Consider the following 72,089-nt stretch of genomic DNA (forward strand, 5'->3'; position numbering starts at 1 on the left):
CTTGAGCGCTTTCCGCTTGGGAGTACCGTGGTTTTACTCCTGAGCACTTTTGCCTGGGGACTTGCAGAGGCAGTCCTTGAGCGCATTTAGTCTTTTGGTCTGGGCTTGGAGACAGTTTAACCGTTTGTCTCTGAGCGTGAGGCCTGGGGACACTTTGAATTTAGTTCTTGGGCAGAGAGCTTGAGAGCATTTTGGCTTCTAAGCAGAGGCTTGGGAGCACTTCAGTTTCCGAGCAGAGGCTTGGGAGCATTTCTGGTTGCCTGAGCAGAGGCTTAGGAGACCCCTTAGTTGCAGTTTCTGAGCAGAGGCTTGGGAACACTTTCTGGTTTTCTGAGCAATAGGCTTGGGAGACCCCTGAGCTTTGGCTTCTGAGCAGAGGCTTGGGAGCACTGAGAGTTTTTGTTCTTGGGCTTAGAGAGCTTGGGAGCACCTTCTGAGCCAGTAAGCTTTCCTGGTCCCGTGGCTTGTAGGCAAGCTTGAAACGGGAATAGGACTTTTCCTTCTCCCCCGGTGGAGAAGAACCGAGTATAGGACCCTAAAATACCCTTGTGAACCCAAAAGTAGGACCATTAAAACCACCCCTGATAAAAGCCTGTGTAGTACCCAGTTTAAAAATCCTTGAGGACCGAAGGGAAGGATAAACCTCCCAAAGGAACATGGAGAGGAAAAAGTTGTTAAACCCCCTGAGTAGCTTTAACCGCCCCACCCCTGGTGTCGCTGATCCACTCTTTAACCTCCCCCGAGATCAGCCTTAAACAGAAGGAAAGATGTACCGGGCAGCCCCCACCGTGCCCCGCCTGGAGAAGTGGCAAGTGAAGAAGGGAGATTGCCCTTGGGAAGCCGGTTCCTTCAAGGGACCCGACCCGCTCCAGATAGTCAGAAGCGCCTTCCAAGATTTTTGTGAAAAGGAGAAACCTAGGTCAAGTAAGAAGGACAGATACGGAGCCTGGGCACTTTTCACCGCCCTACAGGACAGCGTGTCCCTAATTAATAAGCTACAGGCAGCCCAAGAAGAACAGGAACAGGAGATAGAACAGTTAAGGAAGGAGAAGAAAGAGTATGAGGAAAAGGCAGCCGAGTGGCGTTCAGAGAGAGTTAACTTCATGCTGGAGAAGCAGGGACTAACCACTGCCCTCCAAGACGCCCAGCACAAGGCTGAAGTAGCCACCGCTCGTGCCGATATGGCTGAGCACGCAGTAATTGAAGGTCAGGAGAAAATTGCAAAATTAACCCACGCTGCCCAGTTCATGGCAGAGCAGAAAGTCGCAAGGATAGCCGCAGCAGACCACTCCGCTTGTAAGAGGGAGCTAGAGGCCCTAAAACAGCACCTGGGAATGCAACAGGCCGTAATCTCCACCATGCATCCCGCAGCCCTCTTGGCCCTCCCCGAAGGTAGTACCGACAGCTGGTCATCCCCCTCGTCCCAGCCCGAGGAAGCCCCACAGCCCCTCCATCCGATAGCTACTAAAGAGATTGTATCCATGGACGAGGACGGCAAAAAGACAGACCGGGTCGTTAAGGAGACCCGCAATTGGAGGCCCGACGAGCTCCAAGCCATAGCAGATCGCATGGGACCCCTAAACCGAGACACGGCCATCCAATGGTTCACCCACGTAACCACCTCCCAGCCCTCCGCTAGTGGTTCCGATGTGGCCCAACTGGCCCGCCAATGCGCCGCCCCTGAGAGAGTCTCGGCCCTCAAAGCCTATATCTCTAACCGAAGGCTAGCCACTCGAAGCCAGTACGGAGCAATTAAAGAACTGTGCGCATTCCTATGGCCCACCAAGAGTTTAAAAGCCCTGTACATTGCAGAGTCCCAGAAACCCGGAGAGGACCCAGAGGCATATTTAGCCAGAAAGCAGCTCCTCGCTGAGCTAGCCGATGAAGTAGATTTAGACGCGAGCGATGTACCTGACTTCGATGAGCTAGAGTTCAGAAGAGCTGTTATAGATGGTCACCCGCCTAGCACTGGCAGGAGTGGAGCCCGGGAACATCTCATGGGGAGACCTGGAAGCCCGCATCAGGAGCATTGCTGGCCTGTTGCGAGAAACCGGCGCCATCCGCCATGTGAAGTCCCCGGCCTCCCGTAGGAAGGAGAGCGAGCCGATTAGTGCAGTCACTTATGCCAACCATGGCCCCCACTCCCAGTACCGACCGCAGGGACGCAACTCGTACTCGGAGGCAAGGGGAGGAATCCTGCGGGGAAGGAGTAGCAGTTTCAACCGGGGAAGAGGGCCAAGGGACTACCGCCCGGGAGTCTCCTTTGCACCCACCCCGAGTTACGGCTCCTACGCCCAGCAGGGGCCCCATGAGCCCCGGTCACAGGATGCGCCCCTAGCCCCTTCTCACTCTCGAGCATCGCACCCGTACAACCACCAGATCTACCCACCCCCAGATCAGTCTAACGCTTGGGGAGCACCACAGGGCGACCACGAGGGCTACCGGGACCGCGGCAGCACGCCCCAGTCCAGGGACCCCCTCCGTTGGGAACTGTGAATGCGCCTCAAAAACATTGGAGTGAACATGGAGCTATTTGATGGAAAGCCCACGTCCGTTCTAATGAAGGCGATCATGGAGTGGGAAGACCAGCAGCAGCCCCCAGTACCCCCGTCAACCTTTACCACCGGACCCCTCCTTCTCGAGTCCCCCGATAGCTGCGGTCCGAGAACGCCCGAGCCCCAATAACCCCTTCAGAGGAAGTGCCACGTCCGCCGACCAGGGCACAGGATCAGAATAGGGCCGCCCCGAGTCCCAGTCTCCCTCCGTGGGCATAGTTGCCAAACTAAAGCCGGACACATGGGGGAGACTGACAGTAAAGGCAGGGATCGGGACTCCCGGGGAAAAGAAAAAGCCTGCCACTCTCCTCATAGATACCGGAGCTTCACTTAACATACTCCGGCCCACCCTAGTCACAAAGGGAACCCAGACCCCTACTACCATGCAACTCGCCGGTTTTGGAGGCGGCGTGCAGGAATCCCCGGTCTGGCAGGACATCCCCCTCACCGTTGGGAGCCTGGCCACCCGGATTTCAGCATGCGCAAACCGGGGAGAAGACGATGGTCTCTTGGGCATGCCGTTTTTCCAAGCCGAGGGACTGACCATTGACTTGGCGAACGGGCTCGGTTGTGTCCCACAACGGCAAGGAGATTTTGGATCTTGCCCAACAGATCAAGACCACCGGTGAGCACTCGTGGTGGGAAACCCTCTTTGGCTGGAGCCCCACTGCCACTGGAATTTACAATTTGGCTTTGCACCCGATCATCGTTATTTTGGCTTTCCAAGTTTTGTTATGTGCCTCACTACTTTACTTGGGCTGTTGGAGCCGCCGACAGCTCCAGCAACTCCAGCTGTCTTACCGTTTGGATCAGTACAATCCTGACCTCCTTCTGCCCTAATGGTCATTCTTGGCGCCCCATTTCTATTCCTTGCTATTTTGTTGTTTATGGTGTTATGAACTATGCTTGTATTTTATTATGTGTACGGATCCTGAACCAGCCCCATGGACGCTCTGCTGCCGGACACCGCTCCGAGGCCCTCTTGTGGACTAGGGGGGGACGTATTTCTCTGCCTCCCTGCCCACGGCCCGTCTCCAAACGACTGCCAGCAGCGCCACCTCCATGAGGACTAGAACCGTGTGCCAGAAGCCCTTCTTGCCGCCAGCCGACCCTGCTCTGCGGATTGACGCAGACAGCAAGGGGGGGTGGAAGTGTGCGTTGGAACACATGGACTAAGTTTGCTTGTTTCTGTAGATATGCAACCCAGTCTAGCAGCTGTACTGCAGACTGAGCCGTCTGTGATCTTTGTTGCCCTGTTGGTCTTATGAATTTCTTGCCATTGCTTTTTATGAATTTTACTCCCATGAATTTAGCCCCGAACTAGTCCCGCCCTCTATTTACTGCAAGTGCGCCCATGATCCTCCCATGAACTGGGACCCTTTTGTCACCCCCTATTAACTTTATCCCTATGAATTTGATTTTAACCTTATGAATTGCCTTTTTAACCTGACTCCCTCCGCCGAGGTAATTCTAGCCTATTTATCATTTTATGAATTTGGTTTTAACCGGGACCACTCCTGAACGGTCTCTTTTAAAGGTTATTTTATTCCTGATTTTAGACTCTATGAATTTGATTTTAATCTGGCTGCATGAGTTAGCCTTTTAATTGCGAAGTTTATTTTTCTGCCCCCATGAGCCCTTCCGCCGCTTACCCTCATGAATTATTTCCTCGCACTTGCTTTTATCATTGCTGCTTTTATCTATGAGTTGGTTTCTTGTATGCTTGTGCAAGTTCAGGCTTACGCCACATTATTTGTAGTCTGCCTCTTATTCATTAGAGTGTCTGGAATCGGGACCTCCGTAGACATAGGTTAAGATCCACGCTAATTTTAAGTTACAGACTGCTAAAGCTAATTTCCCCCTTATAATAAAGAGCAGTTCTGGTAACATGTCTTTCTACAAACATCTTACTGTATACATCTTTTTATACACACATCTTCTCTTTCTATCAATATCTTTCGTTTTGTCTCTTTCTGTATCTATCCATATTGTTTTCTACATACGTTTATCTATGTGTATCTATCATTTTCTGTTTTTTCTTTTCTTCCTTCCTTCCTTCCTTCCTTCCTTTCTTTGATCTATCTCCTTTTCTTATCTCTAGATATGATTTTCTCTTTATATATACCAACCTCTATCACATTCTATTCATCTTTCTATAACTATCTTCATCTAAGTGTATCTATGTATTTATATCATTTTCTAATGTTTTTGTTATTCTCCTTCCTTCCTCATTTTCTTTCTTGCCTTCTTTCTTTCTTTTTCTTTTTCTATATTTTGCTATCATTGTCTCTCTTTCTATATCTATCTGTTTCTATATATATTTCACTATATTCATCCACCTGTTTGTATGTGTATCCATAGTTTTCTAGTTTTTGTTTTTCCCCCTTCCTTCCTTCCTTCCTTCCTTCCTTCCTTCCTTCCTTCCTTCCTTCCTTCCTTCCTTCCTTCCTTCCTTCCTTCCTTCCTTCCTTCCTTCCTTCCTTCCTTCCTTCCTTCCTTCCTTCCATCTTTATATCTCTAGATATGATTTTCTCTATACATATACCAACCTCTACAACTTCTCTAACTACCCTCATCTAAGTGTTTCTATATATGTATATCATTGTCTAATGTTTTTTGGGGGTTGGTTCTCTCTATCGCTCTCTCTAGCTCACTATCTCTCTATTTCTTTATCTCTCTACCTACCTACCTATCTATCTATCATACTTGTTCTGTACACCTTGTTATTTTCTATTTCTATCTATTTCTTTCTATGTATTTCTACCAATATCTTTCTGTATATATCTTTTTATACGCATATCTTCCCTTCCTCTCACTAGCTTTCATTTTCTCTATATATCTGTCTCTACTGATTTTTACATACCTTTATCTTCACCAATGTCTATGTATGTGTAGCTATCACTTTCTGTTTTTTTCTTTTCTTCCTTCGATCCTAACATCCTTCCTTCCTTCCTTCCCTCCTTCCTTCCCTTCTTTCTTTTTCTATTTCTATTTCTTTTTCTATATCTTGCTATCATTTTCTCGCTATATCTATCTGTATCTATAAAACTTTCTCTATATTCATCTATCCGTTTGTATGTTTATCCCTTTTTTCTAATGTAATTGTTTTTCTCCTTCCTTTTTCCCTTTTTTCTTCCTTTTTCCCTCCCTCCCTCCCTCCCTCCCTCCCTCCCAATCTTTCGTCCTTCCTTTCTTCTTTTCTTCCTTCCTTCCTTCCAATCTTTCTTCCTTCCTTTCATCTATCTCCAATCTTTTTATTTCTGGATATGATTTTCTCTATACATATGCCAACCTCTATCACTTGCTATTCATCTTTATCTATCTTCATCTAAGTGTATGTATATCATTTTCTAATGTTTTTGTTTTTCTCCTTCCTTCCTTCCTTCCTTCCTTCCTTCCTTCCTTCCTTTCATCTATCTCCTATCTTTTTATCCCTACATATTATTTTCTCTGTATATATACCAACCTCTGTCATTTTGTATTCATCTTTCTCTAACTATCTTCATCTAAGTGAATCTATGTATGTATATCATTTTCTAATGTTTTTTTCTGTCTACCACTCTCTCTCTCTCTCTAACTATCTGTCTATTTCTCTATCTCTCTACCTACCTATCTATCATATTTGTTCTGTACACCTTGTTACTTTCTATTTCTATCTGTTTCTTTCTATGTCTTTCTACAAATATCTTACTGTATATATCTTTTTATACACACATCTTCTCTTTCTATCACTAGCTTTCATTTTGTCTCTTTCTATGTGTATCTATCATTTTCTGTTTTTTCTTTCCTTCCTTCCTTCCTTCCTTCCTTCCTTCCTTCCTTCCTTCCTTTCTTTGATCTATCTCCTTTTCTTATCTCTAGATATGATTTTCTCTATATATATATACCAACCTCTATCACATTCTATTCATCTTTCTATAACTATCTTCATCTAAGTGTATCTATGTATTTATATCATTTTCTAATGTTTTTGTTATTCTCCTTCCTTCCTCATTTTCTTTCTTGCCTTCTTTCTTTCTTTTTCTTTTTCTATATCTTGCTATCATTGTCTCTCTTTCTATATCTATCTGTTTCTATATATATTTCACTATATTCATCCACCTGTTTGTATGTGTATCCATAGTTTTCTAGTTTTTGTTTTTCCCCCTTCCTTCCTTCCTTCCTTCCTTCCTTCCTTCCTTCCTTCCTTCCTTCCTTCCTTCCTTCCTTCCTTCCTTCCTTCCTTCCATCTTTATATCTCTAGATATGATTTTCTCTATACATATACCAGCCTCTACAACTTTCTATTTATCTTTCTCTAACTATCTGGATCGAAGTGTTTCTATGTATTTATATCGTTTTCTAATGTTTATGTTTCGCTCTCTCACTATCTTTCTATTTATCTCTCTACCTACCTATCTATCGATCATACTTGTTCTGTACACCTTGTTACTTTCTATTTTTATCTGTCTCTTTCTAGGTTTTTCTACCAATATCTTTTTGTATCTTTTTATACGCATATCTTCTCTTTCTATCACTAGCTTTTGTTTTCTCTTTCTATATCTATCACTTTTCTTTTCTGCATACCTTTATCTTCACCAATGTGTATGTATGTGTATCTCTCATTTTCTAATGTTTTCTCTCTGTCTCTCTCTCTCTATCTCTCTCTCTATCTCTCTATCTATCATCTATCTATCATCTATCTATCATCTATCATCTATCATCTGTCATCTATCTAGCATACTTGTTCTGGCCAACTTTTTTTCTATTTGAAGCATTTGTGTTCTGTTTCTAGCTCTAGCACACTTGATCTCTATGTAGCCTCTTCTATCTGTTTCTCTGTTTCTTTGTCTGTTACTGCCTATTTGTTACTTTCTGTCTGTCTGTATTGTTCTGTCTTTCCACAACCATTAATCTGAATCTCTCTCTTTATATGAATATCTGCCCTTTACTATCTCTTTCTACCTCGAGCTATCATTTTCGCTCTTTCCCTCTATCATTTTCTACTTACTTTTCTCAATTTTCTTCTATGTGCATGTATGAGTACAAGGTCTTCCCTAACGTTCTTGTTTTTTTCTCCTTTCTATCAGTATCTATCCATCTTGTTCTGTCCAACTCTATATCTATTTGAAGCATTTGCATTCTCTTTCAGTGTCTAGCACAGTCTTCTCTTTCTATTTCTCTCTATCTCTTACTATTTCTTACTTGCTGTCTGTATCGTTCTATGTCTTTCCACCACTATCTATCTGAGTCTATCTCTTTCTCTGCCCTTTCCTATCTCTTTCTATCTCTAGCTATCATTTTCTATCTATATCAATCTCTATTGTTTTTAAACAGATTTCTATATCTTCATCTATATGTATCTGTAGAAAAGGCTACACAGAGAAACTGTGTATAACTATCTTCTTCTATATGTATCTGTAGAAAAGGCTGCACAGTGAAGAAAGAGAACGCAAATGATACAAAAAGATATCAGTTAGACAGAGATGATAGATAGATAGATAGATAGATAGATAGATAGATAGATAGATAGATAGATAGATAGATGATAGATAGATAGATAGATAGATAGATAGATAGATAGATAGATAGATAGATAGATAGATAGATAGATAGATAGATAGATAGATAGATAGATAGATAGATAGATAGATAGATAGATAGATAGATAGATAGATAGATAGATAGATAGATAGATAGATAGATAGATAGATAGATAGATAGATAGATAGATGATAGATAGATAGATAGAATGACAGAAACTCATAGATGAAAAAAGAGAAGTATACAGAAAACAGTGGTGATAAGCATAGAAAGAGAGAAAATGATAGGTGGAGATCGAAAGAGATAGCAAAGCAGATAGAAAGAGAGAGATTCAGATAGGTAATTGTAGAAAGACTCAGAAAGAAACAGAGATAGAAAGTAACAAATAAAGAGACAGAGAGACAAACAGAAAGAAAAGGCTGAGCTAGGTCTAGAAACATATAGAATGCAAACGCTGCATAGGTTCAGACAGAACAAGATTGAAATAACTAAATAAACAGCTTAGAAAAACCTAATCAAATAGAAAAAGATAGATGAAGATAGACACAGAAAGTGATAGAAATATATAAAGAGAAAATGAAAGCTAGTGATAGAAAGAGACAGAAATAGAGATAGAAAGAGGAAAGTGCATGTATACATAGAAAGAGATAGATTCAGAGAGTTAGTGGTAGAAAGAAAGAAATTGATATAGAATGTAACAAATAGCAAGAGACAGAGAGAGAAACAGAAAACGCTACATAGAGATAAACTGAGCTAGAGCTAGAAACAGATAGAATGCAAACAGTACAAATAGTCTAATAGACAAACAGAACGCTAACAGTATCTATCGTGCTCTGTCCAACTCTTTGAGTTCGCATTTTGTTTCTAGCGCTAGTTTAGTGGATCTCTACCTTGCCTTACTGTATATTTGTTATTCTATCTCTGTTTCTTTCTCTTTCCTCCACTGTCTATCTGAATCAATTGCTTTCCATGTATATCTGCCCAACTATCACCACCTTTCATTTTCTCTCCTATATCTGTATCGTTTTCGATATACCTTTATCTCTTTTCATCTATGTGTATGTATATATATCTTTTCCTAATGTTTTTTTCCTCTCCTTTCTATCAGTCTATCCATCTATCTATCTTGTTCTGTCCAACTCTATATCTATTTGAAGCATTGGCATTTCTAGCTCTAGCTCAGTGGATCTCTATGTAGCCTGTAGCGTTTCTCTGTATCTGTCTCTTACAATCTGTCAATTTGTTACTTTCTATCTCTATCTGTTCCTTTCTACAACAAGATAGAAATAACTAAATAAACAGATTAGATGGATCGAAAGAAGCCGAGAAAAACCCAATCAAATAGAAAGATAGATACACAGATGAAGATAGGGAAAGGTACATAGAAAGCGATAGAGATAGATGGAGAAAATAAAAGCTAGTGATATAGGACAGTGCACGTAGACATAGAAAGAGATAGTGTAGAAAGAGATAGACATAGAAAGAGTAGAGAGACATAGAAAGAAATGGATAGAGATAGAATGTAACAAATAGACTAAGAGACACAGAGAAACAGAAAAAGCTGCATAGAGATACACTGAGCTATATCTAGAAACATATAGAATGCGAAAGCTACAAATAGATATAGGTTCAGACAGAACAGGTTGGAAACTAAATAGATAAATAGAAAGAAGCCGAGAAAAACCAAATCAGATAGAAAAAGACATAGATACACAGAAGATAGTTAGAGAAAGGTATAATAGAAAACGATAGGGATGAAAGAGATAAAATGAAATCTAGAGATAGGAAAGGGCAGATATACATAGAAAGAGATTAAGATGATAGTGGTAGAGAGAGAGAGGGAGAGAAAGTATGAACAAATAGTCTCGTACTAACACATAGTACGCTTTCTTATATACCTTTCTCTAACAATCTTCTTCTATGTGTATCTATGTATATCTGTCCTTTTCTATCTATTTGGTTTTTCTCGGCTTCTTTCTATCTACCTGTTTATTTAGTTATTTCAATCTTGTTCTGTCTGAACCTATATCTATTTGTAGCGTTCACATTCTATATGTTTCTAGATCTAGCTGAATACATCTCTATGCAGCTTTTTCTATCTGTTTCTGTGTTTTCTCTCTGTTTCTCTCTGTGTTTTTTCTATCTGGTTCTCGCTACAGGTTTGTCACATTCTATATATGTTTTTTCCTTCTACCATTATCTATCTGAATCTATCTTTCTCTACCCTTTCCTATCTTTCAATCTCTACCTATCATTTTTTCTCTATATTTATCTGTATCGTTTACTGTACACCTTTCTTTTTCTTCATCTATGTTTATTTTATTTTTGCTAATGTTTTTGTTTTTCTTGTCTTCTGTCTGTCTGTCTGTCTCTCTATCTCTCTAGCTAGCTAGCTAGCAAGCTATCTGTCTTGTTCTATCTGACTCTATATCTATTTTTAGCATTTACATTCTTCATCTAGCACAGTAAGATCTCTGTGTAGCCTTTTTTATCTGTTTCTCTGTATCTCTCACTTACTGTTTATTTGTTACATTCTATCGCTCTTTCTTTCTATGTCTTTCTATCTATCTGAATCTCTCTATGAATACCTTTGCTTTCTTTTCTCTTTCTAGCACTAGCTTTCAGTTTCTCTCTATATCTCTCTATTGATGTCTATATAGCTTTAACTAGCTTCATCTATGTGTCTACTTTGCTAATGTTTTTGTATTTCTCTCCTTGTTTCTATCTATCTTGTCTTCAGGTCTAGCACAGTTGCTATCTTAAGTAGCCTTTTCTATCTTTTTCTCTATATCTGTCTCTTACTGTCTCTTATTTGTTTCTTTCTATCTCTACCTGTTTCTATCAACTGAACTAGAGCTAGAAACAGAGTGTGAAGATTTCAAAAAAATATAGAGTCCGACTGAAGAAGAGAGATTGATAAATAAAACGGAGAGCGAAAATATCATTTGAAATACATACACTGAGATGAAGATAGTTATAGAAATCTAGTTAAAAGCAAAATAGATATAGATAGAAAAAGATAGCTAGAGATAGAAAAAAATAGGAAAGGGCAGATATACAGAGAAAGAGACAGACTCAGATAGACAGCGGTGGAAAGACAGAAAAACAGATGGAGATAGAAATTAAACAAATATATTGATAGAAAGGATAGGGAAAAAGAGGAACATTAGGAAAAGATTTGTACTAATATTAAGAGACAGATACAGAAAAACAGAAAGAAATCAACTGTGCTAGAACAGAACAGAACAGAACAGAACAGAACAGAACAGAACAGAACAGAACAGAACAGAACAGAACAGAACAGAACAGAATAGAATAGAATAGAATAGAATAGAATAGAATAGAATAGAATAGAATAGAATAGAATAGAATAGAATAGGAGATCAATTGTGCTAGAGCTAAAAAAAGAACACACACACCAAATAGAAAAAAGGAGGACAGTTGATGATGATGATGATGATGATGATGATGATGATGATGATGATGATGATAGATAGATAGATAGATAGATAGATAGATAGATAGATAGATAGATAGATAGATAGATAGATGATAGATAGATAGATGATAGATAGATGGTAGATGAAAGTACGAAAAAGAAAAAGAAATGAAAGAAGGAACATTTGAAAATGATAGATACATATACATACACATTGGTGAAACAATAGAGATAGATATAGAAAGACAGAAAATGAAAGCTAGTGATAGAATGGCAGATGTGCATATAAAGAGATATACAGAAAGATATTGGTAGGAAGACAAAAAGAAACAGATAGAGATCGGAAGTAACAAATACAAATACAGAGAAACAGATAGAAAAGGCTACATAGAAATCCACTGAACTAGAGCTAGAAATGCCAACGCTACAAAAGTAGAGTCGGACCGAACAAGATAGACTGATAGAAAGGTGAGGAGAAAAACATTAGATGAAAGATAAAGGTATGTAGAAAACGATACAGATATAGGAGAGAAAATGAAAGCTAGTGATAGAGAGAGAGAAGGGCAGATACATGGAAAACAATAGATTAAGATAGAGATATACTGTGCTAGACATTGACATAGAAACAGAATGCGAACGATTCAAATAGACATAGAGTCTATTTGATTTGGTTTTTCTGTTTCTTTCTATCCATTAATGTGTTATTTCTATCTTGTTCTGTCTGAACCTATATCTAGTAGCGTTCGCATTCTGTTTCTAGATCTAGCTCAGTGTATCTCTATGCTGCTTTTTCTCTTTCTGTGTCTCTTACTGTATATTTGTTACTTCCTATCTCTGTTTCTTTCTGTCTTTCTACAATTACCTATCTGAATCGCTCTCTTTATATCTGCTTTGCTCTCTCTTTCTACCATGACCTATCATTTTCTTTCTATATTATCTCTATCGTTTTCTGTATAATTTTCTCTTTCTTCATCTATGTGTATCTATCTATTGCTCCTTTTTATATTGTCTCTCTCTCTCTCTCTCATCCTCATCCTCATCCTCATCCTCATCCTCATCCTCATCCTCATCCTCATCATCATCATGTTCTGTCTAACTGTATATCTATTTGTTGCATTCTCATTCTCTTTCTTGGTATCTAGTGCAGTAGATCTCTGTGTAGCCCTTTCTAGCTGTTTCTCTGTATATCTCACTGTTTATTTGTTAGTTTCTATCTCTTCTATTTCGTGTTATGTCTTTCTATGGACTATCTATCTGAATGTGTATCTATGTATACCTTGCCTTTCTTTTCTCTTTGTATCACTAGCTTTCAGTTTCTCTCATGATTGTATTGTATTGTATTGATACCTCTAGTGGTTTCTATATACCTTTCTCTATCTTCATCTATGTGTATATTTTGCTAATGATTTTGTTTTTCTCTCCTTGTTTCTCTCTGTCTACCTAGTTCTGTCTGACTCCATATCTATTTGTAGCATTTGCATTCTGTTTTTAGGTCTAGCACAGTTTATATCTAAGTAGCCTTTTCTATCTGTTTATCTCTGTCTTTTATTGCCTATTTGTTTCTTTCTATCTCTATCTGTTTCTATCAACTGTCCTAGAGCTAGAAACAGAATGTGAAGACTTCAAATAGACTCAGACCCAAGAACATAGCTTGAGGATTAAAAGGAGAGACAAACAATATCATTTGCAATAGATAGAGACACAAGATACGTGTAGATGAAGATTGTTATAGAAATCTATTAAAAACAATAGAGATAGATAAGGAAAGAAAATGATAGCTAGAGATAGAAAGAGATAGGAAAGGGCAGAGAAAGAGATAGACTCAGATAGATCGTGGTGGACAAGACATAGAACGATACAGACAGACAGCAAGTAACAAATAGTAAGAGATAGAGAGAAATAGAAAGAGAAGACTGTGCTAGACACTGAAAGAGGATGCAAATGCTTCAAATAGATACAGAGTTGGACAGAACAAGATAGATACGGATAGAAAGGAGAAAAAACAAGAACATTAGGGAAGACCTTGTACACATAAATGCACATAGATGAAAATCGAGAAAGGTAAGTAGAAAATGATAGTTAGAGAGAAAGAGAGAAAATGATAGCTAGAGGTAGAAAGAGAGAGGAAAGGGCAGATATTCATATAAAGAGAGCGATTCAGATTAATAGTTGTGAAAGACAAACAATACAGACAGACAGAAAGTAACAAAGAGGCAGTAACAGACAGATACAGGGAAACAGATAGAAGAGGCTACATAGAGATCAAGTGTGCTAGAGCTAGAAACAGAACACAAATGCTTCAAATAGAAAAAAAGTTGGCCAGAACAAGTATGATAGATAGATGACAGATGATAGATGATAGATAGATGATAGATATAGATAGCTAGATGAGAGAGAGAGAGAAAGAGAGAGAGAGAGAGAGGAGAGAGAGAGAGAGAGAGGGAGAGAGAGAGAGAGAGAACATTAGAAAATGAGAGATAGACATATATACACATCGGTGAAGATAAAGTTATGTAGAAAAAAAGTGATAGATATAGAAAGAGAAAACAAAAGCTAGTGATAGAAAGAGAAGATATGCGTATAAAAGATAAATACAGAAAGATATTGGTAGAAAAACATAGACAAATAAAAATAGAAAGTAACAAGGTGTACAGAACAAGTATGATAGATAGATAGGTAGGTAGAGAGATAAATAGAAAGATAGTGAGAGAGCGAAACATAAACATTAGAAAACGATATAAATACATAGAAACACTTCGATCCAGATAGTTAGAGAAAGATAAATAGAAAGTTGTAGAGGTTGGTATAATGTATAGAGAAAATCATATCTAGAGATATAAAGATAGAAGAAAGGAAGGAAGGAAAGAAGGAAGGAAGGAAAGAAAATGAGGAAGGAGAATAACAAAAAATTAGAAAATGATATAAATACATAGATACACTTAGATGAAGATAGTTATAGAAAGATGAATAGAATGTGATAGTGGTTGGTATATATAAAGACAAATCATATCGAGAGATAAGAAAAGATCAAAGGAAGTAAGGAACGGAAGAAAGAAAAGAAAGAAAAGAAAAAACAGAAAATGAAAGACACACACAGATAAAGGTATGTAGCAACAATATGGATAGATACAGAAAGACACAAAAAGAAAGCTAGTGATAGAAAGAGAAGATGTGTGTATAAAAAGATATATACAGAAAGATATTTGTAGAAAGACATAGAAAGAAACAGAGAGGAAATAGAAAGTAGCAAGGTTGACATAAGAAGTGTGATAGATAGATAGGTAGGTAGAGAGATAGAGAAATAGAGAGATAGTGATAGAGAGAGAGAGTGCTAGAAAAAAATTAGAAAATGATATACATACATAAATAGACTTAGATGAAGATAGAGAAAGATGAATAGAAAGTGATAGAGGTTGGTATACATACAGAGAAAATAATATCTAGGGATAAAAAGATAGGAGATAGATGAAAGGAAGGAAGGAAGGAAGGAAGGAAGGAAGGAAGGAAGGAAGGAAGGAAGAAGGAAGGAAGGAAGGAAGGAAGGAAGGAAGGAAGGAAGGAAGGAAGGAAGGAAGGACAGGAAGGAAGGAGAAAAAACAAAAACTAGAAAAATACGGATACACATAGAAACAGATAGATGAATATAGAGAATATATATAGATACAGATATAGAAAGAGAGAAAAAGATAGCAAGATATAGAAAAAGTAAAGAAAAATAAAAGAAAAAGAAATAAAGACAGACAGAAATAAGGAAAGAAAGGAAGGAAGGAAGGAAGGAAGGGGAAGAAAACAAAAACATTAGAAAATGATATACATACATAGATACACAGATGAAGATAGTTAGAGAAAGATGAATAGAAAGTGAGAGAGGTTGGTATATATAAAGAGAAAATCATATCCAGAAATAAAATGATTGGAGATGGATGAAAGGAAGGAAGGAAGATTGGAAGGAAAGAAGGAAGGAAGAAAGAAGAAAGGAAGAAGGAAGGAAGGAAGGAGAAGAAGAAGAAGAAAGAAAGAAAGAAGAAAGAAAAGAAAAGAAAGAAAGAAAGAAAGAAAGAAAGAAAGAAAGAAAGAAAGGGAGGGAGGGAGGGAGGGAAGAGGGAGGAAGGAAAAAAGGAAGAAAAAAGGGGAAAAAGAAGGAGAAAAACAATGACATTAGAAAAGAGGGATAAAACATACAAACGGATAGATGAATATAGAGAAAGTCATATCTAGAGATAAAAAGAAAGGAGATAGATGAAAGAAAGAAAGAAAGAAAGAAAGAAAGAAAGGAAGGAAGGAAGGAAGGAAGGAAGGAAGGAAGGAAGGAAGGAAGGAAGTAGGAGAAAAACAAAAACAATAGAAAATGATATACATACATAGATACACTTAGATGAAGATAGTTAGAGAAAGAGATTCAGTTAGATGAAGATAGTTAGAGAAAGATGAATAGCAAGTGATAGAGGTTGGTATATATAAAGAGAAAATCATATCCAGAAAAAAAAGATAGGAGATGGATGAAAGGAAGGAAGGTAGATAGGAAGGAAGGAAGGAAGGAAGGAAGGAAGGAAGAAACGAAGGAAGGAAGGAAGGAAGGAAGTAAGAAGGAAGGGAAAAAAGAATGGAATGAAGAAAGGAAGGAAGGAATAAAACAAAAACATTAGAAAATTATATACATACATACACTTAGATGAATATAGTTAAAGAAGAATAGAAAGTGATAGAGGTTGGTATATATAAAGAGAAAATCATATCCAGAAATAAAAAGATAGGAGATGGATGAAAGAAAGGAAGGAAGATAGGAAGGAAGGAAGAAACGAAGAAAGGAAGGAAGGAAGGAAGGAAAAGAAGAAGAACGGAATGAAGAAAGAAAGGAAGGAAGGAGTAAAACAAAAAACGTTAGAAAATTATATACATACATACATAGATACACTTAGATGAAGATAGAGAAAGATGGATAGAAAGTGATAGATGTTGGTATATATACAGAGAAAATAATATCTAGGGATAAAAAGATAGGAGATAGATGAAAGGAAGGAAGGAAGGAAGGAAGGAAGGAAGGAAGGAAGGAAGGAAGGAAGGAAGGAAGGAAGGAAGGAGAAAAACAAAAACTAGAAAATACGGATACACATAGAAACAGATAGATGAATATAGAGAATATATATAGATACAGATATAGAAAGAGAGAAAAAGATAGCAAGATATAGAAAAAGTAAAAGAAAAATAAAAGAAAAGAAATAAAGACAGACAGATATAAGGAAAGGAAGGAAGGAAGGAAGGAAGGGGAAAAACAAAAACATTAGAAATGATATACATACATAGATACACTTAGATGAAGATAGTTAGAGAAAGATGAATAGAAAGTGAGAGAGGTTGGTATATATAAAGAGAAAATCATATCCAGAAATAAAATGATTGGAGATGGATGAAAGGAAGGAAGGAAGATTGGAAGGAAAGAAGGAGAAAGAAAAGAAGAAAGGAAGGAAGAAAGAAAGAAAGAAAGAAAGAAAGGGAGGGAGGGAGGGAGGGAGGAAGGAAGGAAAAAAGGAAGAAAAAAGGGGGAAAAAGAAGGAGAAAAACAATGACATTAGAAAAAGAGGGATAAACATACAAACGGATAGATGAATATAGAGAAAGTCATATCTAGAGATAAAAAGAAAGGAGATAGATGAAAGAAAGGAAGGAAGGAAGGAAGGAAGGAAGGAAGGAAGGAAGGAAGAGGAAGGAAGGAAGGAAGGAAGAAGGAAGGAAGGAAGGAAGGAAGGAAGGAAGGAAGGAAGTAGGAGAAAAACAAAAACAATAGAAAATGATATACATACATAGATACACTTAGATGAAGATAGTTAGAGAAAGAGATTCAGTTAGATGAAGATAGTTAGAGAAAGATGAATAGCAAGTGATAGAGGTTGGTATATATAAAGAGAAAATCATATCCAGAAAAAAAAGATAGGAGATGGATGAAAGAAAGGAAGGTAGATAGGAAGGAAGGAAGGAAGGAAGGAAGGAAGGAAGGAAGAAACGAAGAAGGAAGGAAGGAAGGAAGGAAGTAAGAAGGAAGGGAAAAAAGAACGGAAGGAAGAAAGGAAGGAAGGAATAAAACAACATTAGAAAATTATATACATACATACACTTAGATGAAGATAGTTAAAGATGAATAGAAAGTGATAGAGGTTGGTATATATAAAGAGAAAATCATATCCAGAAATAAAAAGATAGGAGATGGATGAAAGAAAGGAAGGAAGATAGGAAGGAAGGAAGAAACGAAGAAAGGAAGGAAGGAAGGAAAAGAAGAAGAACGGAATGAAGAAAGAAAGGAAGGAAGGAAGGAGTAAAACAAAAACATTAGAAAATTATATACATACATACATAGATACACTTAGATGAAGATAGAGAAAGAGGATAGAAAGTGATAGATGTTGGTATATATAAAGAGAAAATATCTAGAGATAAAAAGATAGGAGATGGATGAAAGGGAGGAAGGAAGGAAGGAAGGAAGAAAGGAAGGAAGGAAAGAAGGAAGGAAGGAAGTAGGAGAAAAACAAAAACAATAGAAAATGATATACATACATAGATACACTTAGATGAAGATAGTTAGAGAAAGAGATTCAGTTAGATGAAGATAGTTAGAGAAAGATGAATAGCAAGTGATAGAGGTTGGTATATATAAAGAGAAAATCATATCCAGAAAAAAAAAGATAGGAGATGGATGAAAGAAAGGAAGGTAGATAGGAAGGAAGGAAGGAAGGAAGGAAGAAACGAAGAAAGGAAGGAAGGAAGGAAGTAAGAAGGAAGGGAAAAAAGAACGGAAGGAAGAAAGAAAGGAAGGAATAAAACAAAAACATTAGAAAATTATATACATACATACACTTAGATGAAGATAGTTAAAGATGAATAGAAAGTGATAGAGGTTGGTATATATAAAGAGAAAATCATATCCAGAAATAAAAAGGTAGGAGATGGATGAAAGAAAGGAAGGAAGATAGGAAGGAAGGAAGAAACGAAGAAAGGAAGGAAGGAAGGAAGGAAAAGAAGAAGAACGGAATGAAGAAAGGAAGGAAGGAAGAAGGAGTAAAACAAAAACATTAGAAAATTATATACATACATACATAGATACACTTAGATGAAGATAGAGAAAGATGGATAGAAAGTGATAGATGTTGGTATATATAAAGAGAAAAATATCTAGAGATAAAAAGATAGGAGATGGATGAACGGAAGGAAGGAAGGAAGGAAGGAAGAAGGAAGGAAGGAAGGAAGGAAGGAAGGAAGGAAGGAAGGAAGGAAGGAAGGAAGGAAGAAGGAAGGAAGGAAGGAAGGAGAAAAACAAAAAGATTAGAACAAGTTGGATACACATAGAAACAGATAGATGAATATAAAGATACATAGATACAGATAGATATAGAAAGAGACAAAATGATAGCAAGATATAGAAATAGATAGGCAAGGGCAGATATACATAGAAAGAGATAGACTCAGAACGATATTGGTGGAAAGACATGGAAAGAAACAGAAAATAAGAAATAGTAGATACAGATAGAGTGAAGCAGAAAAGGCTACAAAGAGATGCTAGAGCTAGGACAGAATGGAAACGCTTTAAATAGCTATAGAGTTGAACAGAAGACGATAGATAGGGACAGAGAGTGGCCATAGGGAATAATGGAAACCATGCTTGCCCTTAGGGAAAAATGGAAAGAATAATTGCCCTTTGGGAATAATGAAAACAGCGATTGTCCCTAGGCAATAATGCAGATTGTGATTGCCCACGGGGAATAATGGAAATCATGCTTGGCCATAGGGAATAATAGGAGCAGAGATTACCCTTAGGGAATACTGGGGACAGCGATTGACCGTAGTGAATAACGCAAAGCTTGCTTACCCTTAGGAATAATGGAGGTAGGGATTGTCCACAGGGAATAATAAAAACAGTGTTTTTCCAGAGGGAATAATAAAAACAGCCATTGTCTATAGGAATAAAGGCACAGTAAGTGGCCCTAGGGAATAAAGGAAACCATGCTTGCCCATAGGGAATAATGGGGACTGCTATGCTATTGCCCGTAGGGAATAATGGAAACCATGATTGCCAATAGGGAATAATGGGGACTGCTATTGCCCGTAGGGAATAATGGAAACCATGCTTGCCAATAGGGACTTACGAAAACAACACTTCGCTTTAGGGAATAATGGGAACCGCTATAACCCATTGGGAATAAGGGAAATAAACCTTGCCCCTAAAGAATAATGGAGACAGTGATTGTCCTTAGGCAATAATGGTAAGCACGTTTGCCCATAGGGAATAATGGAGACTCTGATTGACCATAGGAAATAATGGAAACTATGCTTGCCCTTTGGGAGTAATGAAAACAGTGTTTTTCCTTAGGGAATACTGGGAACAGTGATTGGCCATAGAGAATAATGGAAACCATACTCTCCCACAGGGAATAATGGAGACAGCCATTCCCTTTAGGGAATAATGGGGACAGCGATTGCCCACAGGCAATAACTGAAATGATGCTTGCCCATAAGGAATAATGGAGAGAGTGCTTGTCCTTTGGGAATAATGCAAACTAGGCTTGCCCATAAGGAATAATGGGGACAGCGAGTACCCATAGGCAATAGTGGAAGGAATGCTTGTCCATAGGGAACATGAAAACAGCCATTATCTTTTATTTTATTTTATTTTATTTTAATATCTAACATAGAAAACTACAAAAAACTACAAAAATACAAGGGAAAGAAAAAGGGGGGGAAAGGGGAGGGGGGCTGGGAAAAGGGGAAAAGCAACATACAAACAATAAACACTACACTACATCTCTTGTATTCCCTTCATGCTGCAATTTTTCTTAAAAGTTAACTTTCTAACATGTGATCAGATTAGTAGATCTTATACAGTACAAGCCATATTCAGGATCAGATCTTCTTCCCCCCCCCCTTTGCATCTCGGTCTCAATTCTCTCTGCGCAGCTGGAGCAGCTGTGCCCGCTCTCTCCTCCCCCTCACCTTCCCCTTCAGACTTTGGATGTTCATCTGGATGGAACTCCTGATGGTTGAACAAAAAGTCTGTCAGCTGGGCTTCCGATGTAATCTTATAAGTTTGATCCTTATAACTAAACAAAACGCCTTCTGGAAACAACCATTTATATTTCACATCACATTTCATCAAGAAAGCCGTAAGTCCTTTATACTTGAATCTTCTTTTACGAGCCAAAAATGGAACATCCTTCAAAATTTTAACCTTGTTGCCCAAATAATCCAAGTCCACATTGTACGAATTATATAAAATGGTGTCCCGAGTCTTCCTAGATGAAAAGTCAATAATAATCTCGCGAGGCAGCTGCCGCTTCATTACATACTTTGAAGATGTCCGCTGGACCTCCAAGATGTCGCTTTTTAACTCTTCTTTAGTTACCTCTGCGAATGTCGCCAAAAGTCCAGACACCACATCTTTTAAATTTTCATTTTCCTCCTCTTTTACATTCTGAAGACGCAGTACCGTTTGGGCACGGTCCACTTGCAATCCTATTAATTGATTCTCCAAAAGCTTCACTTCCTTACTTGTTGCTTTCATGAGTACTGCGTTCTCGTGCGCAGACTGCTCTGCTCCGGTCGCTGTTTCTTTAATGGCTTTCACCTCGCTCTCCACTGAATCAACCTTTTGCCCCATTTCATTCAGTTTCGCTACAAAGGTCTGCACAGCATCGAAAACTGCTCGTCTCACCAACTCTTCCAGAGTTTCCCCCTTCCCCTGTAGCGTCGCCATCACCGATTTACTCATTGCTGGGCTCTGCTTTTTCGTCGCCATCTTGGGGGGGAGGACGCCAACTGTGTTCCGAAACTCAGTAAAGGGGGAAGAAATCCACACCTTCTTAGCTTCAGCTCCTACCAATCCTTCACATACGCTTAAGAATCAGAAGGGATTCGCTTACTTACAGGCTTTCACCTTAAATCTGCTTATTGCCGTTCTGCATGGCCCAGCAGCACGCGAGGCGCTGTGCTAGTCTGCCGGCCTCCGTTGGAGCAAACGGGCAATTTACCCCCTGCCTTGCATTCAGGGGGCTCTTCCCGCAGCGCTCCGGACCCCTCACTCCCTCACTGGGAGTCCTGGGGGTTAACCCTCGCGGGTCAACCGCCCGGTCAGGCTGCTCGGACGTTTCCTCCCAGACCTGCTGAGAGGAGCATCCGACATGGCCGGGAAAACGAAAACGAATCAAAAACAGCCATTATCCATAGGGAAAAATGGAGAATATGGCCAGGATTGGCCATAGGGAATAATGGAAATCATGTTTGTCCATAGGGAATAATTGAACAGCGATTGCCCATAGGGAATGACGGGAACAGCGATTACCCTTTGGAAATATTGGGAAGAGAGATCGTTCATAGGGAAAAATGAAAAGCATTTGTCCATAGGGCAAATGGAAACAGAGATTGACAACAGGGAATACTGAAAACCGCAATTGTCCATAGGGAATAATGGGGACAGCGTTAGGGAACAAAGGAAACTGTGTTTGCTCATAGGGAATAATGGGGACAGTGTTTGCCCATAAGGAGTAATGGAAAACATGTTCGCCGTTAGGGAATGATGAAAACACTTGTCCATAGGGATTAATGCAAACCATGCTTGCACATAGGGAGTAATGCAGACAGCGATTGCCCATAGAGAATAATGTAAACCATGCTTCCCTATTGGGTACAATGGAGACAGCGATTGCCCATAGGAAATCATGGAAACCATGCTTGCCCATACGGAATAATGGGGAGAGCAATTGCCCATAGGAAATCAGGGAAAGCATGCTTGCCCTTAGGGAATAATGAAAACAGTGCTACCCCATGGGGAATCATGGAAATAATGTTTGCCCCTAAAGAATAATGGAGACACTGATTGTTCATTGGCAATTATGGAACCCACGCGTGCACATAGGGAATAATGTAAGGAAGACTTGCCATTGGGGAAAAATGAAAACAGCAATTGCCCTTAGGAAATAATGCAGATAGTGATTGCCCTTAGGGAATAATGGAAATCATGTTTTCCCAAAGGGAACAAGCGGGTTAGGGATTCCCCTTAGGGAATAATGGGAACAGCGATTGCCCATAGTGAATAATGAAAGGCATGCCTGCTCATAGGGAAGGAAGGACAAGCATTTGTCCTTCGTTATTATATAATTGAGCAAGCGATTTTCAGACAACTCACTTTATACCCTGGTGCACCACCAGAGGGCGCTGCCATGAAGGGAAGCCTAGGCAAGGCACTATGTCGCTCCAGAAAAAGTGCCACGGTGGGAAGCCCAGGATGGGAGCAGGTGGAAATGCCGACCTCCTGCCTTCACCCAGCTGGTATTAGGAGTGAGGCAGGTGGCAATGCCCACCACCCAACTTAACAGAGCTGATATTAGGAGTGGAGAAGGTGGCAATGCCCACCCCCTACCTTCACCCAGTTAGTATTAGGAGAGAGCAGGTGGCAATGCCCACCACCCGCCTTCACCCAGCTGGTATTAGGGAAGAAGCAAGTGGCAATGCCCACCACCCAACTTAACCCAGCAGAGATATTAGGAGTTGAGCAGGTGGCAATGCCCAACCCCTGCCTTCAACCAGCTGGTATTAGAAGCAGAGCCGTTGGCAATGCCCACCCCCCACTGCGAGGAGGCAGTTCTCTGGGCTCACAGTTCAAATCGAGCCTGGCGCCCCCACCACTGCCCTTTGTCCCGGCAGCCCCGCCCCTTCCTCTGTCCCCCTGCTGGAAGCAGCGATTGAGTGGCGGATGTTCCTCTGAAGATCTTCTCACCCTCCTCCGCTACTGCTGCTGCTGGGCTCAGTGGGCAGTGCCAAGCAGGAATTGCAAAGAAAACACTCCCTGCTGGCACCCTACTCGCCTGGCATAGTGGTGCCGCCCTCTCAAGGCCCCGCAGTGGATTTGCCGCTGCAGCAGGGTAAGAGGTGCCAGCAAGGAGGGCTTACTGCGTGTTAGATCCAGGCATGTCCCTGCCCTGCATGCACCTGTCCGCCGTGGTGGCGCCTGTGGAAATTCTGTCTGGCCCTTGGTCTTTGGTTTCTGAGCTGCCTAGTCAGCTCCTAGGCAAAAGGCCCTCCTGGCGGTCAGAAGGCTTCCCTCTTTTTAAGGCCTCAGAATTGGGATTTACCATACTGGGGACTCTGCCCCTCTTTTGGCCACACAACCCCTGAGGAGGCTGTCATTCACTTCAGGAAAAGATCTCCTCCCTCCTCTAGGAAAAGGAGCCTTCTTTATATCCTCCCCTTTCCTACCAGCGTGGCCCTGGTGCCCAACCCCCAACCCTCAGGGTGAGTCCCAACACCTTGGCCAAAGTTGGCCACAACCCTCTGATTACACCCTCCCTCTGACCTTTGTTGCCAAGTAGGCCCCCTCCCCTGCTTTAAGGCCTGCCATGAACTGTGTTAAAGTTTCCTGCATTGCTGTTTCACTGCTGCACCAAAGACTGCCCTGCACGTGTGTGTTCTGGTACACGTGTCAGTTTCCTGCCTGCGTGTCAATTACCTTGCTGCTGCTATAGACTGTGTAGTTTACTGACTCCATGTTTGGTTAACTGCACAAGGGACTCTCTTTCTGGGCAGCCCTGCCCTGACCTATATCTGGACTTCCCAGTGCGTGTTTGGACTGTGTTACAAGTGTGCCCCGTGCCTGCATTGCCATCTGCCACGGACCGTGCCTGTTCCCTGCTTTGGACTGTGTTACAAGTGTGCCCCGTGCCTGCATTGCCATCTGCCACGGACCGTGCCTGTTCCCTGCTTTGGACTGTGTTTTAAAGTGTTGTTCCCGCTGCCTCCATGGAAGCCTGCCTCATATGGGCCCAAGCCGCTGCTAGCAGCCGGGCGCCTGCCGGGGAGACCTCCAGCGAGCCTGGCTAGGCGCTCCCTGGTCAGTTCCCGTCTGGAGCCTCCCGCGAGCCGGTCGCCAAGCTTGCCCTCGCTACCGGGCAGCCTGCTATCCAGCCCCAGCTATGCCCAGCCGGCATCCATGTTCTCAGGCAGCCAGAAGACCCTGGGAGGAAGACTGCTTTGAGAAGCCATTTCGGCGAAGCGGACACACCACGTCCGCAGCGAGAGCCCCTCGCCCCGCTCTGCATATCTTAGGAGCCGCCCCGGAGAAGAGCTAAGTGCTGACCATCCCAAGCACTTAGAGAATGCATCTCAAAGAAACCTCCGCATTCCAAAGCTGATGACATCAGGACAAGCCCTGTCCGCTGGAACATCCTTTCAGCCCACTTGGATTTCCCCCTCCCTCTTTTGTCCCCTCTTCCTGAGGTGTCACTTATCACAATCTGATTACCAAAGTGGCCCATCCAAGCCATTCAGTAGCCCATTAGACCCTTTGTTTTAATCTGTGAGAACCACCAAGTACAGCACCAGCCCCAGGGTACGTTTTGGGGTATTTAAGCTGGTCTCTCAGACCACTCGGTGCCTCGGCCATTCCCTATCCAGACCTCCTTGCTGTCCGTCTGTGGTCCCAGTGCTGGCATTGGGCCACCCTCGCTGCCGTGTCTCTGCTTCGCTCCAGGATTGTGAGTATTTCCCTTACCATCGTTGGGAACCCGCTAATGCGAACGTCTCTGTATTTCCTACTCTGTATTTCTTAGACCTTGTGTGTTCCTTGTATGATTGTGCAAGCTAGGCTTACGCTACACTCAATACACGTGTTTGGACCTTACTCCTTGTCTGCCTCTTTTTCACTAGAGTGTCTGGGATCGGGACCTCCGTATACATAGGTTATGATCCTCGCTTAATATTAATAGTTACAGACTGCTACAGCTAATTCCCCATTATAATAATAGAGCAGTTCTGGTAACACCTTCTATGGGCAGGTAGGCCATTTCTAGTGATGGACCTGAAGCAATTGGAGAGGTGATGGACCCGAAGCAATGGCCATTCTCGGAGGCTGGGGCCAACCAACAACCAATACTTCACTGCCCTTTGAATATAATACATGCCTGTCAGGGTCAGGCATGGAGCAGGAGGCAATGCCTGTTCCTCATTTCACCCAGCAGGTAGCAGGTGTCAATGCCCTTCACCCAGCTGGGATCAGGCTCGGAGCAGGCAGCAATTCCTGCCCCCATTCACCCAGACATAATCAGGCGCAGAACTGGAGGCAATGCCCCCCTTTACACGACATGTATCATGAATGGAGCAGGTAGAAAACTCACCACCCCTTCACATGGCAGGCACCCCTTCACATGGCAGGCATGGCACCACCCCTTCACAGGCAGATCAGGCGTGGAGCAGAAGGCAATGCCCACCGTCCTCCTTCACCAGCTGGAATTAGTGATAGAGTAGAACTTTAACATTGTGCGCTCGCCTTTCTTGCATGGAGGGGTGATGGACTGGCTATAGAGGGTGGAACAAATATGTAGGCCGGAAGATGATGGACCAGGAACAGCAGCGCACTAGAGCAGCAGCATGACACCTTCCGTTGTGCAGAGAAGCAGATGCCAGAGAAATGATTCCCCTGCCAGAGGTGGCGGGTCGTGGTCAGCGTGTGTGGCGACCTGGCCCTTCCCCCTCGGGTGAGAACAGATGTGAAGCGACGTTGTGCGCTGCCGTCCCTCGCATGGAGGGGGAATGGAGCTGTATAGGCAGCACAAAATAAGTGGCTCAGACAAGGCGACCCCAGGAACCAGCAACAACAGCATAGGGTGTCACGCAAGTGTGGAAGATTTGGGGCAGTCACCTGAAAGTCCCACCCGCCAGATGTGGTGGAAACTCCATGACCTGCTCGCTATGATTCCTTATGGGAAAGCATCATTTCAGTTATTCCCTGTGGGCAATCCCTATTCACAACATTCAACTGCTGTCCCTGGTTTCCTTTACTCCCTATGGCCACACGCTGTCCCCATTATTCCCTAAGGACAATCGCTGTTTTCATTATTGCCCATGGGCAAGCATGCTTTCCATTATTCCCTACTAGCAACAAAGCCCGTTGTGAGTAAAAAAAATACAACGGGCTCGAGAAAGGGGAGGGTGGGCAGGCAGGCATTCTCTCCTCCTCTGTCACTCATTCCCGCTGGTGAAGGAGGAGGGTGGGCATTGTCATCTGCTCCACACCTGATCGGCCTGATCTTGGCCATGTGAAGGGGTGATGAGTTTGCTACCTGCTCCAAGCATGCCGTGTAAAGGGGGGGCATTGCCTCCAGTTCTGCACCTGACCATGTCTGGGTGAAGGGGGGCAGGCCGTACTGTCTGCTTAGAGCCTGATCCCAGCTGGGTGAAGGAGGATGGGCATTGACACCTGCTACCTGCTGGGAGAAGAGAGGAACAGGCATTTCCCCATGCCTTATCCTGATAGGTGAAGATGGGTGTTGGGCTTTACTACCTGCTCTGCTCCTGATCCCAGCTGGGTGAAGGGGGTGCGAGCATTGCCACCGGCTCTGCTCCTGATTCCAGCAGATTGAGGGGGGGGAGGCATAGCTGAATGGTTGGCTCTTGACTCCATCAGTGTGAAGACAGGGTGGGCATTGCAGCCTGCTCAGTGGCTTATTCCAGTAGGATGAAGAGGTCAGGCATTGCCACCTGCTCTGCTCCTTATCCTAGCTGTGTGAAGGGACGAAGGCATTGCCTCCTGCTCTGAACCTGATCCCAGCCTGGTGAAGGTGCGAGGTGAGCATTGCCACCGGCTCCACTCCTGATCCAAAGTGGGTGATGGTATGGGGCAGTTATTATCACCTGATCTGCTTTTAATACCAACTGGGTTAAGGCGGGGGGATGAGCATTGCCACCTGCTCCCCTCCTAATTCCAACTGGGTCAAGGCAGGGGCGGGCATTGCCACGTTCTCTGCTCCAAATACCAACCTTGTTAAGGCAGGGCCGGCCATTGCCACCTGCTCCACTCTTAATAACAACTCAGTTAGGGTGGGGGTGGGCATTGCAACCTGCTCCACTTCTAATACCAACTGGGTTAAGGTGTGGGGAAACATTGCCACCTGCTCTGCTCCTAATAGCAGCTGGGTTAAGGGGGGGGCATTGCAACATGCTCCACTCTTAATACCAACTGAGTTAAGGTGGGGGTGTGCATTGCCACCTGCTCCCCCAGACATTCCCCTTTCTGGGGGCTGTACGTTCTGGGCTGGTTGTTGGTTGGCCCCAGCCTCTGAGGTTGGCCATTGCTTCGATTGACTCGAGGTGGCTGGGCGGAAGCATCCCGTGGCTCCAACTGGGCTGCACGTCCTCAGGTGGCTGGTCCACCCTTGGTACAGCTTATCTCCACTCCCTGCCACCTTGTTACAGCTGTTACTACCATGTCCCACACACCCTCCTTTTGAGATCCAAGCCCAGCAGCCCAGCTTGCAATCACTCACTCACTCACTCACCCACCCACCCACCCACCCACCCACCCACTCACTCACTCACTCACTCACTCACTCACTCACTCACTCACTCACTCACTAACTCTCACTCTCATGAATGAAAATAAAGCATCAAAAGGAATTGAAGCTGCTTAGCCTCCTTTGGAGATCCAAGCCCAGCAGCCCAGCTTGCACTCCCTCCCTCCCTCCCTCCCTCCCTCCCTCCCTCACTCACTCACTCACTCACTCACTCACTCACTCACTCACTCACTCACTCACATATGAAAATAAAGCAGCAGAATGAACTGAAGCAGGTTAGCCTCCTTTGTAGGGGAGGCAGAGGGGAGTAAAAGGAATCACATTGGCAGGGCCAAAACCCACGTGACCAGTTTTCAGCTGCACCGGAACCCCGTTCCTGTGCGCTCCCCCTCCAAATGAGCCCTGCTCATAGGGAATAATGGAAAGAATATTTGCCCATAGGGAATAATGGAAACTGCGATTGTCCATAGGGACTAAATGCATAGGGATTGCCCACTGGGAATAACTGAAATGATGCTTGCCCATAAGGAATAATGGCGAGTGGGTCAGGGAGTTTCCACCACATCTGGTGGGTGGGACATTTTCTACACTTGCCTGACGCCATATGCTGTTGTTGCTTGTTCCTGGGGCGGCCTTGTCCGAGCCACTTCTTTTGTGCTACCTGTACAGCTCCATTTCCCCTCCATGCAACGGATGCAAGCGCATAATGTCGCTTCACAGCTATTCTCACCTGAGGGGGAAGGGCCAGGTCGCCACACACACTGACCACAACCCGCCACCTCTGGCGGGTGAATCATTCCTCTGGCATCTGCTCCTCTGCACGAGGGAAGGTGTCATGCTGCTGCTCTAGTGCGCTGCTGTTCCTGGTCCATCATCTTCCAGCCCACATATTTGTTTCAACCTTTATAGCCAGTCCATCACCCCTCCGTGCAAGAGAGGCGAGTGCACAATGTTAAGCTCCTCTGTCACTAATTCCAGCTGGTGAAGGAGGAGGGTGGGCATTGTTATCTACTCCATGCCTGATCTGCCTGATATTGGCCATGTGAAGGGGTGGTGAGTTTGCTACCTGCTCCGTTCATGTTACATTCCGTGCAAAGGGGGGCATTGCCTCCAGTTCTGCACCTGACTATGTCTGGGTGAAGAGGAGCAGGCATTGCTGCCTGCTCCGAGCCTGATCCCAGTGGGGTGAAGGGGGGTGGGCATTGCCACCTGCTACCTGCTGGGTGAAGGGAGGAACAGGCATTGCCTCCTGCTCCATCCCTGACCCTGACAGGCATGTATTATATTCAAAGGGCAGTGAGGTATTGGTTGTTGGTTGGCCCCAGCCTCCAAGATTGGCCATTGCTTTGGGTCCATCACCTGTCCCATTGCTTCGGGTCCATCACCAGTAATGGCCACCCTACCCATAGAAGGACAGAGGGAGGGTGTAATCAGAGGGTTGTGGCCAACTCTGGCCAAGGCATAAAGGATATAAAGAAGGCTCCTTTTCCTAGAGGAGAGAGGAGATCTTTTCCTGAAGTGAATGGCAGCCTCCTCAGGGGTTGTGTGGCCAAAAGAGGGGCAGAGTCCCCAGTATGGTAAATCCCAATTCTGAGGCCTTAAAAAGAGGGAAGCCTTCTGGCCGCCAGGAGGGCCTTTTGCCTAGGGTTCCTTCCCTGTGCAGGATCTTTGAAATCCTGCCCTGCCAAGCCTTCCCTTCCATCTTCTCACAGATTGGACAGCCCTGAGCAGATTTGCAGGCTGGCGGGGGTGTGGCAAAAGCCTTGGAGCACCTTTGGCAGGGGGTGCACAACTCCAGGACCTGTGGGCAGAATTCTCAGCAAGGGCCCCTGTCTCATTCTGATATAGAATGAAAGAGAGAAAGATACATAGAAAGTTATAGAGGTCAGTATATAGAGAGAGAAAATTGTACCTAAGGATAAAAAGAGATAGGAGTGAGAAGAAAGAAAGAAAGAAAACAAAAACATTAGAAAAAGATAGATGAATATAGCGAAAAATATATAGATAAAGATAGATATAGAAAGAGACAAAATGATAGCGAGATATAGAAATAGATAGGCAAGGGCAGATATACATAGAAAGAGATAGATAGATATTGGTGGAAAGACATGGAAAGAAACAGATAGAACGTAAAGAATAGTAAGATACAGATACAGAGAAACAGACTACATAGAGATCAAGTATTCTAGAGCTAGAAACAAAACGGAAATGCTTGAAATGTCCTCCTTGAATTCCAGTTGCTGTGGGGAGCCAAGGAAATGTGTAGCCAGACTCATAGGTTAGATTTTCGTAGGGCCAACTTCGATGAACTCAGAGGCTTGATGAGAGTCATTCCGTGGGGGAGTGTGCTGGAAGGGAAAGGAGCGAGTGAAGGGTGGGCCCTTCTCAAACACAAGCTTTTGCAAGCTCAAGCCCTCACTATCCCAGCAAGACGGAAACATGGTAAGGGCTCCAAGAAACCGATGTGGATGTACAGAGAGCTCCAGAATAAGCTAAGAGAGAAAAAGAACATGTTCAGGAAATGGAGAGAAGGACAGACCTCTAAAGAGGAGTATATGAGGGTTACTAGGCACTGCAGATCAGCCATCAGAGAGGCCAAAGCTCAGTACTGACTCCCGTTATCCGTCATGGAGGGTGTGGGCTTTAGGAGGCCGTTGTGTCGGTTCGCTCTCTAGTTCTCAGTGCCATCACAGAGGACCGTTGGACGGTGAGTCTTGCCCGCCCTCTACCAGGCTACAAAAGCGAGTTTCATGAGGGAACTGAAGGGTGCCCAAGGACGGACTGTCCACTTCACAGCAGACCTCTGGAGCAGACCTCTGGACTGCACCAGATGTCAGGATTGGCTACCAGGTTCCAGCTGTTTGATCCAGCCCCACGATTAACAGTGCCAAGAGACCCTATTTCTTAACCAGCCCCGCATCTGGGAGCAGGTACAGATGCTGGAAGATCTCCTATAAAACTGGGGGCGATCCCTAGGATAGGGGTCACCCATCTTCCCTGGACTACGTTACCAACTCCCAGACAATGGGCACCCTGGAACCGGGAGAAAAAGGAGAGGATGAGAGGAGTGAAATAAGAGGCCTGGGTAAGGAAGGACCCAGAAGAGCACCGCACTAGTGCAGCAGCATGACACCGTCCCTCGTGCAGAGGTTCGAAGGAATCAGGCATGAGAACTAGTAAACAATTGGAGCGGTGAACACTGCCACCAGCCTGCAAATCTGCTCAGGCCTGTCCAATCTGCGAGCGGAAAGAAGGGAAGGCTTGGCTGGGCAGGATTTTCAAAGATCCTGCAAGGGGAGGGACTCGTGAGGAGGCAGCTCTCTGACCTCACCGTTCAAAGCGAGCCAGGTGCCTCCACCACTGCCCTTTGTCCCGGCAACCCCGCCCCTTCTTCTGTCCCCCTGCCAGAAGCAGGGATTGAGTCACGGATGTTCCTCTGAAGACCCTTTCACCCTTCTGCATTTCCCCCCGTCTCTCCGGTGGCCAGGGCGAGAGGAGCCTAGCCTTGCGGCAGCGCCAGCCAGGCGTGTATAGGGGAGAGCGAAGAGCGGACCCACCGATGGGGCTGTATGCACGGCCTCCACCCCTCCGTCCATGCCTTCGGACATGCCGCAGCGTGACAGCCATCATCTCAGCCATTGCTCCAGGATATGCCACCTGAGGCCTCCTCCTGACTCTTACACTGGGCATTGTCAGAGACCCGGAGGGAACAACCTCCTGGAGGCTAGCCTGCCTGGCCATACCACTCCCACCCAGAACATCCTCACGACAGGTCTTCATGCTGGCCATCGACTCATGTCCCCTGCCCCTTCTCTCTACTCTTCTCATCATGCACCCAGACACCCAGTCATAACATGGGTATACAGACATGACTTAAAAGTGGCATGGATGAATGGGTACAGACATAGCACACATGGAGTGGGAAATTCCCTGGCTGAACAGGCTACACAAAATAAGAGAACCAGAGAAGTATGGACCTGGAAGAGTAGTGCACTTGTTCTGTGGCGTGACGCCATCTCTTGTGCAGAGGCCGCGGGCATGACTCAACCACCGGAGGTGGCATGTCGTGTCATGGAGAAGGAAGGGGGAGAAATTGTGTGCATGGAGGGGAAACTTCCCCCAGCTGGACAGGCGGTACGAAATAAGGGGCCTGGGCAAGGAAGGACCCAGAAGAACACTGCACTGGTGCAGCAAAATGACGCCGTTCCTCGTGCAGAGGTTTGGAGGAAGCAGGCATGCCAACATGTGAACAAGCAGAGCGGTGAACAAGTTAGTGTTATTATTATCCTCACAACACAGCTGGGGAGCTGTGGCTGAGAGGGGTGGATTAGCCAAGGCCATCTACTGAGTTCACAGGAGTAGTGGGATTCAAACCAGTAGAGTGCTGCTTCGCAGCTGAACCACTTAACCACTGTGCTACAGAAGTTGCTGAAGACAACCACAGGGGGGAATGCTCAAACTGTACTTGATGCTTTCCAAAAGCATATGGCTGATCACAGCTGGAAACAGAAAGCTGGTCTAACAGCTTGCAGGTCCTTTGTTCCCTGAATGCTCCGGCACCTTTAAGAGCTTCACAGCACAGCTGCAGTTTCGCCCCTGATTTGAAGATCCACATAGGATGGGAGAGCTTCAGTGCCCAGCAGCTCTTAAAGATATGGGGGCCCTTGCTAAGAATTCTGCCCAAAGATCATGTAGTTGTGCACTGAGACTTTTCCGCAACCCCCGCCAGCCTAGAAATCTGCTCAGGGTTGTCCAATCTGTGAGAGGAAAGAAGGGAAGGCTTGCCTGGGCAGGATTTTCAAAGATTCTGCAAGGGGAGGGACCCACGAGGAGTCAGCTCTCTGGCCTCACCGTTCTAAGCGAGCCAGGCACCTCCACTACAGCCCTTTGTCCTGGCAGCCCCACCCCTTCCTCTGTCCCCCTGCCGGAAGCAGCGACTGAGTGGCAGATGTTCTTTTGAAGACCCTCTCATCCTCCTCCCCTTATTGCTGCTGCCGAGCTAAATGGGAACTGCCAAGGGGGAAAGGGGAGACATAGCACACATGGAGTGGGAAATTCCCTGGCTGAACAGGCTACACAAAATAAGAGAACCAGAGAAGGACAGATCTGGAAGTAGAGTGCACTTGCGCTGTGGCTTGACACCATCTCTTGTGCAGAGGACTGAGGCCGCGGGCATGACCCAACCACCGGAGGTGGCATGTCGTGTCATGGAGAGGGAATGGGGACACGTTGTGTGTGCGGACGGGAAACTTCCCCCAGCTGTACAGGCGGTACGACATAAGGGGCCTGGGCAAGGAAGGACCAAGAAGAGCACCTCACTGGTGCAGCAAAATGACGCCGTTCCTCGTGCAGAGGTTTGGAGGAAGCAGGCATGCCAACATGTGAACAAGCAGAGCGGTGAACAAGTTAGTGTTATTATTATCCTCCCAAGACAGGTGGGTTCTGTGGCTGAGAGGGGTGGATTAGCCAAGGCCATCTACTGAGTTCACGGCAAACCAGTATTCAAACCAGTAGAGTGCTGATTCGCAGCTGAACCACTTAACCACTGTGCTACAGAAGTGGCTGAAGACAACCACAGGGGGGAATGCTCAAACAGTACTTGATGCTTTCCAAAAGCAGATGGCTGATCACAGCTGGAAACAGAAAGCTGGTCTAACAGCTTGCAGGTCCTTTGTTCCCTGAATGCTCCGGCACCTTTAAGAGCTTCACAGCACAGCTGCAGTTTCGCCCCTGATTTGAAGATCCACATAGGATGGGAGAGCTTCAGTGCCCAGCAGCTCTTAAAGATATAGGTGTCCTTGCTGAGAATTCTGCCCAAAGGTCCTGGAGTTGGGCTAAATGGGAACTGTCAATGTAGAAAAGGGAGATATAGCGTGCATGGTGGGGGAAATTCAATGGCTGAACAGGCTACCCAAAATAAGGGGCCCAGAGAAGGATGGTCCTGGAAGTGTAGCACACTTGCGATGCAGCATGACGCCTTCTCTTGTGCAGAGGAGCGGAGGTCGTGGGCATGACCAATCTGTGAGAGGAAAGAAGGGAAGGCTTGGCTGGGCAGGATTTTCAAAGATCCTGCAAGGGGAGGGATCTACGAGAAGGCAGCTCTCTGGCCTCACCGTTTTATAGCGAACCAGACACCTCCCCTCGCTGCCTGAAGAGACAGAGAAAGCCGGCGGCAACAGCAACTTTTGCAAATCGTTTCTCCATTCACGAGCCTGCTCTCAATGATCTTTGGGGCAGGCAGCTGCAACTTTCTCAGCTTTCTCCGGAGCATTCCCCGCCCCCCGCCCAGCAAGACGATTTGCAAACGCTGATGTTGCCGTAGGCTCTCTCTGTCTCTACAGGCAACGAGGGGAAGGAACAGAAGGAAAAGGGGTGGGGGAGAGGAACTTGAGTTCCCAGAAAGACTTGCGAAAATGATCCTTTATCCTTCATGTGTTTAATGTCACTTGTAGCAAGGCTCTGAGTGAGTGCATTTTGGGCTGCTGAGTTTGGATCTCCAAAGGAGGGTGAGTGGGACATGCTAGTAACAGCTGTAACAAGATAGCAGGGAGTTGAGACGAGCCGCAGCAAGGGTGGATCAGCCACGCAAGGATGTGCAGCCCAGTTGGAGCCATGGGCTGGCCCCGCCCAGCCACCTGGAGCCACCTGAAGCAATGGCCAATCTCGGAGGCTGGGGCCAACCAACAACCAGCCCACAAGGCACAGCCCACAGAAAGGCTTAAGTCTGGGCGAAGGAATGGCCAACGTGCCCCTGGAAGGTCAGAGGGAAAATGTAATCAGAGGGTTGTGGCCAACTCTGACCAAGGTGTTGGGCCTCACCCTGAGGCTGTGGGTTGGTCACCAGAGCCGCGCTGGTAGGAAAGGGGAGGATATAAAGAAGACCCCTTTTCCTGGAGGAGGGCGGAGATCTTTTCCTGAATTGAATGGCAGCCTCCTCAGGGGTTGTGTGGCCAAAAGAGAGTCCCCAGTATGGTAAATCCCAATTCTGAGGCCTTAAAAAGAGGGAAGCCTTCTGACCGCCAGGAGGGCCATTTGCCTAGCAGCTGACTAGGCAGCTCAGAAGCCCAAGATCAGGGGCCAGACGGAGTTTCCACAGGCAGCACCACAGCAGATGGGTGTGTGCAGGGCAGGGACATGCCTGGATCTAACACAAAGTAAGCCATCCCTGCTGGCATCCCATAACCTGGTGCAGCTGCACGTCCCCTGAAGGGCCTTGAGAGGGCCGCACCACTGTGCCAGGCTAGGAGGGTGCCAGAAGGGAGTGCTTTCTTTGCAATTGCTGCTTGGCCCGGCAGCAGGAGTAAGGGGAGGAGGGTGAGAGGGTCTTCAGAGGAACATCCGCCACTCAATCACTGCTTCTGGCAGGGGGACAGAGGAAGGGGTGGGGCTCCCGGGACATAGGGCAGTGGTGAGGGCATCTGGCTCGCTTTGAATGGTGAGGCCAGAGAGCTGCCTCCTCACGGGTCCCTCCCCTTCCAGGATCTTTGAACATCCTGCCCTGCCAAGCCTGCCCTCCCCTCCTCTTACAGATTGGACAGCCCAGAGCAGATGTGCAGGCTAGTGGGGGTGTGGGGAAAGCCTTGGAGCACCTTTGGCAGGGGGTGCACAACTCCAGGACCTTTTGGCAGAATTCTCAGCAAGGGCTCCTTTATCTTTAAGAGCTTCTGGGCACTGAAGCTCTCCCATCCTATGTGGCTCTTCAAATCAAGGACGAAGCCGCAGCTGTGCTGTGACACTTTTAAAAGTGCATCAACGTTCAGGGAACAAAGGACCTGCACGTTGTTAGACCAGCTTTCTGTTTCTAGCTGTGGTCAGCTAGATGCTTTTGGGAAGCTTCAAGTACTCTTTGAGCAGTCCCCCTTTGCGGTGTGTCTTCAGCAAGGTGCCAGTGGCAGGGGCAGGCCTTTCAGTGACGAAATTGGGCCCAAAATGGCAAAAGGGGGCTGAAAATGGCCGAGAAGGGTCCAAAATGGTCAGGATTGGGCCACTGCTGAGTGGGAGAGTCATCCACCACCCATCAGAGGCCCGATCTGGGCTGTTTCGGCCCCAATCCAGGCTGAAACAGGCCCAAAATGGCTGAGAGTCAGGTGGGTGGAGCCACCTGACGTGTGACCTCTTTAGGGAACTACCGGAAGTGTTCCTGCGGCTTCCCCCTCCAAATGAGCCCTGGATACACATAGATGAAGATTGCCACGTAGTCAGAATTAAGAGACAGACACCAAGTTTGGATCTAAAGACAACTTTATTAACTTTATACAACTAAAACAAAACAAACAGCTGCAGGTGCCTAAAGCGGTTCATGTCAAGCCGCGGGGTCCCCCATGGACCGCTGTCTTGACCTGTCTGGCCGAGCTCGGAAGCCCCAGGGGAGACCCATCCTATGGATGGTGTGGACCCGGCTGGCCAGGCAATTTGGTGACCCCTGCTTTCAAGCTCCTGAATACCTCAGCTGTATAGCAGTGAGGGAAGGACTTACTGGCAGGGGTTCCTGAAGGCAGCCTGCCCCTGCTGCTGCCATCTGTGAAAGCAGTCCCAGCCCTTTGGGCAGGCTCCAAAGTGCCAAGGGTTTCTTTCTAAGTCTTTCCATGACTACCTATCTGAATCTATCTCTTTTTCTGTATATCTGCCCTCTCCTACCTCTTTCTATCTCTAGATATCATTTTCTCTCATTCTATACCAACCTCTATCGCTTTCTATATACCTTTCTCTAACTATCTTCATCTAAGTGTATCTTATTATATAATTGAGTAAGTGTGTTTGAAACAACTCATTTTATACCCTGGTGCACCACCAGAGGGCGCTGCCATGATGGGAAGCCTACACAAGGCACCATCGTTCCTCCAGAAAGGCACAGGTAGCAGGTGGCAATGCTGCCCCCCACCATGACCCAGTTGGTATTAGTAGCAGAGAAGGTGGCAATGCCCACCCCTCCCACTGTATCCCAGCTAGCATTAGGAGAGAAGCAGGTGGCAATGCCAACCCCCACCTTAACTCAGTTGGTATTAGGAGTGGAACATGTTGTAATGCCCCCCCACCTTAACCCAGCTGCTATTAGGAGCAGAGCAGGTGGCAATGCTGCCCCACACCTTAACCCAGTTGTTATTAAGAGTGGAGCAGGTGGCAATGGCTGGCCCCGACTTAACAAGGTTGGTATTTGGAGCAGAGAATGTGGCAATGCCCGCCCCTGCCTTGACCCAGTTGGAGTTCGGAGCGAGGCACGTGGCAATGCTCATCCCCCCGCCTTAACCCAGTTGGAATTAAAAGCAGATCAGGTGATAATAACCACCCCACACCATCACCCAATTTGGATCAGGAGTGGAGCAGGTGGCAATGCTCACCTTGCACCTTCACCTGGCTTGGATCAGGTGCAGAGCAGGAGGCAATGCCTTCGTCCCTTCACCCAGCCAGGATAAGGAGCAGAGCAGGTGGCAATGCCTGACCTCTTCAGCCTACTGGAATAAGCCACTGAGCAGGCTGCAATGCCCACCCTGTCTTCACACTGATGGAGTCAGGAGCCAACCATTCAGCTATGCCTGCCCCTCCCTCAATCTGCCAGAATCAGGAGCAGAGCAGGTGGCAATGCCCACACCCCCTTCACCCAGCTGGGATCAGGAGCAAAGCAGGTAGTAAAGCCCAACACCCATCTTCACCTGTCAGGATCAGGCATGGGGCAGGAAGCAATACCTGTTCCTCCCTTCACCCAGCAGGTAACAGGAGGCAATGCCCACCCCCCTTCACCCAGCTGGGATTGGACTCTGAGCAGACAGTAAGGCCTGCCCCCCTTCACCCAGACATAGTCAGGTGCAGAACTGGAGTCAATGCTCCCCCTTTACATGGCATGCATGGAGCAGGTAGCAAACTCATCACCCCTTCACATGGCCAAGATCAGGCAGATCAGGTGTGGAGCAGATGACAATGCTCACCCTCAATGCCCAATTTCTTTCAGCACTCTTGGGTGCACCCCATCTGACCCAGGGGATTTGTATTCATCCAGTGCAGCCAGATGCCTCTCCCCAACCTCTCTGTCAATGTCAATTAGCCACTCAGGTGTCCTGCCACATTTTATACTATCTCTAGATGTGCCTGAGTTCTCCAGGGAGAAAAGAGAGGCAAAAAAGTCAGTAGGCCTGTCTGCTTTTTCTCTGTCCTGCATCAGAGTTTCTCCATCTACTCCCAACAGCGGTCCAATTGCCTCTTTTACCTTGCGTTTGCTGTCTACACACTGCCGGAGTCAGGAGCCAACCATTCAGCTATGCCTGCCCCCCCCTTCAATCTGCCAGAATCAGGAGCAGAGCAGGTGGCAATGCCCACACCCCTTTCACCCAGCTGGGATCAGGAGCAGAACAGTTAGTAAAGCCCAACACCCATCTTCACCTGTCAGGATCAGGCAGGCAGAAGCAGGAGGCAATGCCTGTTCCTCCCTTCACCCAGCAGGTAGCAGGTGGCAATGTCCACCCCCCTTCACCCAGCTGGGATCAGGTTCGGAGCAGGCAGCAATGCCTGCCCCCATTCACCCAGACGTAGTCAGGTGCAGAACTGTAGGCAGGTCTCGTGGGCACATAAGGAGCAGGGGGGAGGGAGCAGGAATGGGCCCTTGGCAGGGAACGGGTCCAGGAAGAGGCCCAGCTGCTGGCACTGGTGGCAGCCGCGGTTGTGGCACTGCCCCTCTTCCTCCCGCAGGAGGATCGTCCAACCTCCTCCTCTCCTCCGCTACTGCCCTCTCCGTATTTCTGCACAATTCCGCCCCCCATGCTTGTTGCATCTGTTGGGCACGTTCCACCTCCTCCGCCAAAAATCCAGTGTCGACGCCTGCACCCAAGGTTGGCCTAGTCTGTAGTCCCCCATTTTGCGGTCCCCCCATGGGGGGAGCCTCCGTATCGTGATAACTGGATGTTGAGGACGTTGAACCAAAGGACCCTTCCACTCGATCCTCTCCTTGTAAATCCAGTGGTGCCGATTGCCCCGCATTTACATTATCCAAGGGGACCTCCTGGCTGCAGCCTGCCGCTTCCGAGGGTGATGTTAGCTGGGCCGCAGCTACACTGTCCTCCCAGCCCTTGGTAAGGCCAGTTACCACTAACATTTCATAGCGCATAACTTGGACTTTTTCCATAAGAACATTCCACCGGTCCCCGGTGGGCTGAGCAGGGCCACTTCCCAGGTTTGCTGACCAGATAGACCCTACGTCGAGATTATCCCAGCTCTGTAGCTCTTGGCAGGGAATCGACCCGTCCTGAGGCATTTCACCCCCACTTCCAACCATCAGGGGTGCCTCCACCAAACATCCCGCTGCTTCATCCCATACGTACTGGGGAATCATGCTAATCCTGGCAGCATTGGCAGCTGCCGTGGATTCTTGTAGGTAGCGGAAAAAACTGGCTGTACCTGTAATCAGCAATATGGAAATCAAGGGTAAACACCCACAGGATACAAAAATTCAATTATATATGTATATGATATTTCCGTTCATGTAATTCCAAAGTATCAAAAGCGCAAAGTGGTCATAACTACTTGTACAAAATATCAATACAAATGCCTATACACAAATCCTATACAAAAATCTTGCTAGTATAAACACATTTAAGGTAATTTCATTTCATTGTGAACAGTTCATATACCAAATCCGGGAGACAATAACTCCACACTATCTTCAAGTCTTTGAACCAATCTTTCATTCCTCATTTCAATATCTTTGAAGTGAAAACTTCTTAATTTTTTATTTCATTCCAGCACGGTGGAAGTATATCTGCCAGAGAATATGCACTGGTGGGGCTGCTCTCCCCCCTGGGGTAGCGTGATGAGACGTGCTCCCATAGAATGCTCAATCTGAGGCCGGCTGCGAGATTTTTGTATAGGATTTGTGTATAGGCATTTGTATGGATATTTTGTACAAGGAGTCATGAGCACTTTGCACTTTTGATACTTTGGAATTACATGAACGGAAATATCATATAAATATATAATTGAATTTTTGTATCCTGTGGGTGTTTACCCTTGATTTCCACATTGTGGATGCTTGTAGGGCCTCCCACAACGGATTTCTGCTGGCGCTCGTCCCCTGGGCCTCCGCGACAGGGGATAGTGGAGCATCCTGGACGAACACTCCCGATGGGCACGTGAACATAATCCTGAAGCGTCTTTCCCTGCTTTCTCAGGATCGAGGTCCCCACTGCCGAGGCACTGCCGAGGCAGGGGTGATGCCTCTCCCTATAGAACTCCTCGGTCGGGCACCCAGCTCCCCACACGATACGCCTCCCATGGGGGTCAGTTGGGCACCCCCGACACTAGGTAAAAAAGAAGTCTCTCCACCCTCCATTTCTATTCCCCGCCCCCCCCGTATGCCTAGCTAAAGCAGAGGTTTGGGAATGCGAAAGTAACTCCTCCAAGGTCTGTGGCTAGCCGTGCTAGATAAGGCCGTCCTGGGAACACAACTGTCTCTGTGAAGCTGCAGACAGACAACAACTGGAAAATACAGCAGTGAAAGACATCACATAAAACAATATGGCAGTACTATGGATAGCAGGCCTAACAATGCTTTCCATTGTTCCCTATTGTCCGGCGCAGCCGGACTCGGCCCCGGGGGCGGGGGTGCCACCCTCCAGCCAGGAGGAGCGGCCTCCTCCTCCTCCAGGGCTCCCCGACCCCCACCCCTTACCTGGCCACCGAAGGCCGGCGGCACGACGGTGGCGGCAGCGGCTGGCCGGAGGGCCGGGACGAGGATGCCGGCCACGAAGAGGGGGCTGGCCGCGGCAAAGGAGGAGGCCGAAGCAAAGACGCCGGCCGCGGCCAAAACACCGGCGGCGGCGGCGGGCCGAGCCGCGGCGGCGAGGGGAGCCGCGGCGGCAGCGACCGCAGCAGGGAGACCAGTCACGGCGGGGAAGCCAACCGCCGTGAAGGGACTGGCTGCGGCGGCGGAGGGGACCGTGGCAAAGACGCTGGCCACGACGAGGGAGCCAGTACCGGGGCAGCCGGCGCAAACGGCTGCACCTGAGCCCGAGCAGAGGCGGGAACCGGCAGGCGGGGAGGTCCAACGGGATTGGCCCCAGGGGGTGGCTGGCAGGGGGGGCGAACCAGGGCTGCTAGGGGGAGCATGGAAAGGTGGGGGATGGCAGGATTGGTGGAGGTGGTGGGGAGGAAGCTACAAGAGGGCAGCTCCCCAGGACGCCGAGGAGGAAGTGGCTGGAGCGACTGGTAGCGAGCGGAGAGAGAGAGAGGGCGAACGGACAAGCCAGAGCTCAGCAGGGAGAGACGGTGGAAGCCGGGTGCCTTAAACCCCCACCGCTCACCCATATCTGAGGCCGAGGGAGCCGCCCTCTACGGGGAAGCTACGGCGGAAGGCGGGCGCAGCGCGGGACTGGAGAGGGCGCTCACAACGTGGTGGAGAATGCAGGCCCCAGCCCTGCAGTGAGCCGCCCCCTCCCGCGCATTCCGGCGCCTACGGGCTGGACGAGCGGCCGGTCCCTGCTACGACCGCCCACCCTCCAAGTCGATCCCCCCCGGCCGTCAGGCCCCGGCGCCACAGAAGCCGCGGCCATGGACCTGACCCAACTCGGACCGTGGCTCGCCGAGCACCAGGGCCAGCTGTTGAGGGAGGTGGCGCAGCAAAACTGGGAAGCGCAAGCCACCCTGGCGCAACATCAGAGGGAAACCCAGACCGCTCTAGTGAGGGACCTCCGCCAGGCCATTGAGGCGGGGCGGGCTCCCGGGAACCTGGGGGACGGCGCGCCCGGCCCAGGCGGGCGCCCACCGCCCTTCCACCTGCCCAAGTTGGGACCCGAAGATGATGTGGACGCGTACCTGGACGCCTTTGAGCGCACCGCAGAGGCAGCCCAGTGGCCGCGGGGGCAATGGGCCTTCATCGTGGGGCCCTACCTGACCGGGGAGGCCCTAGCCGCCCTCAAAGCCCTCGCCAAAGAAGAGAGTGCCGATTACGACCGCCTCAAAGCAGCCATCCTCGACCGGTATGAGCTCACCCCGGAGACATACCGGCAGAAGTTCCGCGGCCTGACCTACAACAGCACGGACCGGCCGCGCACCCTAGTGGCCTCTCTGAAAGACATGGCTTACCGCTGGTTGCAGCCAACCACCCCAGAGGCCAAGCGAGTCGCTGACCTGGTGGTCCTGGAACAGCTCCTCCAGGTCATCCCCCCCCGCGCACGAGCCTGGGTGGCCTGCAGCCGGCCAGCCGACTTGAAGGGGGCGACAACCCTCTGGGAGAATTTCATGGCGGCTTCCCCCCAAGAGGCCGGGAGCAGTGAGGCGAAGGCGGGGAAACCCACCCCGGCGGGTCCGAGCGACGGAGGCCGAGGTGGGCGGGCCCGTGCTGGGCCGCGGCCCCCAGGGCCGGGGCCCGTCCGGCTGGAGCGTGGCGGCGCACTCGCCGGCCCTAGGGGCCCCAACCCCGGGCCAACCCGTAACCCCGGAAGGGGGGACCCGGCAGGCCCGGGCAAGGAGGACCCCGGGCAGGGGCCGTGCTTCACGTGCGGGCAGTGGGGGCATTGGAAGAGGGACTGCCCCGTTATGGAGTGTGACTGGGGCTGGGACACCACCATGCAAGTGACGTCCCGGGCCCCTCGCCCACCCCCGCTCGTGGCCATGGTAACGCTCGCCAGACGAAGGCTGACGGCCCTTCTGGATAGCGGGAGCTCCATTTCCATGGTCCGCTCGCACCTGTTACCCGCAGACCTCCCGGTCATACGCCGGGCCGTCATAGCCTGCTTCCACAACCACGTGGAGGAGTGTCCCGTCGTCCGGGTGCCCGTGGAGTACGCCGGGAGTACTCGGCTCACCGAACTCGCCCGCGTCCGGGCTCTGCCCTTTCCGGTCCTCCTAGGCCGGGACGCCGCTCACTTTGCCGAGGCCCTGCGGCCCTGGATCAATGACCCCCCGCCGCCCACGCAGGAGGCGCTGATTGGAGAGGAACGGGGACCGCCCGGCAACCCCGACGAGGGCCCCGACGCCCCGGGCCTGCAAGCCGAGTGGGAGGCCGACCCCCAGTTCGCTGGAGCCCAGACTGCCGACGTCTCGCTAGAGTCCCTGCGGCGCCATGTGGCGGTAAGTGAGGGAGTGACGGTAGACGCCCGACGGGCGGGCCGCTGGCCGCAGATAGTCCAGGAGCGGGGGCTGTGGTTCCGGCTGGTGCGAGGACGGACGGGGGAAGTGCGCCAGCTATTGGTCCCGACGGCCTACCGGCAGAAGGTGTTGGAAGCGGCCCACGACCATCCCTGGGCCGGGCATCAAGGGGCCCAGAAGACAGTCGCCCGAGCCGCCACGTTGTTCTTCTGGCCGACCCTGTCCAGCGACGCCCGAAGGCACTGTAAGGCCTGTCCCCTTTGCCAGCGGACAGCAGTACGAGGCCCGCCGAGGGCACCCCTCGCCCCTTTGCCGGTGATGCGGGAACCGTTTGAAAGGGTGGGCATGGACTTTGTGGGACCCTTACCCCGCACCGCCCGAGGAGCCCGGTATCTGCTGGTCCTCCTCGACTACGCCACCCGATACCCTGAAGCCATCCCGATGCGTGACATGAAGGCCCCGGGGGTGGCAAGAGCGTTGATCCGGTTCTTCGCCCAGGTGGGGTTACCCCGGGAAATCCTCACCGACTGCGGGAAGCCCTTCACGGCTAAGCTCACGAGTCAGCTGTGTCGTACACTGCGTATGCGTCACATATTCACCAGCGTGTACCACCCCCAGACGGATGGCTTGGTGGAACGCTTCAACCAAACGTTGAAGGCCATGCTGAAGAGGGTGGCCCATGAGAAGCCCACACAGTGGGACCTGTTCGTGGACCCCCTGTTGTTCGCCGTCTGTGAGACCCCCCAGGCCTCCCTGGGCTTCTCCCCATTCGAGCTCCTCTATGGACGAAAGCCGCGGGGGATCCTGGAGCTGGTGGAAGAACAATGGGGTTCCCGGACCCCCACCGAACCACTCCCTGTGCCGGCCTACGTCCAAGACCTCCGGGAGCGGCTGAAGAAGGCCCGTGACGAAGCAGGCCGGAACCTGGAGGCCGCCCAGTCTGCCCAGAAGGCCTACTACGACCGGGGCACCCGCCTCCGGACTTTCCAAGAAGGGGACCGGGTCCTCGTGAACCGCCGGGTGATGGGGCCCGGCCCGGGTGACCCCTGGCAGGGACCTTTCACGGTGATGCGGACCCTCGGACCCCTGTCGTACGAGGTGCAGTGCGGGGCCCTACGCCGTCACCGGAAGCGACTTCATGTGAATGACCTGAAGGCCTGGCATGAGGGCCCGACCACCAGTGGCTGCGCGCTTTCCGAGGAGCCGTTGGAGCTCCCCGAAGGGGAGCTGCCCTGGTGCCTAGAGGGGGAGGCCGCGCCGCTACCCCTGCTGGACGCCGAACTCACGGAGCAACAGCGCCAGCAGGTCCTGCAGGTGATCGGGCGACACCCCGGCGTCTTCTCCCAACGACCCGGGCGCACGGCCGTGCTCACGCACCGAATCGACACCCCGCCAGGGGCCGTGGCCCGGGCCCCCTGGCGGCCCCTGCCCCTAAAGCGCTGGGAAGTAGTGACCAAGGAAGTTCAGGACATGCTCCAGCTCGGCGTTATCGAGCCCTCCCGGAGTGCCTGGCGCAGCCCCATCGTTCTCGTGCCCAAGCCTGATGGGTCTGTCAGGTTCTGCGTAGACTACCGTCAGGTGAATGCCCTGGCCAAGTTCGACGCCTACCCGATGCCCAGGGCGGACCTCTTGATAGACCAGCTGGGCGAGGCCCGCTTTATCTCCGCGCTCGACCTCACGAAGGGCTATTGGCAGGTCCCCATGGCCCGGGAGGACAAGGAGAAGACGGCCTTCGCAACCCCCCAAGGGCTCTATCAGTTCCGGGTCATGCCATTCGGCCTGCACGGGGCGGCCGCTACTTTCCAACGACTGGTCGACCAAGCCCTGACCCACTGCCAGCCGTTCGCCCGGGCTTACATCGACGACATTATCGTCTTCAGCGCCGACTGGCCCTCCCACCTCAATCACCTGGACCAGGTTCTCCGGGCACTGTCCGACGCGGGGCTGAAAGCCAACCCAAGGAAAAGCCGCCTGGGCTTCCGCGAGCTCACCTACCTAGGGTACCGGGTGGGGCGGGGAGTGCTCCGGCCCGTGCCCGACAAGGTGACTACCCTGGAACAGACCCCGCGGCCCCGGACCAAGCAGCAGATGAGACGGTTCCTAGGCCTGGTGGGCTACTACGGTAAATTCATCCCCCACTTCACCACACGGGCCGGCCCGCTCTCTGACTGCTTGAGGAAAGACCAGCCCTCGCAGATCCGGTGGACGCCCGAATGGGAGGAGGCCTTCGGGTCGCTACGGGAGGCCCTATCCCGGGGCCCCGTGCTCCACAACCCGGACTTCTCACAACCCTTCATAGTCCACACGGACGCATCAGCCGTAGGACTCGGCGCCGTGCTGTCTCAGGAAACGGGGGGACAAGAGCGGCCAGTCCTCTTTATCAGCCGTAAGCTGCAGCCCGCCGAGACCCGGTACGCCACCGTGGAAAAGGAGGCCCTGGCTGTCAAGTGGGCCGTCGGGGCCCTACAGTTCTACCTGGCGCACAACCCCTTCACCCTTGTCACAGACCACGCCCCCCTCCTGTGGATGACCCGGATGAAGGAACACAATCCCCGTATCTTACGATGGTATCTCTCACTCCTTCCTTTCAGCTTCACCCTCCGTCACCGACCTGGCCGCCTCCACGGGAATGCGGACTACATGTCCCGAGTGTTCGAGGACCTACCGACCGATCCGCCGCCAACTTCCTGGGGGGGGGTTTCCGGCGCAGCCGGATTCAGCCCCGGGGGTGGGGGTGCCAACCTCCAGCCGGGAGGAGCGCCCTCCTCCTCCTCCAGGGCCCCCCAACCCCCACCCCCTTACCTGGCCACCGAAGGCCGGCGGCACGACGGCGGCGGCGGCGGCTGGCCAGAGGGCCGGGACGAGGATGCTGGCCACGAAGAGGGGGCTGGCCACGGCAAAGGAGGAGGCCGAAGCAAAGACGCCAGCCGCGGCCAAAACACCGGCAGCGGCGGCGGGCCGAGCCGCAGCGGCGAGGGGAGCCGCGGCGGCAGCGACCGCAGCAGGGAGACCAGTCACGGCGGGGAAACCAACCGCCGTGAAGGGACTGGCTGCGGCAGCGGAGGGGACCATGGCGAAGACGCTGGCCGCGACGAGGGAGCCAGCACCGGTGTTACCAGAACTGCTCTTTTATTATAATGGGGAATTAGCTGTAGCAGTCTGTAACTATTAATATTAAGCGAGGATCATAACCTATGTATACGGAGGTCCCGATCCCAGACACTCTAGTGAAAAAGAGGCAGACAAGGAGTAAGGTCCAAACACGTGTATTGAGTGTAGCATAAGCCTAGCTTGCACAATCATACAAAGAACACACAAGGTCTAAGAAATACAGGGTAGGAAATACAGAGACGTTCGCATTAGCGGGTTCCCAACGATGGTAAGGGAAATACTCACGATCCTGGAGCGAAGCAGAGACACGGCAGCGAGGGTGGCCCAATGCCAGCACTGGGACCACAGACGGACAGCAAGGAGGTCTGGATAGGGAATGGCCGAGGCACCGAGTGGTCTGAGAGACCAGCTTAAATACCCCAAAACGTACCCTGGGGCTGGTGCTGTACTTGGTGGTTCTCACAGATTAAAACAAAGGTTCTAATGGGCTACTGAATGGCTTGGATGGGCCACTTTGGTAATCAGATTGTGATAAGTGACACCTCAGGAAGAGGGGACAAAAGAGGGAGGGGGAAATCCAAGTGGGCTGAAAGGATGTTCCAGCGGACAGGGCTTGTCCTGATGTCATCAGCTTCTGGAATGCGGCGGTTTCTTTGAGATGCATTCTCCAAGTGCTTGGGATGGTCAGCACTTAGCTCTTCTCCGGGGCGGCTCCTAAGATATGCAGAGCGGGGCGAGGGGCTCTCGCTGCGGACGTGGTGTGCCCGCTTCGCCGAAATGGCTTCCCAAAGCAGTCTTCTTCCCAGGGTCTTCTGGCTGCCTGAGAACATGGATGCCGGCTGGGCATAGCTGAGGCTGGATAGCAGGCTGCCCGGTAGCGAGGGCAAGCTCGGGGACCGGCCCGCGGGAGACTCTAGGCGGGAACTGACCAGGGAGCGCCTAGCCAGGCTCGCTGGAGGTTTCCCCGGCAGGCGCCCGGCTGCTAGCAGCGGCTTGGGCCCATATGAGGCAGGCTTCCATGGAGGCAGCGGGAACAACACTTTAAAACACAGTCCAAAGCAGGGAACAGTTCGTGGCAGATGGCAAAGCAGGCACGGGGAACACAGTCCAAACACACACTGGGAAGTCCAGATACAGGTCAGGGCAGGGCTGCCCAGAAAAAGAGTCTTTTGTGCAGTTAACCAAACATGGAGTCAGTAAACTACAGTCTATAGCGGCAGCAAGGTAATTGACACGCAGGCAGGAAACTGACACGTGTACCAGAACACACACGTGCAAAGCAGTCTTTGGTGTAGCAGTAAAACAGCAACGCAGGAAACTTTAGCACAGTTCATGGCAGGCTTTAAAGCAGGGGAGGGGGCCTACTTGGCAACAATTCCCCCCCTCGGAGACCCCGGGACGTCAGGCGCGCGGGTCTCCGAACTTGACTTCAAAGGCGAGGTGGTCGGCAATGTCCGGTGGTCGAGCTTCGAGCGAAGAAGGAGTGGGAAGGGAAGGGGGAGGAGGCGTCACTCAAAAATTTAGTTTGGAGAACCACCTAACCGAATAAGTGCAATTTAGATCAGCCAATGGGCTGCAGGTCTCTGGGTTCACACCAGGGGGTGTGCTAAGTGCAATCGTCAGAATAACTAGTAATAATTCATAAGCAATAGTAATTCATAGTAATAGGCAGCAATGATCAATTCATGCATATAAACAACAACAATTCATGTTTGGGTACATTGATCAATTCATGGCGGGAGGTAATTCATCCGGAATTCATGGTGGATTAAAAGCACTAAAACCAGGGGCAATTCATACACATGGATTAATTCATAGGCATAGAATTAAAAGCAAAGGCAATTCATGGGCCAATTCATGAATGCAGGATTAAAAGCAATTCATACAGGGTAAAAGTGAAATGTGCAAGCAAGGCATAGACCAATTCATGGAGGGCAGAACAATTCATAGATGGTTAAAATCATAAATACATAAATACATAGGATTAAAACAATAATTCAGGAAGTTAAAACCAATTTCATAGATAATAGCAGCAATAGTAAAAGCAAGTGCGGGGAAATAATTCATGAGGGGGGGGGAGCGACGGAAGGGCTCATGGGGGGCAGAAAAATAAACTCTGCGATAAAAAACCAAATCAATATGGCTGGATTAAAATCAAATTCGTAGACTAGAACTGCCTCGGCGGAGGGAGTTGGGTTAAGAAGGCAATTCAAAAGGTTAAAATCAAATTCATCGGGATAAAGTTCATGGGCGCACTTGCAGTAGATAGAGGGAGGGACTAGTTCGGGGCTAAATTCATGGGAGTGGAATTCATAAAAAGCAATGAAGAGAAATTCATAAGACCATAGAGTAACAAAGATCACAGACGGCTCAGTCCACAGTACAGCTGCTGGACTGGGTTGCATATTTACAAGAACACGCAAGCTTAGTTCATGTGCTCCAAAACACACTTCCACCCCCCCTTGCTGTCTGCGTCAATCCGCAGAGCAGGGTCGGCAGGCGGCGAGAAGGGCTCCAGGCACACAGTTCTAGTCCTCATGGCGGTGGCGTTGCTGGCGGTCGTTTGGAGACGGGCCGTGGGCTGGGAGGCAGAGAGATATGTCCCCCCCTAGTCCACAAGAGGGCCTCGGAGCGGTGTCCGGCAGCAAAGCGTCCATGGGGCTGGTTCAGGATCCGTACACATAGTAATAAACATAATCATAGTCCATACCGGCACAAGCAATAAAACAAACAAGGGTTAAAGGAGGGCGCCAAGAATAACCATCAGGGCAGGAGGAGGTCTGGATTGTAATGATCCAAACGGTGGGACAGTTGGAGTTGCTGGAGCTGTCGGCGGCTCCAACAGCCCAAATAAAGTAATGAGGCACATAATAAAACTTGGAAGGCCAAAATAACGATGATCGGGTGCAAAGCCAAATTGTAAATTCCAGTGGCAGTGGGGCTCCAGCCAAAGAGGGTCTCCCACCACGAATGCTCGCCGGTGGTCTTGATTCGTTGGGCAAGGTCCAAAATCTCCTTGCCGTTGTGGGACACAACCAAAGCAGTGGTGTCCCCGTCCCTCTGGATGCTCTGGAGGGTGCGGTGGAGCTGGGGGTGGGTCAGGAGCTCGTGGATTAGCTCCAGACCGATGCCGAGGGAGATGGGCTTCACATGTTGATAGAGGGAGGGTGCCACCAGGATCTCTTCTTGGGTCCAGACCGGTACCGTGTAGGTGAAGTCGCAGGCTGCCACCGAAGACAGGTTGCAGAAGCAGCGGTTGACTCCCGGGATCACGGGCTTGAGCTGGAACAAGTTCAGGATCACAAAGTCGCAGGCCGTTCGCACGCAGGCACATCCTTTCCCAAGGTAGACCACAGCGGAGCTGTTCTCCTGGACGACCTCGAAAGGGCACTCATTGAGGGCGTCGACTTGCGGGGCTACACAGGGGTGATGAGGTGCAAAGGCTTGGTCCTGGCAAATGAAGCCGGTCTGGTCTCGATGCTGGCACCCTTGGAGGCTGACGAGCTGCCATCCGGTCGGGGTGAAGCGGGCCCAATGGTCGGGGTGGCGGGCGTAGAGGACCTCGGTGTCGCTGACTTGGAGTCCCAGAGGCACGACTGGATACACGTGGAATGACTCGTGCGCACTGGCCGTTAATAAAAATAATTTAAGCTCCTGGGTGGTCGGTGAGAATGAGGAATTTACAAGAGACCACCAGGATTCAAGCTCCAGTTCTATGGGTGACAATTTGGGCATAATCAATCTTTTAATTTCCAGGGGCAAGTGCCCATCCGTGGCTTGCGGAATTAGCCCCATGGCCACAGCCTGATTTAATTGTTGGGCTTGCATACATGCCATGGCTATTGACATGTTGCGTTCCAAAGACTGTGTCCCTTTGAGCAGCAGAGAAAAATCTCTTTCAATTTGACTCTCCCAGTTAACTAAAATGGAGCTGATCTCGTGTTGCCCATTTGAAATGGAATTTAGGGACTGCACCACCGGTTTACCTAAGTCGGAGATGCTAGTCGTGACATGGGCAAACTTATTAGCGAGAGTCTCAATGTTGACCGAATCCATGATTGCTAAGCCTCCGGCTGCAGGAGCAGTCCAGTCGGCAATGCTTCATCTGGCACGCGAGAGAGAGGGAGAGGGATCGATCCACAGTTGTAGCCATGCATTCCAACCCTTGCTACCGGCCTCCAGATAGGGAGCGCACTGCGGCAGCCTCTGGGTTATATTTAGCTCAGCTAAGTCTATGCGGATCTCTTTTAAAGACATTTGCGGGCGGACTAGAACTCTCTCTCGAATGTCAGTCTTCAAAACATGGGAGCCCACTATATGCGTGCCGCCTTGGCTTAATTGTTCATTGCTAGCAATCAAAGGGTCAATTTGGATGGTGTGGGTCTCCTGGGTCCGGATCAGCAGGGAGTAATTGCCTGGTTCGTGAGTCAAATTTACAAAGAGCAGCCCAAGCCGGTGAAATTTCTCTACTAGGGGCTTGGTTTGGCATTTGGGCGTCTGTTGAACCAGTATCCAATCGGGTGGGCCGTGTTTGGCCAGGTCTTCCTCTTTTACAATCCAGGTCAGGTTCTCCCAGCGCTCTATAGCAAAGGAGAGAACTGTGCCTGAAGGGGGCGTGATAGTGACTGATGCAGATTCAGTGGTAGTGGTGCCTAGTAGGATGGTCATTCTAAAGGGGTCTCCTGCCTTCCATACTGCGGCCGACACTACAATTACTTCACAGTATGGTCCGAAAGCCTCAGTGACAAATGGCGAGGTTTCGAAGTTGGCAGGGGTGGTATATTTGTCTACCACCGGGACTGCGGTGGGGGCTGGCCTGATGCGGGGGAGAAACATACATGGAATCGGAGCAAGTGGTGAAACCGTATCAGTAGGCGAGTAACATACTAGTTCTTGGGACAGAGTCTTTACTCCCACACATAAAATAACAAGCTCTGGGGGTCGGATCCACTGCTCTTCGCAACTGCGGAAGTTAGTGCGGTCCGTGGGGGTGGTCATATTAATCTGCTGCACAACTTTGCAGACCATCATTTCGTTTCCTGCTAGTGTATTGATGCATCTCCAGTGTGGGTAGGGCATTAATTTGGACGGGCGTCCCTCTATTAGGGTGCCTGCCAGCACGAGCAAACACAGAGTAGCCAGGTGCCTCATCTCCTGGCCTTCCTTTCCTTTCTGTAGTGAAAATATCCTGGGGAGACCTGCGGATATAAGTACAGGTTCCCTGAGTTTCTTGCAGCATAATAAAATAAAGTGAAGCAGGGAAAAAGAGGGAGGGCATTTTTCTGCCAGCACTGTCTATTAGGTGGGGTTCGAACGAGAAGTCCCGGAGCACTAAGCGAGCCTTCCAGCTTGTTGCTCTGGGGAACTCCTGTACGAAGGTTTCTTTCTAAAGCATGTATATTTCAGGGGGGAACGTCTTTACGTCGGGCAAGGGTGGGCTGTGCGTTAGGCGGAATTATGCAAACTCGCCCCAGGGGTCCCTGGGTGCCTAGGCTATGTGGCCTTCAGGTGCCCCTTGCTTGGCGGCGGGCTGCTTTTATTTTGCGGGCTGAGAGCTATCTGTCCGGCTCGGCCTGGCCTTGCCGTTTTGAAAAGGAAAAAAAACTAAAGAGCGGTTGCCCTTAACTATAAGGGTTGCTGCTGACGGGGGCCCTCGCTTTAATTTTCAAAAATAGGCCTTCGTCATATGTTTGCAGGACAAGCAATTTTTGGAGGGACTCCCTTGGGAGGCCCCATTCTCTGGTTTAAAAAAGGTACACCGGGCAAGAGGAAAAATACACTTGAGCAAAAGAAAAATGCACTGAGCGAAAGAAAAAAAAAAAAGAGAGAGAATACACAGAGCAGAAGCTCCCGGGTGTGGGATGCTTTTAGGTTGCCCTTACTTGGAAGGCCTGGCAGGGCTTCATTATAACTTCGATATGTCTCCCCCCCTTCTTTTCCCTTGTACGGCACGGGCAAGGGAAAAGATTACGTGGGGCGGGCGGCTGCTGGCGGAAAGGGCCGAAGTGAAGCCGAGGGCGCTCGGCGGCATTTATCGAAAAGCGGCGGAGACGGCCGAGATCTGCCGGCGCCACTGGGTCTGGGTTATTCGGGGGTCATCTTGGCGCGGGGGATCCTGGCTATGTAAATGAGGCACGCTGCTCCTTGTGCGTGGCGAACGCACCCCAATAACACATTCCAGAGGTTACATATTTACAAAATACTGGCGGGTCTTTTACCTTTGCACTAAAGCGTACTAACTGGTGGCGCCGTATAGCAACTCACCATGACGAATATGAACATTAGTAAAAGAGGGGCTTGACGGGGGTTTCCTTCAGGGGAGGCACGGCCCTCAAAGCCAAAGCCGACCATCATGCGAAAGCGTGGGTCTGGCAGGTGAGACCCCGAATCTACGTAGATGCGGGATCTTCACCAGCACGGCGGGTGAAATGTTTTCGAACAAAGAAATCACCTTTTTTGGTGGTTTCACCGTTGGAAGGCTGCATTCACCTTTGGGCTAAAGCCTCTCCAAACACTTTCACACACAGCAAATCTCTTTTGCCTGTGCAATTTTTTCCGAACATGCGGCTTACAATCCAATTAAGAATCACTTTCGGTGGTGGTCCTATTTGGCTTTGATTGCCGTGTCTTCTCCTAAGGGTCCCAACTGTGGGGCCCGCCTAATGAAGTTAAAGAATAGAACTGGAAAAAAACTTTTAACATTTACACCCATATCTGTATATTCTACTGTTTCTTTTATACTAAAGCTACAAAGGTCTGGTCTAAGGGGACACAGGGTATCTCTGGCCCAGGGTGAAGGGATATCTGTCGAATCACTGGGCAGAGGGGGGCTGGGCTGGTGGCGGCTCCCCCAGGGTCATACACAGGAGGGGCGGATTGGAGCGGCTTCCCTTTCCATTCTTTTAACTGAGAGGCGTGAAAGTATTTTAGCCACGTGCCTCCTGTCTTTCTCTGGATAGCTACCTGATAGACGGCTGGGGAGACTCTTTTCGTGATGGGGACTGGACCTTGCCATTTGGCTGCTAGTGAATGCGCCTTTTGCGAGAACTTCCTGTACAGAACGAGCTGTCCTTCCTCCCACTGCCTGGGGTTCCTGACCCATCCTAATTTGCGGTCCATATCTTTCTGAGCTGTGCCCAACTTCTGGGCCACTTGCATGTGGACGGCGTGTATGGATGAGAGTAGGTCTTGGACCCAAGCGTCATTAATCACTACGGGCTGCATATCAGAAGGGAGCTGCGTATCTAGCCAGAAGGCTTCCGGGAGCTGCATTCTTCGTCCTGTCATTACCATATGGGGTGTGAGCCCATGAACTGCGGTAGTGCCTCTAATGGCCATTAGGATTATGGGGAGGACCCCGGAGGACCCCGGGCAGGGGCCGTGCTTCACGTGCGGGCAGTGGGGGCATTGGAAGAGGGACTGCCCCGTTATGGAGTGTGACTGGGGCTGGGACACCACCATGCAAGTGACGTCCCGGGCCCCTCGCCCACCCCCGCTCGTGGCCATGGTAACGCTCGCCAGACGAAGGCTGACGGCCCTTCTGGATAGCGGGAGCTCCATTTCCATGGTCCGCTCGCACCTGTTACCCGCAGACCTCCCGGTCATACGCCGGGCCGTCATAGCCTGCTTCCACAACCACGTGGAGGAGTGTCCCGTCGTCCGGGTGCCCGTGGAGTACGCCGGGAGTACTCGGCTCACCGAACTCGCCCGCGTCCGGGCTCTGCCCTTTCCGGTCCTCCTAGGCCGGGACGCCGCTCACTTTGCCGAGGCCCTGCGGCCCTGGATCAATGACCCCCCGCCGCCCACGCAGGAGGCGCTGATTGGAGAGGAACGGGGACCGCCCGGCAACCCCGACGAGGGCCCCGACGCCCCGGGCCTGCAAGCCGAGTGGGAGGCCAACCCCCAGTTCGCTGGAGCCCAGACTGCCGACGTCTCGCTAGAGTCCCTGCGGCGCCATGTGGCGGTAAGTGAGGGAGTGACGGTAGACGCCCGACGGGCGGGCCGCTGGCCGCAGATAGTCCAGGAGCGGGGGCTGTGGTTCCGGCTGGTGCGAGGACGGACGGGGGAAGTGCGCCAGCTATTGGTCCCGACGGCCTACCGGCAGAAGGTGTTGGAAGCGGCCCACGACCATCCCTGGGCCGGGCATCAAGGGGCCCAGAAGACAGTCGCCCGAGCCGCCACGTTGTTCTTCTGGCCGACCCTGTCCAGCGACGCCCGAAGGCACTGTAAGGCCTGTCCCCTTTGCCAGCGGACAGCAGTACGAGGCCCGCCGAGGGCACCCCTCGCCCCTTTGCCGGTGATGCGGGAACCGTTTGAAAGGGTGGGCATGGACTTTGTGGGACCCTTACCCCGCACCGCCCGAGGAGCCCGGTATCTGCTGGTCCTCCTCGACTACGCCACCCGATACCCTGAAGCCATCCCGATGCGTGACATGAAGGCCCCGGGGGTGGCAAGAGCGTTGATCCGGTTCTTCGCCCAGGTGGGGTTACCCCGGGAAATCCTCACCGACTGCGGGAAGCCCTTCACGGCTAAGCTCACGAGTCAGCTGTGTCGTACACTGCGTATGCGTCACATATTCACCAGCGTGTACCACCCCCAGACGGATGGCTTGGTGGAACGCTTCAACCAAACGTTGAAGGCCATGCTGAAGAGGGTGGCCCATGAGAAGCCCACACAGTGGGACCTGTTCGTGGACCCCCTGTTGTTCGCCGTCTGTGAGACCCCCCAGGCCTCCCTGGGCTTCTCCCCATTCGAGCTCCTCTATGGACGAAAGCCGCGGGGGATCCTGGAGCTGGTGGAAGAACAATGGGGTTCCCGGACCCCCACCGAACCACTCCCTGTGCCGGCCTACGTCCAAGACCTCCGGGAGCGGCTGAAGAAGGCCCGTGACGAAGCAGGCCGGAACCTGGAGGCCGCCCAGTCTGCCCAGAAGGCCTACTACGACCGGGGCACCCGCCTCCGGACTTTCCAAGAAGGGGACCGGGTCCTCGTGAACCGCCGGGTGATGGGGCCCGGCCCGGGTGACCCCTGGCAGGGACCTTTCATGGTGACGCGGACCCTCGGACCCCTGTCGTACGAGGTGCAGTGCGGGGCCCTACGCCGTCACCGGAAGCGACTTCATGTGAATGACCTGAAGGCCTGGCATGAGGGCCCGACCACCAGTGGCTGCGCGCTTTCCGAGGAGCCGTTGGAGCTCCCCGAAGGGGAGCTGCCCTGGTGCCTAGAGGGGGAGGCCGCGCCGCTACCCCTGCTGGACGCCGAACTCACGGAGCAACAGCGCCAGCAGGTCCTGCAGGTGATCGGGTGACACCCCGGCGTCTTCTCCCAACGACCCGGGCGCACGGCCGTGCTCACGCACCGAATCGACACCCCGCCAGGGGCCGTGGCCCGGGCCCCCTGGCGGCCCCTGCCCCTAAAGCGCTGGGAAGTAGTGACCAAGGAAGTTCAGGACATGCTCCAGCTCGGCGTTATCGAGCCCTCCCGGAGTGCCTGGCGCAGCCCCATCGTTCTCGTGCCCAAGCCTGATGGGTCTGTCAGGTTCTGCGTAGACTACCGTCAGGTGAATGCCCTGGCCAAGTTCGACGCCTACCCGATGCCCAGGGCGGACCTCTTGATAGACCAGCTGGGCGAGGCCCGCTTTATCTCCGCGCTCGACCTCACGAAGGGCTATTGGCAGGTCCCCATGGCCCGGGAGGACAAGGAGAAGACGGCCTTCGCAACCCCCCAAGGGCTCTATCAGTTCCGGGTCATGCCATTCGGCCTGCACGGGGCGGCCGCTACTTTCCAACGACTGGTCGACCAAGCCCTGACCCACTGCCAGCCGTTCGCCCGGGCTTACATCAACGACATTATCGTCTTCAGCGCCGACTGGCCCTCCCACCTCAATCACCTGGACCAGGTTCTCCGGGCACTGTCCGACGCGGGGCTGAAAGCCAACCCAAGGAAAAGCCGCCTGGGCTTCCGCGAGCTCACCTACCTAGGGTACCGGGTGGGGCGGGGAGTGCTCCGGCCCGTGCCCGACAAGGTGACCACCCTGGAACAGACCCCGCGGCCCCGGACCAAGCAGCAGATGAGACGGTTCCTAGGCCTGGTGGGCTACTACGGTAAATTCATCCCCCACTTCGCCACACGGGCCGGCCCGCTCTCTGACTGCTTGAGGAAAGACCAGCCCTCGCAGATCCGGTGGACGCCCGAATGGGAGGAGGCCTTCGGGTCGCTACGGGAGGCCCTATCCCGGGGCCCCGTGCTCCACAACCCGGACTTCTCACAACCCTTCATAGTCCACACGGACGCATCAGCCGTAGGACTCGGCGCCGTGCTGTCTCAGGAAACGGGGGGACAAGAGCGGCCAGTCCTCTTTATCAGCCGTAAGCTGCAGCCCGCCGAGACCCGGTACGCCACCGTGGAAAAGGAGGCCCTGGCTGTCAAGTGGGCCGTCGGGGCCCTACAGTTCTACCTGGCGCACAACCCCTTCACCCTTGTCACAGACCACGCCCCCCTCCTGTGGATGACCCGGATGAAGGAACACAATCCCCGTATCTTACGATGGTATCTCTCACTCCTTCCTTTCAGCTTCACCCTCCGTCACCGACCTGGCCGCCTCCACGGGAATGCGGACTACATGTCCCGAGTGTTCGAGGACCTACCGACCGATCCGCCGCCAACTTCCTGGGGGGGGGTTTCCGGCGCAGCCGGACTCAGCCCCAGGGGTGGGGGTGCCAACCTCCAGCCGGGAGGAGCGCCCTCCTCCTCCTCCAGGGCCCCCCAACCCCCACCCCCTTACCTGGCCACCGAAGGCCGGCGGCACGACGGCGGCGGCGGCGGCGGCTGGCCAGAGGGCCGGGACGAGGATGCTGGCCACGAAGACGGGGCTGGCCACGGCAAAGGAGGAGGCCGAAGCAAAGACGCCAGCCGCGGCCAAAACACCGGCAGCGGCGGCGGGCCGAGCCGCAGCGGCGAGGGGAGCCGCGGCGGCAGCGACCGCAGCAGGGAGACCAGTCACGGCGGGGAAACCAACCGCCGTGAAGGGACTGGCTGCGGCGGCGGAGGGGACCGTGGCGAAGACGCTGGCCGCGACGAGGGAGCCAGCACCGGTGTTACCAGAACTGCTCTTTTATTATAATGGGGAATTAGCTGTAGCAGTCTGTAACTATTAATATTAAGCGAGGATCATAACCTATGTATACGGAGGTCCCGATCCCAGACACTCTAGTGAAAAAGAGGCAGACAAGGAGTAAGGTCCAAACACGTGTATTGAGTGTAGCATAAGCCTAGCTTGCACAATCATACAAAGAACACACAAGGTCTAAGAAATACAGGGTAGGAAATACAGAGACGTTCGCATTAGCGGGTTCCCAACGATGGTAAGGGAAATACTCACGATCCTGGAGCGAAGCAGAGACACGGCAGCGAGGGTGGCCCAATGCCAGCACTGGGACCACAGACGGACAGCAAGGAGGTCTGGATAGGGAATGGCCGAGGCACCGAGTGGTCTGAGAGACCAGCTTAAATACCCCAAAACGTACCCTGGGGCTGGTGCTGTACTTGGTGGTTCTCACAGATTAAAACAAAGGTTCTAATGGGCTACTGAATGGCTTGGATGGGCCACTTTGGTAATCAGATTGTGATAAGTGACACCTCAGGAAGAGGGGACAAAAGAGGGAGGGGGAAATCCAAGTGGGCTGAAAGGATGTTCCAGCGGACAGGGCTTGTCCTGATGTCATCAGCTTCTGGAATGCGGCGGTTTCTTTGAGATGCATTCTCCAAGTGCTTGGGATGGTCAGCACTTAGCTCTTCTCCGGGGCGGCTCCTAAGATATGCAGAGCGGGGCGAGGGGCTCTCGCTGCGGACGTGGTGTGCCCGCTTCGCCGAAATGGCTTCCCAAAGCAGTCTTCTTCCCAGGGTCTTCTGGCTGCCTGAGAACATGGATGCCGGCTGGGCATAGCTGGGGCTGGATAGCAGGCTGCCCGGTAGCGAGGGCAAGCTCGGGGACCGGCCCGCGGGAGACTCTAGGCGGGAACTGACCAGGGAGCGCCTAGCCAGGCTCGCTGGAGGTTTCCCCGGCAGGCGCCCGGCTGCTAGCAGCGGCTTGGGCCCATATGAGGCAGGCTTCCATGGAGGCAGCGGGAACAACACTTTAAAACACAGTCCAAAGCAGGGAACAGGCACGGTTCGTGGCAGATGGCAAAGCAGGCACGGGGAACACAGTCCAAACACACACTGGGAAGTCCAGATACAGGTCAGGGCAGGGCTGCCCAGAAAAAGAGTCTTTTGTGCAGTTAACCAAACATGGAGTCAGTAAACTACACAGTCTATAGCGGCAGCAAGGTAATTGACACGCAGGCAGGAAACTGACACGTGTACCAGAACACACACGTGCAAAGCAGTCTTTGGTGTAGCAGTAAAACAGCAACGCAGGAAACTTTAGCACAGTTCATGGCAGGCTTTAAAGCAGGGGAGGGGGCCTACTTGGCAACACCGGGGCAGCCGGCGCAAACAGCTGCACCTGAGCCCAAGCAGAGGCGGGAACCGGCAGGCGGGGAGGTCCAACGGGATTGGCCCCAGGGGGTGGCAGGCAGGGGGGGCGAACCAGGGCTGCTAGGGGGAGCACGGAAAGGTGGGGGATGGCAGGATTGGTGGAGGTGGTGGGGAGGAAGCTACAAGAGGGCAGCTCCCCAGGACGTCGAGGAGGAAGTGGCTGGAGCGACTGGTAGCGAGCGGAGAGAGAGAGAGGGCGAACGGACAAGCCAGAGCTCAGCAGGGAGAGACGGTGGAAGCTGGGTGCCTTAAACCCCCACCGCTCACCCATATCTGAGGCCGAGGGAGCCGCCCTCTACGGGGAAGCTACGGCGGAAGGCGGGCGCAGCGCGGGGACTGGAGAGGGCGCTCACACCTATTATCAAATGCTTGCCCTTTGTTCCCTATAGGCAGGCATGCTTTCCATTATTCACAACGTTCAATCGCTGTTCCTGGTTTTCATTATTGCCTATGGGCAAGCATGCTTTCCGTTATTCCCTACTAGCAACAAAGCCCGTTGTGAGTAAAAAAAATACAACGGGCTCGAGAAAGGGGAGGGTGAGCGGGCAGACATTCGCTTCTCCTCTGTCACTCATTCTAGCTGGTGAAGGAGGAGGGTGGGCATTGTCATCTGCTCCACACCTGATCCGCCTGATCTTGGCCATGTATGTGTATCCAGGGCTCATTTTGAGGGGGAAGCCACAGAAACAGTTCCAGTAGTTCCCTAAAAAGGTCACATGTAAGGTGGCTCCACCCACCTGACTCTCGGCCATTTTGGGCCTGTTTCAGCCTGGATTGGGGCCGAAACAGCCCAGATCGGGCCTCTGATGGGTGGTGGATCACTCTCCCACTCAGCAGTGGCCCAATCCTGACCATTTTGGACCCTTCTTGGCCATGTTCAGTCCCCTTTTGCCATTTTGGGCCCAATTTCGGCACTGAAAGGCCTGCCCCTGCCACTAGCACCTTGCTGAAGACACTCCGCAAAGGGGGACTGGGCTTGGGCTTCTGAGCTGCCTAGTCAGCTGCTAGGCAAATGGCCCTCCTGGCGGTCAGAAGGCTTCCCTCTTTTTAAGGCCTCAGAATTGGGATTTACCATACTGGGGACTCTGCCCCTCTTTTGGCCACACAACCCCTGAGGAGGCTGCCATTCAATTCAGGAAAAGATCTCCTCCCTCCACCAGGAAAAGGGGTCTTCTTTATATCCTCCCCTTTCCTACCAGCACAGCTCTAGTGATCAACCCACAGCCTCAGGGTGAGGCCCAACACCTTGGCCAGAGTTGGCCACAACCCTCTGATTACATCTTCCCTCTGACATTCCAGCGGCACGTTGGCCATTCCTCGCCCAGACTTAAGCCTTTCTGTGGGCTGTGCCTTGTGGGCTGGTTGTTGGTTGGCCCCAGCCTCCGAGATTGGCCGTTGCTTCAGGTGGCTCCAGGTGGCTGGGCGGAGACAGCCCATGGCTCCAACTGGGCTGCACGTCCTTGCGTGGCTGACCCACCCTTGCTGCGGCTCGTCTCAACTCCCTGCTATCTTGTTACAGCTGTTCCTACCATGTCCCACTGACCCTCCTTTGGAGATCCAAGCCCAGCAGCCCAACATGCACTCACTCAGAGTGCCTTGCTACAAGTGACATTAAACACGTGAAGGATAAGGGATCATTTTCGCAAGTCTTTCTGGGAACTCAAGTTCCTCTCCCCCACCCCTTTTCCTTCTGTTCCTTCCCCTCGTTGCCTGAAGAGACAGAGAGAGCCTACGGCAACATCAGCTTTTGCAAATCGTCTTGCTGGGCGGGGGGCGGGGAATGCTCCGGAGAAAGCTGAGAAAGTTGCAGCTGCCTGCCCCAGAGATCATTGAGAGCAGGCTCCTGAATGGAGAAACGATTTGCAAAAGTTGCTGTTGCCGCCGGCTTTCTCTGTCTCTTCAGGCAGCAAGGGGAGGTGTCTGGTTCGCTATAAAACGGTGAGGCCAGAGAGCTGCCTTCTCGCAGGTCCCTCCCCTTGCAGGATCTTTGAAAATCCTGCCCAGCCAAGCCTTCCCTTCTTTCCTCTCGCAGATTGGTCATGCCCACGGCCTCTGCTCCTCTGCACAAGAGAAGGCGTCATGCTGCATCGCAAGTGTGCTACACTTCCAGGACCATCCTTCTCTGGGCCCCTTATTTTGTGTAGCTTGTTCAGCCATGGAATTTCCCCCACCATGCACGCTATATCTCCCTTTTCTACATTGACAGTTCCCATTTAGCCGAACTCCAGGACCTTTGGGCAGAATTCTCAGCAAGGACACCTATATCTTTAAGAGCTGCTGGGCACTGAAGCTCTCCCATCCTATGTGGATCTTCAAATCAGGGGCGAACCTGCAGCTGTGCTGTCAAGCTCTTAAAGGTGCCGGAGCATTCAGGGAACAAAGGACCTGCAAGCTGTTAGACCAGCTTTCTGTTTCCAGCTGTGATCAGCCATATGCTTTTGGAAAGCATCAAGTACAGTTTGAGCATTCCCCCCTGTGGTTGTCTTCAGCAACTTCTGTAGCACAGTGGTTAAGTAGTTCAGCTGCAAATCAGCACTCTACTGGTTTGAATACTGATTTGCCGTGAACTCAGTAGATGGCCTTGGCTAATCCACCCCTCTCAGCCACAGAACCCAGCTGTGTTGTGAGAATAGTAATAACACTAACTTGTTCACCGCTCTGCTTGTTCACATGTTGGCATGCCTGCTTCCTCCAAACCTCTGCACGAGGAACGGCGTCATTTTGCTGCACCAGTGAGGTGCTCTTCTTGGTCCTTCCTTGCCCAGGCCCCTTATGTCGTACCGCCTGTACAGCTGGGGGAAGTTTCCCGTCCGCACACACAACGTGTCCCCATTCCCTCTCCATGACACGACATGCCACCTCCGGTGGTTGGGTCATGCCCGCGGCCTCAGTCCTCTGCACAAGAGATGGTGTTAAGCCACAGCGCAAGTGCGCTATACTTCCAGATCTGTCCTTCTCTGGTTCTCTTATTTTGTGTAGCCTGTTCAGCCAGGGAATTTCCCACTCCATGTGTGCTATGTCTCCCCTTTCCCACTTGGCAGTTCCCATTTAGCTCGGCAGCAGCAATAAGGGGAGGAGGATGAGAGGGTCTTCAAAAGAACATCTGCCACTCATTGTCGAAGGCTTTCACGGCCGGAGAACGATGGTTGTTCTGGGTTTTCCGGGCTGTATTGCCGTGGTCTTGGCATTGCAGTTCCTGACGTTTCGCCAGCAGCTGTGGCTGGCATCTTCAGAGGTGCAGCACCAAAAGACAGAGATCTCTCAGTGTCACACTGAGAAGCATGAAGTACTGTTTGAGAAGTCCCCCTTTCCGGTGTTTCTTCAGCAACTTCTGTAGCACAGTGGTTAAGTGGTTGAGCTGCGAAGCAGCACTCTCCTGGTTTGAATCCCACTACTGCCATGAACTCAGTAGATGGCCTTGGGTAATCCACCCCTCTCAGCCACAGCTCCCCAGCTGTGTTGTGAGAATAGTAATAACACTAACTTGTTCACCGCTCTGCTTGTTCACATGTTGGCATGCCTGCTTCCTCCACACCTGTGCACAAGGAACGGCGTCATTTTGCTGCACTAGTGCAGTGTTCTTCTGGGTCCTTCCTTGCCCAGGCCCCTTATTTCATGCTGCCTGTCCAGCTGGGGGAAGTTTAGAATCATAGAGTTGGAAGGGGCCATACCAATCATCTAGTCCAACCCCCTCCTATTTCCCTGTCCACGACATGACACACCACGTCCAGTGGGTGGCTCATGCCCGCGGCCTCCGCTCCTCTGCACAAGAGAAGGCATCATGCTGCATCGCAAGTGTGCTACTCTTCCAGGACCATCCTTCTCTGGGCCCCTTATTTTGGGTAGCCTGTTCAGCCATGGAATATCCCCCACCATGCGCGCTATATCTCCCTTTTCTACATTGGCAGTTCCCATTTAGCCCAACTCCAGGACCTTTGGGCAGAATTCTCAGCAAGGGCACCTATATCTTTAAGAGCTGCTGGACACTGAAGCTCTCCCATCCTATGTGGATCTTCAAATCAGGGGCGAAGCTGCAGCTGTGCTGTGAAGCTCTTAAAGGTGCCGGAGCATTCAGGGAACAAAGGACCTGCAAGCTGTTAGACCAGCTTTCTGTTTCCAGCTGTGATCAGCCATATGCTTTTGGAAAGCATCAAGTACAGTTTGAGCATTCCCCCCTGTGGTTGTCTTCAGCAACTTCTGTAGCACAGTGGTTAAGTGGTTCAGCTGCGAATCAGCACTCTCCTGGTTTGAATCCCACTACTGCCGTGAACTCAGTAGATGGCCTTGGCTAATCCACCCCTCTCAGCCACAGAACCCACCTGTCTTGGGAGGATAATAATAACACTAACTTGTTCACCGCTCTGCTTGTTCACATGTTGGCATGCCTGCTTCCTCCAAACCTCTGCACGAGGAACGGCGTCATTTTGCTGCACCAGTGAGGTGCTCTTCTGGGTCCTTCCTTGCCCAGACCCCTTATTTCGTACCGCCTGTCCAGCTGGGGGAAGTTTCCCCTCCATGCACACAATTTCTCCCCCTTCCTTCTCCATGACACGACATGCCACCTCCGGTGGTTGAGTCATGCCCGCGGCCTCTGCACAAGAGATGGCGTCACGCCACAGAACAAGTGCACTACTCTTCCAGGTCCATACTTCTCTGGTTCTCTTATTTTGTGTAGCCTGTTCAGCCAGGGAATTTCCCACTCCATGTGTGCTATGTCTGTACCCATTCATCCATGCCACTTTTAAGTCATGTCTGTATACCCATGTTATGACTGGGTGTCTGGGTGCGTGATGAGAAGAGCAGAGAGAAGGGGCAGGGGACATGAGTCGATGGCCAGCATGAAGACCTGTCGTGAGGGTGTTCTGGGTGGGAGTGGTATGGCCAGGCAGGCTAGCCTCCAGGAGGTTGTTCCCTCCGGGTCTCTGACAATGCCCAGTGTAAGAGTCAGGAGGAGGCCTCAGGTGGCATATCCTGGAGCAATGGCTGAGATGATGGCTGTCATGCTGCGGCGTGTCCAAAGGCATGGACGGAGGGGTGGAGGCCGTGCATACAGCCCCATCGGTGGGTCCGCTCTTCGCTCTCCCCTATACACGCCCGGCTGGCGCCGCCGCAAGGCTTGGCTCCTCTCGCCCTGGCCACCGGAGAGACGGGGGGAAATGCAGAAGGGTGAAAGGGTCTTCAGAGGAACATCCGTGACTCAATCCCTGCTTCTGGCAGGGGGACAGAAGAAGGGGCGGGGTTGCCGGGACAAAGGGCAGTGGTGGAGGCACCTGGCTCGCTTTGAACGGTGAGGTCAGAGAGCTGCCTCCTCACGAGTCCCTCCCCTTGCAGGATCTTTGAAAATCCTGCCCAGCCAAGCCTTCCCTTCTTTCCGCTCGCAGATTGGACAGGCCTGAGCAGATTTGCAGGCTGGTGGCAGTGTTCAGCGCTCCAATTGTTTACTAGTTCGCATGCCTGATTCCTTCGAACCTCTGCACGAGGGACGGTGTCATGCTGCTGCACTAGTGCGGTGCTCTTCTGGGTCCTTCCTTACCCAGGCCTCTTATTTCACTCCTCTCATCCTCTCCTTTTTCTCCCGGTTCCAGGGTGCCCATTGTCTGGGAGTTGGTAACGTAGTCCAGGGAAGATGGGTGACCCCTATCCTAGGGATCACCCCCAGTTTTATAGGAGATCTTCCAGCATCTGTACCTGCTCCCAGATGCGGGGCTGGTTAAGAAATAGGGTCTCTTGGCACTGTTAATCCTGGGGCTGGATCAAACAGCTGGAATCTGGTAGCCAATCCAGAGATCTGGTGCAGTCCAGAGGTCTGCTCCAGAGGTCTGCTGTGAAGTGGACAGTCCGTCCTTGGGCACCCTTCAGTTCCCTCATGAAACTTGCTTTTGTAGCCTGGTAGAGGGCGGGCAAGACTTGCCGTCCAACGATCCTCTGTGATGGCACTGAGAACTAGAGAGCGAACCGACACAACGGCCTCCTAAAGCCCACACCCTCCATGACGGATAACGGGAGTCAGTACTGAGCTTTGGCCTCTCTGATGGCTGATCTGCAGTGCCTAGTAACCCTCATATACTCCTCTTTAGAGGTCTGTCCTTCTCTCCATTTCCTGAACATGTCCTTTTTCTCTCTTAGCTTATTCTGGAGCTCTCTGTACATCCACATCGGTTTCTTGGAGCCCTTACCATGTTTCCGTCTTGCTGGGATAGTGAGGGCTTGAGCTTGCAAAAGCTCGTGTTTGAGAAGGGCCCACCCTTCACTCGCTCCTTTCCCTTCCAGCACACTCCCCCACGGAATGACTCTCATCAAACCTCTGAGTTCATCGAAGTTGGCCCTACGAAACTCTAACCTATGAGTCTGGCTACAAATTTCCTTGGCTCCCCACAGCAACTGGAATTCAAGGAGGACATTTCAAGCATTTCCATTCTGTTTCTAGCTCTAGAATACTTGATCTCTATGTAGTCTTTTCTATCTGTTTCTCTGTATCTGTATCTTACTATTCCTTACTTTCTATCTGTTTCTTTCCATGTCTTTCCACCAATATCTATCTATCTCTTTCTATGTATATCTGCCCTTGCCTATCTATTTCTATATCTCGCTATCATTTTGTCTCTTTCTATATCTATCTTTATCTATATATTTTTCGCTATATTCATCTATCTTTTTCTAATGTTTTTGTTTTCTTTCTTTCTTTCTTCTCACTCCTATCTCTTTTGTGGAAAATGTCCCACCCACCAGATGTGGTGGAAACTCCCTGACCCACTCGCCATTATTCCTTATGGGCAAGCATCATTTCAGTTATTCCCAGTGGGCAATCCCTATGCATTTAGTCCCTATGGACAATCGCAGTTTCCATTATTCCCTATGGGCAAATATTCTTTCCATTATTCCCTATGAGCAGGGCTCATTTGGAGGGGGAGCGCACAGGAACGGGGTTCCGGTGCAGCTGAAAACTGGTCACGTGGGTTTTGGCCCTGCCAATGTGATTCCTTTTACTCCCCTCTGCCTCCCCTCCAAAGGAGGCTAACCTGCTTCAGTTCATTCTGCTGCTTTATTTTCATATGTGAGTTAGTGTGTGAGTGAGTGAGTGAGCGAGCGAGCGAGCGAGCGAGCGAGCGAGTGCAAGCTGGGCTGCTGAGCTTGGATCTCCAAAGGAGGCTAAGCAGCTTCAATTCCTTTTGCGGCTTTATTTTCATTCATAAGAGTGAGAGTGAGTGAGTGAGTGAGTGAGTGAGTGAGTGAGTGAGTGAGTGAGTGAGTGAGTGAGTGAGTGAGTGAGTGAGTGAGTGAGTGAGTGAGTGGGTGGGTGGGTGGGTGGGTGGGTGAGTGAGTGATTGCAAGCTGGGCTGCTGGGCTTGGATCTCAAAAGGAGGGTGTGTGGGACATGGTAGTAACAGCTGTAACAAGGTGGCAGGGAGTGGATATAAGCTGTAGCAAGGGTGGACCAGCCACCTGAGGACGTGCAGCCGAGTTGGAGCCATGGGATGCTTCCGCCCAGCCACCTCGAGTCAATCGAAGCAATGGCCAACCTCAGAGGGTGGGACCAACCAACAACCAGCCCAGAAGGTACAGCCCCCAGAAAGGGGAAAGTCTGGTGGAGCAGGTGGCAATGCACACCCCCACCTTAACTCAGTTGGTATTAAGAGTGGAGCATGTTGCAATGCCCCCCCCTTAACCCAGCTGCTATTAGGAGCAGAGCAGGTGGCAATGTTTCCCCACACCTTAACCCAGTTGGTATTAGAAGTGGAGCAGGTTGCAATGCCCACCCCCACCTTAACTGAGTTGTTATTAAGAGTGGAGCAGGTGGCAATGGCCGGCCCTGCCTTAACAAGGTTGGTATTTGGAGCAGAGAACGTGGCAATGCCCGCCCCTGCCTTGACCCAGTTGGAATTAGGAGGGGAGCAGGTGGCAATGCTCATCCCCCTGCCTTAACCCAGTTGGTATTAAAAGCAGATCAGGTGATAATAACCGCCCCATACCATCACCCACTTTGGATCAGGAGTGGAGCCGGTGGCAATGCTCACCTCGCACTTTCACCTGGCTGGGATCAGGTTCAGAGCAGGAGGCAATGCCTTCGTCCCTTCACACAGCTAGGATAAGGAGCAGAGCAGGTGGCAATGCCTGACCTCTTCATCCTACTGGAATAAGCCACTGAGCAGGCTGCAATGCCCACCCTCTCTTCACACTGATGGAGTCAAGAGCCAACCATTCAGCTATGCCTCCCCCCCCCCTCAATCTGCTGGAATCAGAAGCAGAGCCGGTGGCAATGCTCGCACCCCCTTCACCCAGCTGGGATCAGGAGCAGAGCAGGTAGTAAAGCCCAACACCCATCTTCACCTATCAGGATAAGGCATGGGGAAATGCCTGTTCCTCTCTTCACCCAGCAGGTAGCAGGTGTCAATGCCCATCCCTCTTCACCCAGCTGGGATCAGGCTCTAAGCAGACAGTAAGGCCTGCCCCCCTTCACCCAGACATGGTCAGGTGCAGAACTGGAGGCAATGCCCCCCCTTTACACGGCATGCTTGGAGCAGGTAGCAAACTCATCACCCCTTCACATGGCCAAGATCAGGCCGATCAGGTGTGGAGCAGATGACAATGCCCACCCTCCTCCTTCACCAGCGGGAATGAGTGACAGAGGAGGAGAGAATGCCTGCCTGCCCACCCTCCCCTTTCTCGAGCCCGTTGTATTTTTTTTCCTCACAACGGGCTTTGTTGCTAGTAGGGAATAATGGAACGCATGCTTGCCCATGGGCAATAATGAAAACAGCGATTGTGCTTAGGGAATAATGGGGACAGCGTGTGGCCATAGGGAGTAAAGGAAACCAGGAACAGCAGTTGAATGTTGTGAATAGGGATTGCCCACAGGGAATAACTGAAATGATGCTTGCCCATAAGGAATGGTCATGGAGTTTCCACCACATCTGGCGGGTGGGACTTTCAGGTGACTGCCCCAGATCTTCCACACTTGCGTGACACCCTATGCTGTTGTTGCTGGTTCCTGGGGTGGCCTTGTCTGAGCCACTTATTTTGTGCTGCCTATACAGCTCCGTTCCCCCTCCATGCGAGGGAGGGAAGCGCACAATGTCGCTTCACATCTGTTCTCACCCGAGGGGGAAGGGCCAGGTCGCCACACACGCTGACCACGACCCGCCACCTCTGGCAGGGGAATCATTTCTCTGGCATCTGCTTCTCTGCACAACGGAAGGTGTCATGCTGCTGCTCTAGTGCGCTGCTGTTCCTGGTCCATCATCTTCCGGCCCACATATTTGTCCACTCTCTATAGCCAGTCCATCACCCCTCCATGCAAGAAAGGCGAGCGCACAATGTTAAAGTTCTACTCTATCACTAATTCCAGCTGGTGATGGAGGAGGGTGGGCATTGCCTTCTGCTCCACGCCTGATCTGCCTGTGAAGGGGTGGTGCCATGCCTGCCATGTGAAGGGGTGCCTGCCATGTGAAGGGGTGGTGAGTTTTCTACCTGCTCCATTCATGATACATGTCGTGTAAAGGGGGGCATTGCCTCCAGTTCTGTGCCTGATTATGTCTGTGTGAATGGGGGCAGGAATTGCTGCCTGCTCCGAGCCTGATCCCAGCTGGGTGAAGGGGGATGGGCATTGACACCTGCTACCTGCTGGGTGAAATGAGGAACAGGCATTGCCTCCTGCTCCATGCCTGACCCTGACAGGCATGTATTATGTTCAAAGGGCAGTGAAGTATTGGTTGTTGGTTGGCCCCAGCCTCCGAGAATGGCCATTGCTTCTGGTCCATCACCTCTCCAATTGCTTCAGATCCATCACTAGAAACGGCCAACCTGCCCATAGAAGGTCAGAGGGAGGGTGTAATCAGAGGGTTGTGGCCAACTTTGGCCAAGGTGTTGGGACTCACCCTGAGGGTTGGGGGTTGGGCACCAGGGCCACACTGGTAGGAAAGGGGAGGATATAAAGAAGGCTCCTTTTCCTAGAGGAGGGAGGAGATCTTTTCCTGAAGTGAATGGCAGCCTCCTCAGGGGTTGTGTGGCCAAAAGAGGGGCAGAGTCCCCAGTATGGTAAATCCCAATTCTGAGGCCTTAAAAAGAGGGAAGCCTTCTGACCGCCAGGAGGGCCATTTGCCTAGGAGCTGACTAGGCAGCTCAGAAGCCAAAGACCAAGGAGCCAGACAGAATTTCCACAGGCGCCACCATGGCGGACAGGTGCATGCAGGGTAGGGACATGCCTGGATCTAACACGCAGTAAGCCCTCCTTGCTGGCACCTCTTACCCTGCTGCAGCGGCAAATCCACTGCGGGGCCTTGAGAGGGCGGCACCACTATGCCAGGCGAGGAGGGTGCCAGCAGGGAGTGTTTTCTTTGTGGACTTCCGGTTTGGGATTCATGGAGGTCTGAAGCAGCTCCATTCGCGGAGCTGACCGGACTGCCGTTTTAAGCGGCCGGCGGGGGAAATCTAGCCTGCGGCCGACTGCTCTCAGGCGGAGAGCAGGCAAAGAACGCTCAAGACCCTAGGGTGTGCTAGATCTCGGACGAGGGGGGGCTCTGCGCAACGGGTCCCCTCCCGATCCTTGAGGTCCCACCCTGCGACAGGTCGGCTACGATCTCTGCGGCAGTTCTGGGGCCAATTCGGCTGGCATAAGACCTACATACCCAAGCTTCGATTGGGGAAAGAAGTGGAGAGGAGAAGTTATAATCGAAACAGCGATTACAGCCCGAGAAAAGTGAAAGAGAAGGTAAAGATCACTATCTTCTGATACGGGACAGATTGATAAAAGCAGAGAGGAGGAAAAGTAGATTTTCAAACTGCAACAGGCTTATAATAAGGAGGGGAAGACTCGGCAAGAGTTTTATTTGAAAAGAGACTAAGTTTAAAGAAGTTATTAAAGAAATTGGACTATTGTTTTGAATACTTGCGGTTATGGAGCTGTGAGAAAAAGATACCATCGCGAGATCTACTGTGGGAAGTCGGGAGACAGGAAGTACGTAATAACAATAGAGTTGCTGGAGAGAAGCGGCCCTTGCCGGAGGGCAGGAAGAAGGGAATCGCCATCTTTGAAAGGGGAAGGGTCGCGGCTTCAGCGGAAAAGGAAGTAAGCCATCTTGGATTACAAAATCATAGAGGAACCATAGAGAAAAGACGCCCGACATTTTGGACTTTAAAAATTAATTTTCGCAAGAAGACCGGGACATTTGAAATAAAAAGACATTTAAATTTTATGCCACGGAGTTAAGGAAGAGAGCGGACTCGTGGGAGCGAGCCAAAGCAAGCCCCACGATGTCAAAAAAAGAGTGGCAATCGGCAATAGAAAACCTGGACAAAAAACTTTTAGATGTGATTAAAGAACTTAAGGACATGAAATTGGAGCTGATTAAAGAGGTTAAAGAGGTCAAACAGACAGTAAAATCGGAGCTGTCAGAAGTGAAAAAAGGTATGGAAACAATACAAAGTGAACTACAAGGAACGCAGCAGAGAGTTAAAACAGTAGAAGACGCGATGGAGAACTTAGCAGACACGCAACAAACAGAGATGAGACTGATGAGGGGAAGAATGTCGGTTGCAGAAACTAAACACATGGAGAAGCAGCTACGGTTTCGTGGCTTGCCAGAAGTGGAAGGAAAGTCAGCGCAAGAACAGATGACTGAGGTGTTAGCTGAATACCTGGGGAAGGAGGAGGAGGAAGTTGTGGCTATCCTAGATGTGGCATACCGTGTAAATTCGAGAATTGCAACCCAGAGGAAACTACCAAGAGACGTGATTGTGCAGTTTACGACACGAAATATGAAAGAGAAGATTGTGACAAAACAGTTTCAAGATCCATTGGAGATTGATGGCAAGACGATTATCATACTGAAGGAATTACCCAGGTCAGTGTTATTAGATCGGAAAAAATATAAAGTGCTAATTCAGATCTTGAAGGACATGAAAATCAGGTACAGATGGGAGTTACCAGAAGGTGTGTCCTTTGAGTTTGGAGGGGCCAAAAAGCGTATCAGATCTGAGCGAGAGATGGAGCGATTTATAAGGGACAATGAAAAGGACTTACCAACAAGATTATAAGTATGGAGTGTAAAGTTTTATCTTGGAATGTAAATGGACTAAACTCACCAAACAAGAGAAAAAGTATTTTCCACTGGCTATTAAAACAAAAATGTGATATTGTTTGCTTGCAAGAAACCCATATTCGAAAGCAGGATGCAAAATATTTAAAAATGGGGAAACTGGGCAATGAATTTGTAGCGGCCTCTAATAAGAAAAAAAGAGGAGTGGTGTTGTATATAAAAGAGGAGCTACAGCCAAAATTTGTAATAAAAGACGTGGAAGCCAGATTTATAGCAGTGGAATGTACATGGAACTTAAAAAAAGTATTGGTAGTCGGAATTTATGCACCTAACGGTGCAAAAGAGAGCTTCTTTGAGGATTTGAGGAAGCAATTAGATGATCTTTCATACGACCAGATAATTCTTGCTGGAGACTTCAATGGAGTGACGAACTTGGAACTAGATAAAAAGACATCAACTGTACAAAAGAAAAGAGGATTGTTACCAAAGCTTTTTTTTGAGCTGATACAACAGGAGACTTTAGAAGATGTATGGAGAAGAGAAAATCCTAAAAGTAGACAATTTACTTTTTACTCTTCAAGACACTATACACTATCGAGAATTGATATGATCTGGGCCTCAAAAGACTTAGCGTTATGGACTAAGGAGGTAGAAATAATGCCGATGGTAGGCTCAGATCATAATCCAATCATGTGGAAATTAGGGAGGAGGAGAAAAAGGAAAGCATGGAGAATAAAGGAGGACCTGTTACAGGAAGGAGAGAACGTGGAGATGTTGAGAAGAGAGACAAAGTTCTTCATACAATATAACGTGAATAAAGAAGTACCAACTGACAAAGTTTGGGATGCCTACAAGGCGGTAATAAGGGGCATACTAATGGACTTAAATGGCAGAGTGAGAAAAAAGAAAGAGGAGAAGAGACAAGAGATTGAGGAGAAAATAAAAGCCAAAGAAATACAGTTAAAAAAGAGACCAGGGAAAAAGAAATTATACCAGGAAATTAAAATACTTCAAGAACAGCTGACAGCAATGAATAATAAAGAATTGGAGTGGAACCTTAAAAGACTGAATCAGAAAGTGTTTGAAGGAGCAAATAAACCTGGAAAGTATTTGGCATGGCAACTAAAAAAGAGAAGGGAAAAGAAAATAATAAACAAAATATGTGAGGACAATAAAACGTATCTGGAACAGACTACCATTAGTAGAGCCTTTTACAAATTTTACGCTAAGTTATACAATAAGAAAGAGGTGAATAAAGAATCAATAGCAACATATTTGGAGAAAATGAGACTCCCAGTAATTTCGGAAGCTTGGAGAAATAGACTGAATAATGAAGTAACGGATGAGGAAATAAGTAAGGCAATACAATCTGCAAATCTGGGAAAGGCGCCAGGGCCAGATGGACTTACGGCTAAATTTTACAAGACAATGGCCAATGAACTGGCACCATTCCTAAAAGAGGTGATCAACGGAGTTTTAAAGGATCAACGGA

This window comes from Eublepharis macularius, chromosome 2 (assembly GCF_028583425.1).
Source record: "Eublepharis macularius isolate TG4126 chromosome 2, MPM_Emac_v1.0, whole genome shotgun sequence".
NCBI classification, from domain to species: Eukaryota; Metazoa; Chordata; class Lepidosauria; order Squamata; family Eublepharidae; genus Eublepharis; species Eublepharis macularius.